At 42.4% G+C, this 72,089-nt stretch overlaps 1 protein-coding gene across 1 annotated transcript; it reads left to right on the forward strand.

Annotated features, from left to right (window-relative positions):
* Positions 1 to 30,358: 30,358 nt before the first annotated feature.
* Positions 30,359 to 33,756, forward strand: LOC123409133 (subtilisin-like protease SBT1.8). Its single transcript, XM_045102109.1, has 2 exons — positions 30,359 to 32,276; positions 32,728 to 33,756. Exons 1-2 carry the CDS (start codon positions 30,632 to 30,634, stop codon positions 33,390 to 33,392), a joined length of 2,310 nt encoding a protein of 769 aa, XP_044958044.1. The 5' UTR covers positions 30,359 to 30,631; the 3' UTR covers positions 33,393 to 33,756.
* Positions 33,757 to 72,089: the final 38,333 nt, after the last annotated feature.

Here is a 72,089-nt window from a genome sequence, read left to right on the forward strand (position 1 = left end):
TTGAAGCGTTGGGTGCAAGCTCGTTTGTGTTTGTGTAGGTACTCTGGACTTTACGAGACCCTCCTTCTGGATTGATACCTTGGTTCTCAAACTGAGGGAAATACTTACTGCTCCTGTACTGCATCACTCTTTCCTCTTCAAGGGAAAAACCAACGCAAACCAGAGAAGTAGCAAGAAGAATTCCTAGCGCCAAGGAAGAACTTTTGTTGCCGTAGCAGAAGAATTTCTGGCGCCATTGCCGGGGAGGAAGATCAAGTCAAGAACTCATCCAAGTAAGTGTCGCAAACTCATCTCTTGCATTTACTTTGTTTGCCAGTTGCCTCTCATTTTCCTCTCCCCCACTTCACCAATTCGCCTTTTCGTTCGCCCTTTTTCACGCCTTCTTTTTGTTTGTTTGTGTGCTTGCTTGCTTGCCGAAGTCACCATGGATGAAAACACCAAACTTTGTGACTTCTCGAATACTAAAAATAATGATTTTATTAGTACTCCGATTGCTCCCGCCACTAGTGCGGAGTCATACGAAATCAATGCCGCTTTGTTGTATCTTGTTATGAAGAGCAATTCTCTGGCCTTCCTAGTGAAGATGCCGCATCCCATCTCAATACCTTCATTGAGCTGTGCGATATGCAAAAGAAAAAAGATGTGGATAATGACGTGATTAAATTGAAGCTTTTTCCTTTCTCGTTGCGAGATTGCGCAAAAACTTGGATTTCTTCTTTGCCCAAAAATAGTATCGATTCTTGGGATAAGTGCAAAGATGCTTATATATCCAAGTATTTTCCGCCAGCTAAGATCATCTCTCTCTGTAATGATATCATGACTTTCAAGCAACTTGATCATGAACATGTTGCACAAGCTTGGGAGAGAATGAAGTTAATGATTAGAAATTGTCCCGCTCATGGCTTGAGCCTTTGGATGATTATTCAAATCTTTTACGCTGGCTTGAATTTCGCTTCTAGAAATATCTTGGACTCCGCCTCAGGTGGAACGTTTATGGAAATCACGTTAGGAGAAGCCACAAAGCTCTTAGACAACATCATGACAAACTACACTCAGTGGCACACTGAAAGGTCACCTACTAGTAAGAAGGTACACGCTATAGAATAAATTAACTCGTTAAGCGCTAAGATGGATGAGTTAATAAATTTGGTTTCTAGTAGAAGTGCTCCTTTGGATCCTAATGATATGCCTTTGTCTTCTTTGATTGAGAGTAGCAACGCTAGCTTGGACGTTAATTTTGTTGGTAGGAATAACTTTGGCAACAACAATGCTTTTAGAGGAAACTATGTTCTTAGGCCTTTTCCTAGTAACTCCTCTAATAATTTTGGCAACTCCTACAACAATACTCATGGAAATTCCAATAGATTACCCTCTGATCTAGAGAGTAATATCAAAGAGTTCATCAACTCTCAAAAGATTTTTAATGCGTCCATAGAGGAAAAACTACTCAAAGTTGACGATTTGGCTAAGAGCGTTGATAGGATTTCTTGTGATGTTGATGCTTTGAAAGTTAGATGTGCTCCTCCCAAAATCAACATGGATGAAACTTTGAAAGCTATGCGTGTTTCCATGATTGAGAGCCAAGAAAGAACCGCCCAAATTCGTGCTAGACATGAATGGCTTAAAAAGGCGTGTTCTCGTGATGAGAATCACGAAGATCTTAAAGTGCTTGGTGTGACTCCCATTGAATCTTTGTTTTCTTGTGTCAAACCTAATGATTATGGGGCTGGATATGAATCCACTTTGGTTGAAAAGTGCCCCAATGATTCGGAGTCCATCTATCTTGATGCTAAAAGCATTAAAAGTGGAGTAGAAGACATTAAAACTTTGAGTAGTAATGAAATTACTACCGTGGATTTCAAGGAATTCAATTATGATAGTTGCTCCTTGATTGAATGCATTCCTTAGATGCAATCCATGTTAAACTCTCCAGACACTTATAGCCAAAACAAAGCCTTTACCGATCATATCGTTGAAGCTATGATGAAAGCTCTTGAAGAGAAACTTGAATTGGAAGTCTCTATCCCTAGAAAGCTTCATGATGAGTGGGAACCTACCATCAAAATCAAAATAAAAAATTATGAGTGCAATGCTTTGTGTGATTTGGGTGCTAGTGTTTCTGCAATTCCAAAGTCTCTATGTGATGTTCTGGGTTTTAATGAGATTGAAGAGTGTTCTCTTAATTTGAATCTTGTTGATTCTACTGTCAAGAAACCCATGGAAAGGATCAATGATGTTCTTATTATTGCAAATAGGAACTATGTACCCGTGGATTTCGTTGTTCTTGACATTGATTGCAATCCTACGTGCCCTATTATTCTTGGTAGACCTTTCCTAAGGTCTATTGGTGCTATCATCGATATGAATGAAGGGAATATTAGATTTCAATTTCCTTTAAGGAAGGGCATGGAACACTTTCCTAGAAAGAAAATAAGATTGCCTTATGAATCCATGATGAGGGACACTTATGGTTTGAGCACCAAAGACGAGATACTTGATTCTATCGCTTCTATGCCTAGCTAAGGGTGTTAAACAATAGCACTTTTTGGGAGGCAACCCGATGAATTTATCTTTTTCTTTCTGTTTTGTTGCGTCCACACTTTCGTAATTCTGTTGTGATTGTGTTTTTTGTGTTTCTTTTTGTGTTTGAGCCAAGCAAAACCTTTATGACTAGTCTAGGTAATGGTAGTTTGATCCTGCTGGAAAAATACAGAAACTTTTCGCTCACGAGATGATTTTTCATTTTTATTCAGAAAGAGATTTTGAGTTGATTCTTTTTGATGCTGATTGATATGTGTTTTACCCAGACTGTCGTAATTTGTCAGATTTTTTGAGGTACCAGAAGTATATGAAGTACACAGATTACTACAGACTGGTTTGCTTTTGACAGATTCTGTTTTTGTTGGGTTGGTTGCTTGTTTTGATGAAACTATGCTTAGTATCGGGGTGGTACTAGCCATGGGAAAGTGAGAATACAGTATCTCATCATCAATATAGATAGAATTCAAGTTTGCTACAGTTCCAAAAAAAGTGGTAGTTTGTTTTCTTGTGCTAATGTTATCACGAGTTTCTGTTTAAATTTTGTGTTGTGAAGTTTTCAAGTTTTGGGTGACGTTCTCATGGACAAAGAGATAAGGAGTGGAAAGATCTCAAGCTTGGGGATGCCCAAGGCACCCCAAGCCAAATTCAAGGACACCAAAAAGCCTAAGCTTGGGGATGCCCCGGGAAGGCATCCCCTCTTTCGTCTTCAATCCATCGGTAACATTACTTGGAGCTATATTTTTATTCACCACATGATATGTGTTTTGCTTGGAGCATCTTGTATCATAGGAGTCTTTTTTGTGTGTGTTTGTTGTGTCACAATCATCCTTGTTGCACACCTTTTTGAGAGAGAGACATGCACTCATCGTGATTTTGCTAGAATGCTCATAGTGCTTCACTTATATCTTTTGAGCTAGATACTTTTGCTCATGTGCATCACTTATATCTTTTGAGCTAGGTACTTTTGCTCATGTGCTTCACTTATATCTTTAGAGCATGGCGGTGCATTATTTGGTAGTTGGCTTATGCTATGAAAGTACTCCCATGTGCTAGGTACCCAAAGAGGATGCAAAACCTCCATCTTCATGTGCATTGAGTAGAAAGAGAAGTTTCGATTCCTCTCAATTAGTTTTGAGACAGGGATTCGGTAATATTAAAAGCTATGTTAGTAGGGTGTTGTGAATCTAGAAATACTTGTGTTGAAGTTAGCGATTCCCGTAGCATGCACGTATGGTGAACCGCTATGTTAGGAAGTCGGAGCATAATTGATCTATTGATTGTCATCCTTTGTGTTGAGGTCGGGATCGCGCGATGGTTTACACCTACAACCCTTCCCCTCGGAGTATGCGTTTAGCACTTTGTTTCGATTACTAATAAAAACTTTCACAACAAGTATGTGAGTTCTTTATGACTGATGTTGAGTCCATGGTATAGATGCACTTTCACCTTTCACCATTGCTAGCCTCTCTAGTGCCGCGCAATTCTCGCCGGTACACAAACCCACCAAATTCCTTCCTCAAAACAGCCACCATACCTACCTACTATGGAATTTTCATAGCCATTCCGAGATATACTGCCATGCAACTACCACCGTTCCGTCTCATGACTTGTGACGTCACTCTCATATTGCCATTGCATGATCATACTAGATCGTTGCACATGCCGGTACACTGCCGGAGGCATTTCCTATGGAGTCATCATCATTGTGATATTCGAGCTATGAGTAAATAAAAGTGTGATGATCATCATTATTAGAGCATTGTCCCATGTGAGGAAATAAAAAAAAGGCCTAAGAGCCCAAATAAAAAAAAGAGAAAAAGAGAGAAGGGACAATGCTACTATATTTTTCCACACTTGTGCTTCATGATAGCACCATGTTCTTCATGATTGAGAGCTTCTTGCTTTGTCACTACCATATTCTAGTGGGAATCTTCACTATATAACTTGGCTTGTATATTCCAATGATGGGCTTCCTCAAAATTGCCCGAGGTCTTCGTGAGCAAGCAAGATGGATGCACACCCACTAGTTTCCCTTTTGAGCTTTCATATACTTATAGCTCTAGTGCATCTCTTGTATGGCAATCCCTACTCATTCACATTGATATCTATTGATGGGCATCTCCATAGCCTATTGATACGCCGAGTCAATGTGACCATCTCCTTCCTTTTTGTCTCACAACCACCACCACACTCTATTCCACCTATAGTGCTATATCCATGGCTCGCGCTCATGTATTGCGTGATAGTTATAAAAAGTTTGAGAACGTAAGAGTGCGAAAACAATTACTTGGCCAATTCCGGGGTTGTGCATGATTTACATTAGTTGTGTGAGGATGATGGAGCATAGCCAGACTATATGATTTTGTGGGGATAACTTTCTTTGGCCTTGTTATTTTGAAAGTCCATGAGTACTTTGCTAGTTTTCTTGAAGTATTACTGTTTTCATGTCAATAGCAAACTATTGTTTTGAATCATACGGATCTGAACATTCATGTCACGTGAAAGAAGTTCCAAAGGACAACTATGCTAGGTAGCATTCCACATCAAAAATTCATTCTTTATCACTTCCCTACTCGAGGACGAGCAGGAGTTAAGCTTGGGGATGCTTGATACGTCTCCAACGTATCTATAATTTTTGATGGTTTCATGCTAATATCTTGTCAAACTTTGGATGTTTTGCATGCCTTTTATTTATTTTTTGGGACTAACTTATTAATTCAGTGCCAAGTGCCAGTTCCTGTTTTTTCCATGTTTTTGACCCTTTCAGAGGAGATTTTGAAACGGAGTCCAAACGGGAGAAAATCCCCGAAAAGAATTTTTCTGGAACGGAAGAAGATCAGAGGACTTGGGAGCCAAGCGAGAAGAGACCCACGGGCCCCACAAGCCCCCACCCCACGGCCAGGGGCGCGTGCCATGCTGGCTTGTGGGCCCCTTGGAAGTCCCGTGACCTAGATCTTGCACCTATAAAATCCCAAATATTCCTAAAAAATCAATGGAGCATCGTAATCACTTTTCCGCCGCCGCAAGCTTCTGTCTCCGCAAGATCCAATCTGGGGCACGTCCTGGTGCCCTACAGGAGGGGGATTCGGACACGGAAGGCTTCTCCATCAACACCATGACCTCTCCGATGATGCGTGAGTAGTTCACCATAGACCTACGGGTCCATAGCTAGTAACTAGATGGCTTCTTCTCTCTCTTGGATCTTCAATACAAAGTTCTCCATGATCTTCATGGAGATCTATCCGATGTAATCTTATTTTGCGGTGTGTTTGTCGAGATCCGATGAATTGTGGATTTATGATCAGATTATCTATGAATCTTATTTGAGTTTCTTGTGATCTATCTTATGCATGATTTCATATCCTTGTAATTCTCTTCGAGTTGTGGGTTTTGTCTGGCCAACTAGATCTATGATTCTTGCAATGGGAGAAGTGCTTGGTTTTGGGTTCATACCGTGCGGTGACCTCACCCAGTGACAGAAGGGGTAGCGAGGCACGTATCGTGTTGTTGCCATGAAGGGTAAAAAGATGGGGTTTTCATCATTGGTTTGAGATTATCCCTCTACATCATGTCATCTTGCTTAAAGCGTTACTCTGTTCGTCATGAACTCAATACACTAGATGCATGCTGGATAGCGGTCGATGTGTGGAGTAATAGTAGTAGATGCAGAAAGTATCACTCTACTTGTCTCGGACATGATGCCTATATGTATGATCATTGCCTTAGATATCGTCATGACTTTGCGCGGGTCTATCAATTGCTCGACAGTAATTTGTTCACCCACCGTAATACTTGCTATTTTGGGAGAAGCCTCTAGTGAACATTATGGCCCCCAGGGTCTACTCCACACCATATTTTCAGCCTTACACTTTTTACTTCGTTGCACTTTCCGCCTTCAGATCTCAGTTTGCAAACAATCTTGAAGGGATTGACAACCCCTTTGAAGCGTCCGGTGCAAGCTCGTTTGTGTTTGTGCACGTACTCTGGACTTGACGAGACCCTCCTTCTGGAATGATACCTTGGTTCTCAAACTGAGGAAAATACTTACTGCTCCTATACTGCATCACCCTTTCCTCTTCAAGGGAAAAACCAATGCAAACCAGAGAAGTAGCAAGAAGAATTCCTAGCGCCAAGGAAGGACTTTTGTTGCCGTAGCACATGCAACCCTATGTTTTTCGATGGGTTTTGTACGTCTTCTGATGCCAATGAATGACCCCCATGTTTTGTTGCAATTGCATGCCCTCCATGGTTTTGGTGCAATTGCATGCGTACGATGGAATGACCACAACTACATGGCTTCAATTGAGTTACCGCAATTACATGGCTTCGATCGGTTTTTGTTACAATTGCATAAGGGTTTGCCGCAATTGCACGCGTATGATGGAGCAACCGCAATTGCATGCCTTCGATGGGGTTGTTGCAACTACATTTCTTCCAAGGGTTTGCCACAATTGCACGCCTTCCAAGGGTTTTCCATAATTGCATGCTACTACGGAGTCAGCGCAACTGCATGCCTTGGATGGGTGTTGTTGCAACTGCATGCCTTTCGCAAGGTCGCCGCAACTGCATGCCTATTGTTTTACCGCAACTGCATGCCTTCGATGGGAGTTGTAGCAACTGCATTTCGATGGGTTTGATGTAACACCATGCCTTTTGCAGGATCACCGCAATTGCATGCCTTCATTTGTGTTACCCGCAACTGAATGCCTTCGATGAGGGTCATAGCAACTGCATGCCTTTCACAGGGTCGCCGCAACTACATGCCTTCATTTGTGTTTACCGCAACTACATGCCTTCGATGGGAGTTGTAGCAAATGCATGCCTTTCAATGGGTTTTACGTAACTCCATGTCTTTCGCAGGGTCATCGCAACTGCATGCCTTCATTTGTGTTACCGCAACTGCATGCCTTCGATGGGGGATGTCGCAACCGCATACCTTTTCCACGGGTTTGATGTTACTGCATGTCATTAGAACGGTTGGCGCAACTGCATGCCTTCAATTGTGTTACCGCAATGTTTTCGATGGGTTTTGTACGTCTTTTGATGCCAATGCATGATCCCCATGTTTTGTTGCAATTGCATGCCCTCCAAGGTTTTGGTGCAATTGCATGCGTACGGCGGAGTGACCGCAACTGAATACCTTCGACGAGGGTTGTCACAACTAATTAGAGTCTTTGGATTTTTTGCATTTCTTATTTTTCTAGCGTGTTTTTGTATCAAATATAATGGGCTTCCATGAGGTTTGATGAAATTATTAGCCTCTTTTTACGTGGGGTTTTTCCACAAATGCTTGGTAGGTCGATTTTTTTTGCATCTATTACAAGCATTCCATCAAAGCATCTTGTACTTTGTTAAGATCACTAGCCTTTTATATGAGCAACGAACATATGGAATTATTAGGCTTTTTATGCGAGTCTTTTTGCATTTTTACCTTTCTGTTTTTTCTAGTGTGTCTTTTTTGTATCAGTAGAATGCTTCCATGAGGTTTGATACAATTAGCAACCTTCCATCTAAGTTATTTTTTCTAGATGCAAACCTGTTAGGCTGATTTAATTAACAAGTTGGTTGTATATATGATCTAATGCGCTTGTGCGAGTACTCATTTTTTGAATGTGCTTTTATATGTTTTGTTGCTAATACCTTTTTTTAAGTTAATGTCTTCCGAAATTATTTTTGCCCTATGTTATTATATTACCTCAAAACAAGTTCAAATTTCTATTTTTAATTTATTTTATGGGGACTGCTAGGCGTTCATCGATGGATTCATAGTAATCACCGTCAGCCTATTAGCCGTCCGTTGTATGTGCGTGCACCATTTGATCACCAGCTTGGTCGCCTTAACCCACCACATAAAATTATGAAACAACATTCCAGTTGCAGAAACAAGCATGTTGTCCCGGCCTGTAGGATCGTGAAGTCGCCAACTGTTCGATTCTTTTTCAGTAAACGTGCATCAACCTTTTCGAGTAAGCGTACAAGACTTTTTTTTAACAAACATGGGTCTTGTGGAAGAGCGATGTCCTTATTTTGCAACATGAGTTGTGTTATGAGAATCTTTGGCAACAAGGTCTTGTTACAAAAATATTCGCAACAAAGATTGTGTTGCATTTTTTTTTTCTAAAATAGAGATCTTGTTGCATAAATCTTTTAAGGATTTTTTTTGCAACATAGATCTTGCTACCTACCTACCTACCTACCTTCTGTTTAAGAAAACCACAACGAGATGCTTGTGTTTCAAACACCCATCTGGACACATGTTGTGCAGAGAAGGCGATGGACGCGGCACTACTTTTCACTCGGTTCAGGGTGATCATTTTTCTTATATTATTCTAATTTTATGCCATTATTTTTAGAGGAATTGTCATTTTTTCCTGATTTCCTTTTTCTAGCTTGTTAATAAGCATGTGATTAAACATTTCATTGGATGTTTTCTTGCTTTTCTCTTTTTATATATCTTTTATGTTATTATTTTTTCTACAGCATAAAGAAAACCTATTAGTAATAGGCGAGACAGAGTGTGAGAGAGGGACATAAAGTGGGAGACGTTTTTTGTTTTTCCTTCTTGCGTGAAGCATTTTTTTCTTGTTAATAGACAGTGCACCTAGGAGTTTATTGTGTAGAGCTAACAGTTATTTCATTGTTTGAAATTGGGATTACGAGAGAGAGAGAGAGACAGAGAGAAGAACAGAGGGGGGCAAGCACCACGGGGGCGGCTCTTTCGAAACGGAGGGCGACTTCAGTCGTCGGCCACGGCATGGACGACGGCGACGATGAGCTACCGGACCAGTTGCTCTAATCGAAGGTATCTGCTACCCCATGACGAGCTAGCCTCCCCTCCCAGCCCGCCCCTACCGCGTCTTCTCCTTGTGTGCATCCCCATCGTCTCCTTTTCCGTATCCACATCTCAAATTGCAGGAACTGACTTGAATTTGTCTAGGGTTTCTAAATCCCGTGCCTCAAATGGTATTGTGCAATAGGATTCAATCGGAGATAAGTTAGTGGATATGCTAATTTTTGTTTAAGTAGCCGTTTAGGGAAGCGCCGGGATACACGTTGTTTTTGGGGTTAGATGCACAACATATCCAACTTGTTTTGGGGGGAATGAAGTTAGTTTTCGCCATGATCCTCATATCTAAGTAGATTTTATGTGGGGATTGATATGTCTCAAACGTATCTATATTTTTTGATGGTTTCATGTTGTTATCTTGTCATCTTTGGATGTTTTATTTACCTTTTATATCTTTTTTGGGACTAACTTATTAATTCAGTCCAAGTGCCAGTTCCTGTTTTTTCCTGTGTTTTTGGCTCTTTTCAGATCTGATTTCGGAACGGAGTCCAAACGGAATAAATCCCCGAAATAATTTTTTCCAGAACGGAAGAAGATCAGGGGGCTTGAGGGCCAAGGCAGGAGAGCTACAGGGGCCCACAAGCCCTGTAGCCGCCACCAGGGGGCGGCGGCTACCAGGCTTGTGGCCTCCCTGGCGCCCCCCTGACCTTGCTCCTTCGCCTATATATTCCCTAAAATACAGAAAAAATAGGGGAATCCACGAAAACACTTTTCCGCCGCCGCAAGCTTCCGTTTCTGCGAGATCTCATCTGGAGACCCTTCTCGGTGCCCTGTCGGAGGGGACTTTGGAGTTGGAGGGCTTCTACATCAACATCATCGCCCCTCCAATGACTCATGAGTAGTTCACTTCAGACCTACGGGTCCGTAGTTAGTAGCTAGATGGCTTCTTCCCTCTCTTGGATCTTCAATACAAAGTTCTCCATGATCTTCATGGAGATCTATCCGATGTAATCTTCTTTGGCGGTGTGCTTGTCGAGATCCAATGAATTGTGGATTTGTGATTACATTATCTATGATATATATTTGAGTCTTTGCTGATTTCTTATATGCATGATTTGATATCCTTGTAAGTCCCTCCGAGTCTTGGGTTTTGTTTGGCCAACTAGATCTATGATTCTTGCAATGGGAGAAGTGCTTGGTTTTGGGTTCATACCGTGTGGTGACCTTTCCCAGTGACAGAAGGGGCAGCAAGGCACGCATTCTGTTGTTGCCATCAAGGGTAACAAGATGGGCTTTTATCGTAGATATGAGATTGTCCATCTACATCATGTCATCTTGCTTAAGGCGTTATTTTGTTCTTTTGGACTTAATACACTAGATGCATGCTGGATAGCGGTCGACGTGTGGAGTAATAGTAGTAGATGCAGAAAGTATCGGTCTACTTGTTTTGGACGTGATGACTATAGATATAATCATTGCCATAGATGACGTCACGGCTTTGCGCGATTCTATCAATTGCTCGACAGTAATTTGTTCACCCACCGTCTACTTGCTTTCATGAGAGAAGCCACTAGTGAACACTACGGCCCCCGGGTCTATTCACACCTATCGTTTCCACTTTCGCTTTTACTTTGCTTTGTTACTTTGTTGCTTTCAGTTCTCACTTGGCAAACAATCTATAAGGGATTGACAACCCCTTCATAGCGTTGGGTGCAAGCTCTTTGTGTCTGTGCAGGTACTTGTGATAATCCTTCACTGGGTCGATACCTTGGTTCTCAAAACTGAGGGAAATACTTACCGCCGCTGTGCTACATCACCCTTTCCGCTTCGAGGGAACACCAACGCAAGGCTCCAAGGCCACGGGGGAATCCTTTGCACATTTGCCAAGGAAGTCCCTAAAGGTGTAGCCGTAGTAGAAGGATTCCTGGTGCCGTTGCTGAGGAGTATCACGACAAGAATAGTCTCCCGTCAGCACATGTTTCTCGCGCCGTTGGAAGGTCTTTTGTTGCAGTAGCACGGGTCTGCTTTGATGTGTGGTTCCCTCTCTTGTTTTTGTTGTTACTGTAGGACTGATTTTTTTGCTAGTGTAGCATATGCACAACTGAATCCACATGATAGGTGTTGTAGGATTGAATTTTCTATGTATATTTTTTTGCTGTTGTATCATTTCTAGTATTTTTTTGCTGTTGTAGTTGTTGTAGGACTAAATGAAGTTAGTTTCGCCACGATCCTCGTTTCTGAGTAGATTTCATGTGGGGGTCTACTTTTGATGTGTGGTTCCCTCTTTCATATTGGTTGTTGCTGCAGGACTGAATCCACTTATAGCTACTGTAGGACTGATTTTTTTTTCTGTTGTAGCAAATGCAGAACTGAATCCACATGTAGGTGATGTAGGACTAAAATTTGTCTGTATATATTCTTGCTGTTGTATTATGTCCAGTATATTTTTGCTGCTCTAGCTGCTTGTACGTCTGAACCAAAAATATGTATACGCTGAATCCTGCTGAAATATATCCACGGTGTGCACATGAGTGATTTTTTTGGTGCTGCACCTGCTGTAGGACACAACCTTCCTGTTCCCGAGGAGAACAAGTTTTTTTTTGAAATTACATGTAGTTTACTGCAGCTGCTGGATACCCAAACTTACTGGGTTTTTTTGCATATGAAGCAATGACCCCGTGTTGTCTAGTATGTTTTTGCAGCAAAATTGTTGTGATGGGTAGGGTTTTTTTATATCACAAGCACACTAGTGTAGGCATAGATGTCATTTTTTCAGTTTCGTCAGTATCATTGTTAGCTGTCATTTTCTTTAGTTTTTCAATTTTCAAGTGTGTGGTTTGTCAGCATTCGATTTTGTTCGAGTTTTCAATCATGTAGTTTATTGACTCATTTTGGGTTTGGCAAATAGTCTTCGGTATTCAGTTTGATGAGATAATCATTCTAGTTTTGAGTCATCTATTTGTTTTATCACTAATCTAGTTTGAACTGATATTCAATATAGTTTTCAGTTATGTGGTTCATACGCATTTTAGGTGTTCCAAGATGGCATGGCACATAGTCTTTAGGATTATTTTTCTTAGTTTTTTGTTCTTTATTTTCACTTTTTTTTATCATTTTTCAAGTTTTCAATTATGCTTAGTTGAGTAGTCATTGTTCAGTCATTATTAAGTTATCCAGTTACCAGTTACGAGTCTAGTAGTTATTTTCAGTCTTATTTGTTTCTCATTATCTCAGTTTCAGTCTTCTATATTCCCCATTTTGTCATTTTTCAGTTTCAATCATCTGCATGTTTCTTTCATTTTTTCACGGGTTCTTCACTTTTAGATATTCGATTTCTCAGTACATATGTCATCTTCAGTTTCAGATTTCTGTATTTTAGGTTCAGTGCCATTTTAAGTCTTATTCATGTGTTAGTTATATGTATCTCTCTCTTGGTACTCGTTTATTGTCATTGCCCTTAATTATTATTTTGATTTCAGTATTTCAGTATTATCATTTTTTCTTATGTGAATCTGCCTCATACTTGTTCTTTTTACCACATCTGTTTACTAATATTTCATTCTTTTTTACAGGGCAACACACAAAATAAAGCAGATATCAAAGTGGGCATGGAGGATGATGTATTGGACAAAGGTTCCCACGCACTGTTCGAGAGCGACAATGATATTGCTGTTGATAAAAGGACAGACTCTGAAATAAATGCAGACCTAAATGAAGCCGAAATGTCAGACAGTTTGCTGTGTGATGGAATGATAAATATGGTGAGCAATTCCACACCCCATATTTTTTTTGTTTTCTTTGGTGTACAGTTCATATGGAGACTTTTTCAATGCGCGACGAAGCATACATGATTTCGTTTGCCTTTTTACTTGCAGCTAAGAAAGATCCTTGACACAAAAGAAACTCGAGAGATTGTTAGGAAGAAAACATTAAAGGTATAACTGTTATGTGTATGTAGAATATTTTTGTTAGTTTTTATTTATGTTGTTGTTGCTGTTTTATGTGCTTCTTGAACTTGTAGTGGATTGTTGTTGTTGTTGTTGTTTTATTCGAACTTTTTTCCATTGTTTCTTATCTGACTTTTTTTCTTCCTCTGTTGACTGAACAAAGGCCACGAAATAATGATGAACTCAAAGATAAAGCCAACAATGGTGTTGTACCAAAGGCATACAACAGATGCAGTGTCCCGTATTTCCTTGATGTTGTCAAGGTAACACGCAAGAGAAGCAAAGTTGAGCTAGTTAAAGGGATTGTTTTTGCTTACCTATTGGAGTTAGATGATTATATTGTCCCAAGGAATTTCACATAGTGGGTAGCTGATAAAGTTTGTGTCGAGGATGAGGTTATCTCCATCAACAACAAGACCATCAATCTGAATGCAGAATCTGTATTTCATGTTTTTGGAATTCCAGCAGGGGAAACTATTATTAGCACAAGTGATGACGGAGGCAAAGAAGAGTTTCTTGCATTGTTTGGTTTGTCAGAAGTGCCAACAATAAAGTTTTTTGGGAACAAGATAATCAAATAGGAGGGTTTATCAGATGACCAGTTTGTCCATTTTCATGGTCGTAGCCCTTGCAACCTTCCTATGCCCAACATCGAACACCAAACCAAGCACGAAGTATATGGTGGCACTTCTGGATGCTGGAAAGATCGAAGACATGAATTGGTGCAATTTCACGTAAACATGGCTGTCGCAAGCAATGAAAAAGTATCAAAAAGAAAAGTTGAAACAAAACAAGACATCATTAACTCTTGGTGGATGCATCTATTACATGGCGGTGTGTTATTGTTAACCTATATGCCAATGTTGTTTTTGCATTTACATTTTTATTTCTGATGTCTCAAAGTTTTTTGTGTTGTGTCTCAGGTCCGCTGTCTAGACTTTATTGATTTTGGGCCTATACAACTCCAAGAAACAATGCCAAGGATTTGTGTTTGGAAAGGAAACCTAATAAAGCTTTTTAGCGGAACACTCATGGACAAAATTGGAGCATATGGAAATTGCAATGTAAGGTTTTTTTTGCTAAATTGTAAGGAATTTTGACAAGATGCAGCGTCAAGCCCCTCCACAAATGTATCTAACGAGTTTTTTTGTTTTGTGTGCACATAGGTTAAGAATGAGTCTGAAACTTGTTATGGACAAGAGAACCACCAATGGCCTAGCACAAACAGATACTCCTACCTCAAGGCTGCAATAGAAAGAACTGGTTGGGATACACTAAATGAGAAGGTTTTAGTTTTTAGGCTTATTTTGATTTGATGCAAACTAGTTTTTTCTTGAACTGTACTTCGTGAAGAAAAAGTTGTTTCAGAACTAACTTTCTTTCTTCACTATGTTTTGTTTGTTCCAACACGTGAAGGAACATATATATCTATCATTTCAGCAACACATGAGAGACGAAGGACCAAACACCTTCTCCAAAGTAAAGAGTTTGATCCTTGAAATTATACAAATTGTAACGAGAGCAACATGTGATTATGAGAAGACTCTGAAAATTGATTCAAGTGGTAATCAACACAATTCAACAAACTACAAACATGATTCAGGAGCAAGTGTTAAAGTAAATTCTATTGGAGAATATGAAGAAGAAGATGAGGTAAACAACACACACATTTTTTGTTTTTCGTTTGCTGCCAAGTTTTAAGTTTTTTTTCCTTTTTACGTTGATAACATGTGAGATTTAGAGAAATTTGCACACAACACATGAACAGATTTTAACGGGGTTTTTCACACTGTTTCCCTGTGATGTTCAACAGATTTGGTATCAAGAAAAAAATAAGAAGAATAGCAGCTAAAATAAAAGCATCAACATACCAACAGTCACTGCACAATTTAGTTAAGGAAACTACATTAAGCCAAGAATCAAATAGATCTATTGGATCACACATTAGTCTCAAACAAAACTTGACTCGGGTAGAACCTGCATGTGATAGCCTGGCTTATTAGGGATGATAGACTACTCATATCAATAAGGAATTCATTCTTTTCCGGGAGCCCATTTGAACAGAACCCCCAGGTTAAGCGTGCTTGGCTTGGAGTAGTTCTAGGATGGGTGACCGACCGACCGGGAAGTTTGTCCCGGGTGCGCATGAGTGAGGACAAAGGGCGCAGAAAAGACTAGTATTGATATGTGGGGCCAGTCTAGATCCCACCAGGAGTAACGACCGCCGGCGGGTGTGTCCGGGGCGTTACAAGTTTGGTATCAGAGCCGACCCTCGCGGTTACACGGATGTTTGCGGACAGGTGTGCGGTCATGTTGTTCATGACGTTTGTGACCCGTCGTGGCACACGGCATGGTACATGTACTGGACTGGATGCACAGATGTTTGTACCAAGAGGGAACGCTCCTGTGGCCCGACGAGGACGTCGGTTCCTCTGAGTGGTGGCGTATGTGATAGCCTGGCTTATTAGGGATGATAGACTACTCATATCAATAAGGAATTCCTTATTTTCCGGGAGCCCATTTGAACAGAACCCCCAGGTTAAGCGTGCTTGGCTTGGAGTAGTTCTAGGATGGGTTACCGACCGGGAAGTTGGTCCCAGGTGCGCATGAGTGAGGACAAAGTGCGCAGAAAAGACTAGTATTGATATGTGGGGCCAGTCTAGATCCCGCTAGGAGTAACGACCGCCGGCGGGTGTGTCCGGGGCGTTACACTGCACCTGTCTTATGAAATTTTTGTTTAACAATAACAGCACGAAGGCAAGAGAAACAGTAAAGGAGAAGGAGCAGTGTTGAAAGAGAGGTTGAAAGAAGATTGTGAAGAAGAAACAGAAAGAAATTTAAACACACAAGTTGCAGCAGCACGGACCCAAAATGAAGTAGAGAACAAACACAACTCAAAGCATGTAACAACGACAATCACAACAAGTTTTGATTACATGCTTGGCCATCAGAATTGGGAGTCCAGTTCATTTTTGCGCCAAGAACAAGGTTTCGTAGGAACCACTATATCAAATTTTGATTTTCAAAACAGGTATTTTTGCAAAACCATGATTTTTTGGTATGATGTTTTTCCTTTTTTCATTTTGAACTAGTGTGCTCACTGTATGTTTCCTTTTTGTTCCATATACTGATTTCTTCTAGTGCGATGAGAATAGTCAACAAACAGTTAAGACCAAGCACGCCAAATTAAACATAGACATGAATGAACCATTCCTGCAAGGTATTATTTTCATCAAACTTGTTTTTGCTTTTCAACGTGGGGGGCGGGGGTAATAATTTTCTGATTTTCATATATCTTTTTTGTTCTTTACCCTTTTGTGTCTCTTATGTTAAAGATGAACGACAAGTGCTCACAGATAAGGGTTCAAGTGATTGGGCTCGTTATTTGGATGAGGCAACACAAAAGTATTTCTTCTACAGTGACAACATACAAACATTACGTCTCTTTGAAAATCAGGACGATTCTGGTACTAAAATAAAGGAGCCCGAACTGTGGCGTCCTCTCGGCATGTCAACACACGCATATGAAAAGAAAATTCAGGTCAATAATTTTATGGATTTCTTTTTTGAAGAGCCTTTTTTTCAAACTTTTTATTTCCAAATCATTTTTTAATCTTTTTTCATCAAGCAGATGGCAAAGAATAACAGCCCTCCTAAGAGCAACGAACAAGCGAAAAATATTGTCTCCAAAGTAGCAAAAAGAAGCAGCAAGAAATCGAACTTATGAATCGCCATCATTTTTTCTTGCACCTTTTTCTGTGTTTTTTGTTATTTCCTCACAGGAATCAATTTCTTTTTTTTCTCAATATCAAGGTTCCATGTGATTGGGCTCGTACGCCTCTTTGATAACGAGGATGGTAATGGTACTGAGATAAGGGAACCACAATTGTGGGGCCCTTTGGGCATGTCATGAGAGGCATATGAAAAGCAAATCCAGGTGAATAACTATGCAATTTGGTTTTGTGGAAACCTTTATTTCCAGATTTTTCTTTTTCCGAGCCATTTCAGTGAAACTTTTTTCCTTCAAACAGATGGCAAAGAATAATGGCCCTCCTAAGAGCACCGAAGAAGGTGACAATGTTGACTTGAAAGTAGCAGACACAAACAACAATAACTTCAATGTATGAAACACCAACATAATTTAATTTATTTTTCTTTGGACAATATCAAAGTTACAAATATTTCCTTTTTGGGCAAGTTATGACACGCTTATAAGGAACAAATTCAGTTCAATAACTATGGCATTTCTTTATTTGGAAAACCTTTTTTTCAAAACAGTTGTTGAACCCTTTTTATTTGAAACTTTTTTCCATGAAGGAGATGGCAAAACAATAATGGTCCTCCTAAGAACTGTGAACAAAGGGACAATGTTGACTTGAAAGAAGCAGATAGAAGAAGCAATAACTTAAATGTATGAATCACAAACATCATTTTGTTACGCATTGTTTATTTTATGTATACTTTTCCTTGTAGCATTGATTTTATTTTTTTCTCAACATCAAAGGTTATATATATTTTCGTTTTGGAACCATCATTTTTGTAGAACACAAATAGTACCAAACAAAAGGTCTTCTCTGTGCATTGTACGGAACAACCTCGAAGCTTAAGCCACACTTGTGAAACACCCTGTCCTATGACCGCAATCAGACCAGATGGAAGCGTTATAGACCTGGTGAGAATAACAAACATTTTTTGGTCATATACAAAACGATATTTCAACATTTTTTTGCTTCATGTGAGAGATAATGTTTTCCACATCAAGGGACAGACGACACCTAACGATCATGATCCATTTGAGTGGAATCAGGACCAAACATGTTACTCACCAAGGAACAAGAGCAACAGATTCTTATCAGGCAGTTCATCGCATAAAACAAAGATTGTACAATCTATATGCCTCAGACCTCATTTTTTATGTTGTTTCTACAGTACGTTTACTTTTTTTTATTCATATAGTTAATGATACTTTTTGGGAAATCATTTTTGCATCAGGGTTCTCCGAATCATTCAATAATAGGAAGAAGATTGTTCCCAGGCGAATGCAACCATGGATATTTAGCGGATGGCACCGAACAAGAACCAATAACCTTCAAATACAGCCAACCTGTAGTTATTTTTTATGCGTCTTGTCATGTTTTTATTCTATTTATTTGAGTGCCTTTTATGTTTACCCTATTTATTATAGGTTTTTGACAAAATAGTATGAAAATTGCAGGCATCACCAGAGTTGCAAATTCTTGGGGAAAGGTCTCTACAAGAAAACTTCTTGAACATGCTTGGCAACTCAAATAAGCACTACAACACCCGTCTATTCTTACGAAGCACAAGCAATTCATTTCGCAAGAAAAATGTGCCAACCAAAAGAATTGTACAACGTAGCAGATATCTGTGCTCACCTTATGACAACAAAGACAGGGGATCACTCATGATCCATGAAATTCAGCTATACAACAACCTCATGATCTTAAGTAGAAGTGCATATTTTAAGGGGTAACTATTCAACCACAAACTTTCTTGTAACTTGTTCTGCTTTTTAATTTTATGTTCATTTTTTCTTTAATATCTTTTCATTTCTTCTGCACTTTTGGTACACGAGATGGGTTGTTGAGATTGATAATACCAAGGTATCTATGGAACAGTTAGGGAATTCTTTCAGAGAGAAAGGATGGGTAGGGTTATACGTCATAAACGTGTTTTGTCGGAAACTTTTTAGGGACAATCACCCTAGAACATCTCAGAGAAATTTCTTCTTCCACACAGCTAGTGTAATCTAAGAGATTTTCTTTTTTCGTGCCCAACATTTTTGCTCAATCCATTTTTTTTCTTAAAACACAACAAATACTTTTTTTGTGTTTTCCATCTGAGAGAAGTTGATGTTAATTTGTCATTTTTCTGTCGTAGGAATACTTTCTACAAAAGTGAAGAACGAAGCTTCAAGATTACAATGGAGAGATAGACTAATAAAAAGTTTCATTGGAGCAGGGAAAGCAAGAGACCTTCAGCTGTGCAACGAAGTATGTTTCTTTGTTTTATACCTTTTGTGACATGAATTTTTTCCGTGTATCTATAATATGTTTTATCATTCATTTTCTCTCCTCACACGTGTTTTTACTGTTTTGAAGCTGTTTTTTCCAACGATACACAGATCGCACTGGTTTGTCTTCCTAGTAGACCTGAGTGCTCGAAAATTCATTTTCCTAGACTCAAAATATGATGGAGAACACACATTCCGTAAGGAAATCAAGCACATGATGATTAGTTGTAATGGAGGTAAACATAGAAACAGCAGCTGCAACTACTCAAGTGTTGTAACAACTTTTTCTTTATTTCATCAAACAGGTTGAAAATTTCTAACAAGTTTGGAACGCTGCTGGCCTAAGGAACATGGGGTTCAGACACTACGCAATTGCATATCCAAACCTACCAAAGCATGATGGAGAGTTAGTTACAACACCTATGTTGTATTTTTGACATATGCTAGTTTTTTTTCTTTTTGATATGTTGTCATTTTTCTAATATAGTGTCATTTTTTGTTAGCGACGTGTGTGGGATTCTTGTGTTGAAGTGGTTAGAGAATTGGCGTTCAAGGAATGCAATGCAAATAGTTTTAAGGCAAGAAGATGTCCAGGATGCACGCATCAGACTTACCATTGACATTCTATTCAGTGAACACAACATTTTAACAGAAGGAAAAAGGATTGTAAAGGATTTTTAAAGTACAAGTTAAGGTTATAGTTCTTTTTCCCACTCTTTTCGCGATGCCTCATTTTTTGCATGCCTTCTATCTTGTTGATTAATTTATCTTGTTTTTGTAACATTTTTATTCAGATGAAATTCAATACAATCTACACTCGACATAGCAAAAGGGGAAGAAAACTCCATGATACACATATCAAAAGGAACTCATTTGTACTTATCACATGGTTCACATAGCAAAAGCAAAGTGACTCCATGGTTCACATAGCAAAAGCAAAGTGACTCCATGGTTAACATAGCAAAAGGAAGAAGACTCAACGTTGTCTAGGGTGATCTAATCATATAACCAAACCAAATGCATTGTTGTACTTAGGCACTGTTGGTAGATAATGTACGAATGGAGAAGTGTGGAATGTATTTTTCTTTGTTATGTGTTTTTTCGCTGGATATGTATGTGGGGCAATATATATTTTGTTAATCCATCCAAATCAGCACTACAGCCACAAGAGGTGGTGCTCGAGATTTATTATATGAACATCAACTCTGAAGATCATACCAAAAACCTAGAGGAGTGACACAATTTTACGAGTGACTTTTTTATACGTTGTTTATGCATGATTATTTGTATTAATTACATTTTTCAACATACATAAAAACATTCACCCTTTTTGTCTTTAGTTTGTGTAGGGATTTTTCTGAAGAGGAAAAGAAGGAGGGAAAAAACTTTCAAGACCGTAAAGCAAATGCAACATCAAAATCATTCAAGTAAGCTTTTCTTCAACCTGTCACTCCCGTATTTTTTTGTTCCCCTAGAAATCATAAAATATTACAACGCATTTCTTCATATAGTCATGATCACAATATTTTTTTAAAGTAGCTCCATCACTACATGGGTAAAAGAAAAGAAAAAATTTCAAAACATTCCAATCATCTCATTCTTGTCTTTCTACTGTTGATTGGTTTTGTGTTTTGCCTCTCTTCTTTGCCCGTCCCCCTGTTGTTTGATTTTTTTTTGTTGGTGCTGCTCAAACAAAAGAAAACAAAAAATAGTACAAGGGGGTAGAATCATAAATAGTAACAACATCAACCATTTTCAAAGAAAAGAAGGGGAAACTACTTTTCCAGGTCACCTGATGCACGTTTTTTGGGGACCTTTTGTCGTTGTGGCTGAACAACACTATCATCGCGCGATGTGCAAGTAACAATGTTGTGTGTTTCAGAACCACAAGGACTACAATGAATCTTTTGCTTGGCCAGCAAAGTTTCCATGAATGTCTTGTATCACCCTATTTATGGATGTCCTTTTGATACAGCAACATGAGGATCTTGCAAGTTGTCCTCATAACCATCTGGATGCGGGCCTGTCCAGCAATCTTCCAGATTTGTTTGGCAACATGTGTTTTCTCACCTTCAGTAGCTTCATCTTCCTTAGTCATCTCGTCCAACCTTTGTTGCACTCTCTCACTCTCTCCAACAACATACAAATATTTCCTATTTGTTGAGGCACCATCAGAAGCCATGTCATTTAGCCTGCTAGAAAGAAGTGTGTACCTCAAGTGTTGACTACCAGCAGTTAGGTCAATAGGCACATTAAAACGCTTGACTGGTATATCCTTTTCATCTTTTTGCATCCATCTGTCAATGTAGTATTTTTCACGCAACTTTGACATGTTAAGATGAGAAAGAACCCTAAGGTCATGACTACACAGAATTCCATCCTTCAAGAATTTAGCACATATGCAACTAAATTCCTGTTGTTGCATGTTGACTTCAACAATAAACCTTCTTTATTTGAAATCTTTTACATCCACCATTTCTGTCTTGTAAACTTCATACCTCACATTTCACACAATTTCTTCAACATGTAAATTCATAACAAATTTTATCTGCTTTTGGAACCTGTAGAAGATTTTACTATTGTACATTGCTGCTGCCTGAATCTCAAGTTCACTCTGAGCCCAGAAAGTTGGTTGAGTTGTCCTTTTTATTGAGTCCTCTTGCTGCTCATTATCTTGAATATTTTGAGAAATCCTTTGATATTCTTCCAAGAAATATATCACACTGTGAGTTGAAGTTATGTTATCCTCTCATCATGCAGTAGAATGAATGAATGGGGAAAAAAAATTCTTTTTGAAGTACACTAGAACGAATCTCTTTTTTTTCCATATAAGATTAAAATATTTCACATGTTGAACTCCATATCTCTCTATCATATCTGGCCACAATCTTTCAGACTCAGCCTCTCTCAACGAGTTGTGTATGATATCACTGAAATCATCATGCATGTTTTCCTTTGTTGCAAACGTCCCACGGCATTTTTCTTCAGCTTTCTTTTTAACGTGGAATAGGCATCGTCTGTGAACAGAATTAGGGAAAACCATAGGAATTGTCGTCTTCATGGCTGCATCTTCATCTGTGATGATTGTGACAGGAGCTTTGCCTCCTATGCAATGAAGGAATGTCTCAAACAACCACTTAAATGTATCAGTTGACTCATTCTCAATTATGGAACAAGCAAACAAGCAATTCTGACCGTGACCTATGATGCCAACAAAAGGAGCGAATGGTAGATTGTATTTGTTTGTCTTGAATGTTGTGTCAAAGCTCAAGAAATCACCATACAAGTCGTACATCTTTCTTGCATATCCATCAGCCCAGAAAATACATAACACCTTGCTTGCCTCGTCAGAAACCTTAGCTATCTTGAACGCATAATAGAACCTTGGATCCTCTGCTTGCCTTTTTCTGAAGTAAGTCAGCACTTGCATCATGTCATTTTTGTTAGTCTCCTTTCCAATCGTTGTCCTCACATTGTTGATATTTTTTAGTGTAAGGAGTATTGCCACCTCTCGAGAAACTTAGGATTGTCATTATCTTTCTTGTTGGCAGAATTGAATGTGCAGATAAGAAGTTTCTCCTCCTCTGTCATATGCTTATGAGAACGCATATACTTTGTTTCAGACGGGGGACTCAAATCATGGTTGTGTTCAAGGTTGATGGTTGTAATTACCCATTTCTCATTTTTCTTGGTGATAATCAGTTGAGCCATACAACCAGTTATATCAATGGTGTTGGTTTTCTTCTTTTTCAAGTTTTCCAGTGGAACCTGTCGTGTTTTTTGCTGTCTTGTTTCCCGACGTTTCCTCAGCCTTGCCTCCTTCTCTTCTTCATCAATCCTTCTCCCAGAGCGGTTACATTTGAAAGTAATTCTTATCGATGCACTCCCACCTTCCTTCTTTGCACAAAAGAACCTGCCTTCTTGACACATAAGCCACAAATTGACGCATACTCATCGTAGAATCCAAACGCTGCTTCTTGGTTGTCAAATGCCATGTCAACTAGTGGCACATGATGGCTACGGACTTCCTGGCTGCACGTACGAGCCACAACAATACTTTCATCTTCAAGGAACATGAGGATGTCATCTTGTGTTAGTTGTTCTTTTTTGACTCCCATTTCAGTGTTTTCTTGTTCTCCAACATTATCAACATCCATATCAATACTTTTTCCTTTATGTCCAAGGGAAAGCTCATCTTCCGATTCACTGTCTGTATCATCTTCATCAAGCAACTGCACAGAGGTGAGTTCTATTGCTTCCTCAGGTTGTTCAGTGTAACAATTCAGATCTTGCGGGCTTTCAAAAAATGAATTTTCAATGAAAGGGAACTCTTCTCGACATTGATTGTTCTCAACTTCTGATGGACCTGTTCTTGTTTGAGCACTTGTTTGCATTGGATCCTCTGATGTTGCTCTTCCATATCGCCCAATTATCATGAATATTTCATTCTGAAAGTTTTTTGATAGCAAGAAGAGATTTACTTTAGCGACGGTATACATATGTAAGTTTATACAAAAGAAATCATTTGATGCCAATGTTTTTTCTATTCAAGTTCATGAAGACAAACCTCACTATGAAGCAGCCGCTCTTCTTGGGATTGAGATGATGCATACTTTGCACCCTGCCAGGATACAAAAAACAAACACTCATTTGTTAATGTTTATTCTTCAGAATTTTTTGTTGTTTTTTAGCAAAGTAGTGAGTCAGGAGCAAACCTCTTGTTCAGCATCAAACATCAATTGCATTTAAGACATAGGTGCATCACTCGTCATGTTCATGAGCTGCATTCCCTATTTTAAATGAGAATAATAATGTTTTTCAGCGTCAACAAGCCATATTTTCCTTTTAGCACGTTATTAGCATGATCGTAGCTGCATCATTGGTCATGTAACATACTTACAGGAGACTGATTCCTTCATGTTTCTGTAAAATGGCTTGTCGAAGCTCCAACAAACAGATATGTCCATTGATCCACCTGCCATAATAATCATTTTATATGTAATAAAAAAATTGAAATTAAAAATTAGGAAGCAGACTTAACAACATTTTTGAGTAACAACAGTAATTAAGAAGCATCGAATGGACAACTATTTTCCTGATGTTGTAGTCATTTGCTGTTTTTTACTTATGTAGACACTGCCCTCATCAAAAGGGGCGAGATTTTGTACCGATGTTTCTTTTTTTATGCGTACCTGTAGTGGATTGTTGTTACTCCTGTAGTCTAGTGTGATAGCCCGAGACCGACGTTCCAGAAGATTCCCCTTTTATACCGTTCTCGCCGTATGGTTCCTTTGTCTGTCGCATACATCATCACATCATTTGCATCATCTGCATTGTATCGGCATCTCCGTTGCCGCCAGTTTTCAAAACTTGCATTCGTTATTAGTTGCCGATTCTCTCCGTGTTCGTCGTTGCCCGTGTTGAGCCCGACCACACACGCACGCGCCCGCGGCATCGTCAAAATCTTGTTTTTAAAAGTGTGTGTAAAATATTCTTGGATTGGGGTCGAAACTTGACGTGCGGTCTTATTTAGATATAGGTAGGCCGCCTGTCAATGTTCATCGCAATCGGAGTCCATCTGGTACCCGAACGGTTGATCGTAGTGGCACCGTCTTCGGTTATTCGTCGGGCATTTTTCGGTATTGTAAATCACGTTGCCGGGTGCCCGTTTTCCCTCTCGTCTCCGGCTGGCCACTCTACACGGGCACTTAGCCCGTCCCTGGGTCGAGATCGTCCGATTTAGGTCGCCCAGTTGAAACCGGGGCGAAAAACTGCTAAACCTAGCCCCCCATTGTTATAAATAGGCCTCCCATGCCATTTTAGCGCAGCCATCCCTAGTTACTCGTTTTCCGCGCCGCCCCGAAACCCTAGCCGCCTCCCTCCTATCTCTCCTCAGCCGCTAGGGCCCACCGGCCTGAAGGGAGCAGCGCCCGCGAGCTCGCCCGAGGCAGGCAGCAGCCCGAGCGCCCGCGCCTCTGCCCCGAGCCAGCCCCTGCTTGCCTAGGTCGCCGTTGCCTCTCATCGTGCCGCCGCCGGCGGCAACCGCCTCCATTTCCCCGCACCGCAGAGCCTCGGCCCAGCTCGCCCTCTCCTCTAGGCCGGCCTGCTCAGGCCCGAGGTGAGCCTCTCCCCCCTGCTGCCCTATCTAGCACCGCAGACGCATTATTCTATATTGCGCCACCCTCTTTCGGCCCGTGTAGTTATTTCGGTTTTTCCGAATTTTAATTTCAGAAATAAACGCTAAATTTTCAAACGCCCGTAACTTTTATTTTGTGTATTGGATCGGAACGTTTTAAATATGTAGATCGTGTAGTTTTCTGCGTAGATTAATATTTGCAACTTGCATGCATGTTTGGAGTAGTCTGACTTGCCGTATGCCTAGTTTTGCGTGCTATCTTAATAGGGAATTATCCCGTATTTATTTTTGTGCGTGTCCGATTGCTTAAACCCCGTAGATGAAATGCTCATATTTTTAGGGACCTTTTGTCATGTATTTTAGCGTAGTTGTTTGCATTTTTGCGTGTAGGTTCTGTCGCTAGTTTGTTATATCGCGTTTAGGACATATTCTTGCATATACGTGTGGTGATATTATTATTTTGCAACCCCTCATATTATACATGTTTTCGGGGTAGAAAAGTCCATATAATTTAACTGTGCATTTAGTTTTAGCTTTGGAGCAAGTTAGTGCGCGTGATATTTTCCCATGTTGCCTTTTGTTTATTTTGTGCGACTTAATCCGTGCATGATATGAATGAGTTGTCAACTAGAGATATGCCCTTGGATGTGTAGGCTAGCCTCTAGTAATTTTGGTTGCAATAGAAATCCATGTTTAGGTGTTGTTTTCTTGTTCTCAACATGCTAGAAAATAGTGCTTATTTGGAGATGCTGAAATATTTCTAAGTCTGAAATCTGTTATATTTTGTTGCTGTCTTGTCATGAGTTTATCTGGCGATCTGTAGCTCTTTTGAGGTTGGTGCAATGGAGTTAGTTGTAGACCTTAAGATTCTCTAGCATGCTTGAATTTTCATGCCATTTGGAGACCTATAGAATATAGTTTTGTTGTTGTTAATATGCCTTCAGATCGAAAACTGCACTGTCATAAACTGATATTTTCACTAAGTCTGAAACTCTGTGTGAGATGCCATTTTGTGAGTTCTTTTCCTAGTGATCCATGCTTCCATGCTAAATGTTATTAGTAGTATATTGTAGTGCATCTTGCCCTTTACTGTCTCATGCCTTGTTTGAGCATTTTGGATTTGTGTAGCTTGTTGTTCGAGGGTGTAGAAAATGCCATGTTGCTGTTTTGGGCAGATTGTAGTGATTTCTTGTTTAGCTCGTAGTTGTTGAACCGTTGCTCCGTTTTGATCATGTCCTACATGAAACTTGCTTAGAATCTCATGTAGTTTCATGTTATCTTGCTCGTTGTATGTTTTTAAATGCTTGTGACTGTTGTTGCACACATTTTGCATTCATGCCATCGTATCTTGCGGTGTTTGTATCTTTTGAACCGTAGCTCCATTGGAGATGTTCTCTATGTGTAAATTGATTGTAACAACGCGTAGAATCACGTGAACCTATTTATTTTTCTGTTTAACAAATATTTAAACGTGTTAGTTCAGATCTGGACAGAATTATAAATTGACGTATGAGGTCATCTAAGAGATGCTATATGTCGTTTCCGACCTCATTTAAACTGCCTAGATGGGTTGTTTAATTACGCTTCACCTCTTGCCTTGTTTAACCACATTTAATATTGCCGTATACCTAATCGGGATAGAAATAAATAATTCGGATGTGGAGTTTCGTCAATATGCAACTCGCTGCATATTGAACTTCACTTAACGTGTAGTGTTTGCTTGTTGTGAATTGACATGTCGTGTCTTACATATATTCAACTGATCATGCATCATATGTGGATTTCATCTTGTCGTGCATGTGCCGTGGTGAATATCGTGTGTTGATTCTTGTTTCCGGTTTGCTTCGTCTCGATAGAGTTCCGCAAGCGTGTCGGAATGTGAGGACTCGTTCGACTACATTGATTCGTCTGCTTCACGGAGTCATTCTTATTCCAAGTGGGATCTCAGGCAAGATGACCATTTCCCCGGATACCATTACTATCATTGCCATGCTAGTTTTACGGTTTCTATCGTTATGTCTCGCTGCCTACCACCTGTTAAATATCAGCCTCTCAACATTGCCATGAAAACCTTCAACCGTTCACCACCTAGCAAACCACTGATTGGCTATGTTACCGCTTGCTTTACCATGTGGTAGCGTTGCTAGTGGCAGGTGCAGTTGCTTACATGTGATAACATGGGTTCCTTGTTATATGACCATATTAATGCTAAATAATTTAATGCACATATGTACTTGGTAAAAGGTGGAAGGCTCGGCCTTTCTAGCCTGGTGTTTTGTTCCACCTTTGTCGCCTTAGTTTTCGGTTACCGGTGTTATGTTCCATAAATGAGCGCTCCTAACATGCTTGGGGTTGTTATGGGGACCCCCTAGATTCTCGTTTTAGGATAAAGCTCGTCTGGCAAGGCCCAACATTGGTACTATACTTGCCCAACATAATAATTCTGTTAATAATGAAAAGCATATGGCGTCATGAACCCGAGGAGTAATTCTACATAACACAGGGAGGGCCAGTGCTGGTCCAAAAAAGAGCAGCTTATTAACGTTACTCGGGGCAACTCAGCGTTTGGCGTGGTAACCATCGCTCATCCGTCGTGTCCTGAGAACAAGATACGTGGCTCTTATCGGGATCGTCGACATGCCGGGCGGCCTTGCTGGACTTGTTGTACCTTTATCGAGCGTCTTGTGCGAGGGATTCCGAGGATGCTTTGAGCTAACTCGAGGTTGAGGTTTTCCAATAGGGATCCGAGGAGATCACGGGTTTCCCTGATCGAGGTTATTCCGTCGCAGCGTGTGATAGTTTGTGATGGACTAGTTGGAGCACCCCTGCAGGGTTAAATATTTCGGAAAGTCATGCCCGCGGTTATGTGGCAACGTGGAAACTTTGCTTAACACCGGTTCTAGATAACTTGAAGTTAACTTAATTAAAATATGCCAACTGAGTGCGTAACCATCACTGTCTCTTTCGTGAGTTCCTTCTCCGATCGAGGACACGGTGGGGTTATGTTTGACGTAAGTAGGTGTTCAAGATCATTCATTTGATCAACAGTAGTTCACGTCCGCTATGCGTAGATCACCGCCCTCTTATTTCTTGTACTCGTAAGTTAGCCACCTCATATAATGCTTAGTCGCTTGCTGCAGCCTCACCACTTAACCATACCTCACCCATTAAGCTTTGCTAGTCTTGATACCTTTGGAAATGAGATTGCTGAGTCCCCTGTGGCTCACAGATTACTACAACACCAGTTGCAGGTACATGTAAAGATTACTTGATGCGAGCGCGTTGGTTGATCATTTGGAGTTGCTTCTTCTTCTTCTTCTTCATCATCGATCTAGGATGGGTTCCAGGCCGGCAGCCTGGGATAGCAAAGATGGACGTCGTTCTTTTCTCGTTTGTTTTCGTCCATACTCGGACCCTTCTCTTCTTCGTGATATTTTATGTATTGTACTGATGTGACTCTGATGTAGCATGTGGCGAGTGTAAGCCAATTCCATATACTCTTCTCTTCAGTACATGTACTTGTAACGATATCCATTCTTGCGAAACGACGAGATGCGCTTCTATCCCTGTCGAGGCCCTCGCGCCAAAATAAGGATAGGATCGCCTCTTGGGCGTTTACACCTGGATTGATGTCTCTCATGTTATGTAGGTGAGTATTTGTTTGCGCTTGGTTGTAACTACAACCAGGAGCAATTTAATGATCCAACCACAATCTATGCGATGTTGCATGCACTTTGCTCGACTCACCACATGGAAAACCACAATTTTGGTTGTTGTACGACATCGCCTGCAAACGAACAACATTTTCTTTTCAGTTTCAAGTATGTGTACCAAGCTGCATATCTTTGTTTTTTGAAGTCCATGAAAATGCACTACCTTTTAAGTGTACGAAGCTACATCATGTCTGATATCTAACCTGATTACCAAGCAGGTAGCCTCCATAAGTGGTAAGTATAGCTTCATTGCCAGAGAAAAAAATTGATCAAAGAGTTTTTCTTTTCTTTTTCTACATGTTATAACCTTTCTTTGGATCATCAATTCCAGATAAAAATTAAAATAAAGACAAATTGAAAGCCCCAAGGAAACAATTGGCAAAACAAATCAAAGCAGGTTACCTTGGTGAGTTCTCTAAGTCCTTTGCTCAGCTTCCCCATCTGGATCCGTGCCGCACACAGTTTTTGTGTTGTTTTTGCGTGTCCTAAATCTTCCCAAACTTTGTTTCAGCTACATCAGGCCACAGATCTAGGATATTTTCTTGGCCAGGGATGGGCAGGAGGATGGCTGGCGGTAGGGTTGGGGATGGCCAGGAGTGGTGGCTGGCAGCAGGGAATGGGCATGAGGGTGGCTGGCGACCGGGGATGGGAAGCAGAGGGATGAAGGGTTTTTCCTCTTCGAGGTCACGTGACAATGGAAGACAGGATATAAAGGTAGCAGGCCCAGATGGAAAAGAAAAAGACAAACAACCCAGATAGGAAATAAAACTTAGATAGTTGTGCTCTAGGTGCTCCTTATAATCAATGGGCTAAAGAGAAAATGGGCTGGGACATAAATGGGTTGGACAAGGGACAAACTGGCTGCACAGAAAAAGAAAAAGTGACATCACACCCATGTCAGGTGACTAAGACCATAGAGAAAACTTAGCTAGTTGTGTTCTATACGCTTTCATAAAAATAAGGTAACTAAAACCAGATGTAATGTGTAGAACCATAATTATTTTTCAAAACAGTTCGATGGGGATCCTACTTTGAAATTGAGGGAGCAACCCTGAATAGATGGTGGAAAGGCCAATGATGAAGAAAAGGATATACTACTTGATCAACGAATTATTAGGCACTCGATAGAGGCGTTACCACCACATTCTTATTCTCTCATCACTTACAAGAAACCAAGATAATCACACTAAAGCCAACTAATCCTGGGAAAGATGCTGCATCACTCCCTAATCATCTCAAGTTTATCTGGACACAAAGAAAAAGCAGAAAACAGAGCATCTTCTTCCTCCCTGATCACTCATTCTGATTCGCCAAAAAGCCCTCAAAACCTCTCTAAAGCCCTGCGGAAGGGCCCCAGCCCCCCAACACGCACAAGTGCTTTCCCAGACACCAGCCATTATCACCAGCATCTCAGTCAGCCTCAGTCTCGTCCTCTCCTCACTCCCCGTCCCCCACCCTCCACTCCCTCCCCCAATGGAGGCGCACGCTCACCTGTTGCTGTGCGTCCTCGTTCTCCTTGCAGGCCACTCGCTCTCCAATGCCAGTGGCGACACCGACGTCTCGAGCAGCGGCGGCACGACGGCGACCTACATCGTGTTCATGGACCCGGCGGCCATGCCGGCGGCGCACCCATCCCCGGCTCATTGGCACGCGGCGCACCTCCAGTCCCTGTCCATCGACCCGGCGCGCCACCTGCTCTACTCCTACTCCGTCGCTGCGCACGGTTTCGCGGCGGCGCTGCTCCCGCACCACCTGGCGCTCCTCCGCGACAGCCCGGGCGTGCTGCAGGTCGTGCCGGACACCGTGTTCCAGCTCCACACCACGCGCACCCCGGAGTTCTTGGGACTGCTCTCCCCGGCGTACCAGCCGGCCATCCGCAACCTGGACGCGGCCTCGCACGACGTGGTCATAGGGGTTCTTGACACCGGCGTCTGGCCGGAGTCGCCGAGCTTCGCGGGCGGCGACCTCCCGCCCCCACCCGCGCATTGGAAGGGCGTGTGCGAGGCCGGCGTGGACTTCCCGGCGAGCGCATGCGGGAGGAAGCTCGTAGGCGCGCGGAGCTTCTCTCGGGGCTTCCGCGCCGCGAACGGCGGCCGCGGCGGAATGGGCGTGGGGAGGCGGTCTGCGCGGGACAGGGACGGGCACGGGACGCACACGGCGACGACTGCCGCGGGCGCCGCGGTGGCCAACGCGAGCCTGTTCGGGTACGCCACAGGGACGGCACGCGGAATGGCGCCCGGGGCTCGCGTGGCGGCGTACAAGGTGTGCTGGCCGGAGGGGTGCCTCGGCTCTGACATTCTGGCTGGCATTGACTCCGCCGTGGCCGACGGCGTGGGCGTCCTATCCCTGTCGCTCGGTGGCGGCGCGGCGCCGTACTACCGGGACACCGTGGCAGTCGGCGCCTTCGGTGCCGCGGCGGCCGGCGTGTTCGTGGCCTGCTCAGCAGGCAACTCCGGCCCGTCCGGCGCCACGGTCGCGAACTCCGCGCCGTGGGTGACCACCGTCGGCGCGGGCACGCTGGACCGCGACTTCCCTGCCTACGTCACGCTCCCATCCGGCGCGCGTCTGGCCGGGGTGTCCCTCTACGCCCAATCCGGCCGCCCCGTCATGCTCCCTCTCGTCTACGGTGGCAGCCGCGACAACGCGAGCAAGCTCTGTCTGTCGGGCACGCTCAACCCGGCCTCCGTGCGCGGCAAGATTGTGCTGTGCGACCGCGGCGTGAACGCGCGCGTGGAGAAGGGCGCCGTCGTCAAGGCCGCCGGCGGCGCCGGGATGGTGCTGGCGAACACGGCAGCGAGCGGGGAGGAGCTCGTGGCGGACAGCCACCTCCTCCCGGCCGTGGCGGTGGGGAAGTCGACCGGTGACAAGATACGGGACTACGCCCAAAGCGGTGGCCGGCCGATGGCAATGCTGAGCTTCGGCGGCACGGCCCTCGGCATCCGGCCGTCGCCCGTCGTGGCGGCGTTCAGCTCCCGCGGGCCCAACACAGTCGTGCCCGACATCCTGAAGCCGGACATGATAGGTCCGGGCGTGAACATCCTGGCCGGGTGGTCCGGCGTCAAAGGGCCGACAGGGCTCGCCAAGGACAGCCGCCGGACTAGCTTCAACATCATCTCCGGTGAGTGCACCGTTCAGATTCAGTTTCTGCTGATACTGTCATCATGTTTGGAATTACCACTCAGTTTTTTTACAGCTTGCACAAATTGCCCATGAAAAAAATGCTACCCACAACCACAAACAGAGCCTTTGGACTTTTGTTTCAAAAAAGGCGCCATTTCATTTCAACTTTCGCTGCTCGTTGGAAGAAACAGAAACAGCACTTGTTTTCGCTGCCTTTTGTCAGAGGTGCACATGTGATGCTCTACACGACGACTAGACTAGATGTGAAACCTTTCAAAGCCAACACCAGCAAAGAAAGTTACTTTCCCTTGTTACTTTTTGGTTTGAGTGGTTTCTAGCATTGCATGCTGGATCTTGTCTCGTGGCAAGATACGATATTCCATTGAAACAACACTGCCTTGTGTTTTGTGAGATGTCACTGAACAATAGTCTGATTGTGATTCCTGCAGGGACATCGATGTCGTGCCCACACATCAGCGGACTCGCCGCGCTGCTCAAGGCGGCGCACCCAAACTGGAGCCCTGCGGCCATCAAGTCGGCGCTGATGACCACCACATACACCATGGACAACACCAACTCCTCGCTCCGGGACGCCGCCGGGAGCTCACCGGCGACCCCGTTCGGCTTCGGCGCAGGCCATGTCGACCCACAGAAGGCGCTCTCCCCGGGCCTCGTGTACGACATCTCCACCAACGACTACGCCGCCTTCCTCTGCTCCCTGGACTACAGCGCGACCCACATCCGGGTGATCACCAAGATGTCCAACGTCTCGTGCCCGCCGAGGTCCCGCCCCGGCGACCTCAACTACCCGTCCTTCTCGGTCGTGTTCAGGAAGAAGGCGAGGCACGCCGTGAGGTACAGGAGGGAGCTCACCAACGTCGGCCCGGCAATGGCCGTCTACGACGTGAAGGTGAGCGGCCCTGCGTCCGTCGGCGTCACGGTGACGCCGGCGAAGCTCGTGTTCAAGAAGGTGGGGCAGAAGCAGAGGTACTATGTCACCTTCGAATCCAAGGCCGCCGGCGCGGGCCGCGCCAAGCCGGACTTCGGGTGGATATCATGGGTGAGTGACGAGCATGTCGTCCGCAGCCCGGTCGCCTACACATGGAAGATGTGAGGGCAGTTATGCTCAGGTTCAGGAGAAGATGAAAGATAGCTAGATAGCTTGATGTAGTTTGCTGGTCGCTTTGCAAAGAGAATCTGCGCGAAGCTCTGAAGTGCAAACCTTGAGTTCTTCCTCGGTGCCGGTCGGTCGCTCGCCGGACTTTGTTTCCCCTTACGGTTGTTAGTTGTTACTTGCCCGGCGACAAGATTGTGCGCCGTTAACGTGTGAGGTTTGAGTTTCATTTTTCTTCTTTCTTTCTACGTTCTATGCTTGCAAGCGAGAAATAACCCTGAACTGAAGTGGCTCAGCCGTTTGATCCCAATTTGTCATCCTGGTGCTCCTGAATTGATGCAAAATGATGAAAAAATTGTTTGAATTTCTCCTGGGCAACATCAACATGGTTGCTTGGAACTGTATGTTTGAACCAGCTTGTTCTTGTTTGCAGTCTCTTTTGCTTTTTCGTCAGAACGGGCATTGCATGCAGATCCAGCATGGTGATTCAGTGGTCTTAAATCAGATGCCAGTTGGTCCAGACACAAGTCTCAATTCTGGGATGCGATCAAGTAGAGTGTTCCATAAATCTGGCGAGGTAGCCAAAAGTAAATCATTGCAAAAGATTCTTCTTGGAATTTGATGTGTGTCACTTTGAGCTCTGTTCGGCTAGCCTTTACAACAGAAAACTGAATAAAAATGCCAAAGGCTGGGCGCCTGGGCCTGAACCGAACCTAATCTAAGGGCATCTCCAACGCCAACGAAACGCCACGCATAATTTTGCGACGGTTTTGATCACGTTATGGGCGATCTGGCATGCGCGAAGGAAAGCTATTCATTTCCTGAGCACGATTTCCAGAGCCCCCGAGCTACACATCTGTTTAGACGGAAGTATATGCGGGAGCTAGAGGAATGCAAGCCGAAACCGGCGGCTCAACAAAGTCATCATGAATAGTCGGCGTTACACCGTGCACCTTTGGATCCCACCACAGGCTGGTGTCGCGAAAGTGCGTGTGAATGGACAGGGCCGGTCTATACATTTCATAGGCCCTGGGGCGACACAATAAAATAGGGTCCTTATAGACAGATAAAAATTTAAATTTATCGTATTTCAACAGCAATTCAGTAATCAGTACATAGTATAGATCAATTGTCTTTGAACAGGGACAATGAAACGCACGTCACATGTTATTTATTTGTAATAATCTAGAAAAGTACAACATAGTAGTACGTAAACAATATAGTTGTACAAAAGATCACTCTTCTAAGTGGCACAAAAAGACCATCATTTCATCAATTGATCTGCAAAACAAAAACCCATGTCAAAACTGGTACCAAACTTAGCACTTCATGTTTACATTGATGTTCAGATCTACGAAACTTACATTGGTTTCTAGCCTCCCCAGACTGCGTGTTCTTCACTCCATGTCTTCATCCGGATAAAATTTCTCTAAGGCTTCCTGCATAAGTCACAACAAAGCAAGCTTAGCACTTCATGTTTATATTATGAAGATACGATCTTGGTGTTTTTTCTAACACTTCGAGAAGCAAAGTCATCAATAATCACATCAACATTTATTTCATCCAGTTTATCTTTCTCAATGCATAAAGTAACAAGACCATTCAATCTTTTCTGTGACATTGTTGATCTCAAATAATTTTTCAATAGCTTCAACTTTGAGAAACTACGTTCAGCTGATGCTACAGTGACTGGTACAGTAACTAAAATTCGATAAGTTATTAATATATTTGGAAAATAGCCTATGTCTCTAACATACTCAAAAATCTCCATAGCACGCAATGGCACATCAGAATCTGCTAAAGTCATTTGCAACATTCGTAATTCTGAAAAGAGCTCATCTAATTCAACATCACCTTGAGAAAACGCTTCTACAAATTTAGCACAACATTTGCGTAATTCAACATCATTCAACGATTTTAAATCTTTCGAGGTAAGTAAAAAGCCAAATATACTTTGGAACACTTTAAGTTCTTCAAATCTGTTTTTTAGAGATACTTTTGCAACATCAACCATAACTAAGAAGTAATTAACTCCAAACGCCTTCTCAGCTAATAGAACATCTTCAACATTATCGGGTTCATCAAATTGCTTCTTCCTAGTAACATTACGTTTTACTGGAAACGATGGATCCATTCCCATTTCTGATGCAAGTCCTTTCGCAATCGTTAAACTAGATGCAAATCCTTCATTTCTGTAATTTAAAAAAAAGCATCATTCCTTCAATTTGCTGCAAAGTAGAGTCAACACACATGGTCGCACACTGCAACTTTTTTCTCACCGTGTTCACAACAAATAAAATGTCATGCCAAATGACCATGCCTAGTAAAATTCAAAACTACCAAGTGCATTATATAAATTTTTCGCATCCGTCTTTGACTTGGCATCATCACAAATTTTACCTAGCTCGGACAAAGCTATCCTTAATTGGGGTGCTTGATATCTAATAGCTTTAACACTCTTGATTCGACTCTCCCACCGCGTGTTAGACAAACCTTTCACAGTCAAATTTGGAATATGGTCAAGGAACACTTTCCCATCTTTTAGTGGAACTTGAAAACAAAACATAAATGCATTGCACAATTCCAAAAAAAAGGAATAGCTTTACTGCACGAACTTGCCATATCACACAAAGTAAGATTTAGACTATGACACACACATGGCATATACACAACACTTGAGTTAATTTCAAGCAATCGACTTTGTACCCCTTGTTTTTTTCCTTTCATGTTTGAACCATTATCGTAACCTTGGCCCCTCACATCATTAATATTTAGGCCATAAGACTTTATAGCATCAAGAAGTACACTAAAAAGACCCAAACCAGATGTGTCATCCACCTTCGAAAATTCCATAAAGAACCCCTCTATCTTAATTTTGTTATTGGACATGTTAACACATCTAATAATTAAAGTCATTCGTTCTTGATGACTAACATCCGGAGTGCAATCAAGAATTATGGAGAAATATTTGGCCTCTTTAACAATTTTTAGGATAGATGTTGTAACACTAGAGGCTAATAGAGAAATTAACTCATTTTGAATTTTGTGGCTGAGCTAATGATGATGAATCTCATCATTTTTTATTCTCCTAAGATGTTCCTGCATTATTGGATCAAATTCTGCAATCATCTCAACACATGCCAAGAAATTACCATTGTTGTGTTCGTAAAGTTTTTCACTAGATCCGCGAAAAGCTAAGTTGCGTTTAGCAAGAAACTTCACAATGGATACTAGTCTTATTAGCACTTGTCTCAAACGTTCTTTCTCCTTTGTGATCTGCTGCATCAAATCCTTATCAATTGTTTTACTTTTGGATAATCTGACTCTAAACTCATTCCAAGTGTTCATGTTTCTAATATGCTCTACACCATTTTCATGTTCTTTAAGTCTCTCGCTTAGATGCTTCCAAACTTTCAATCCATTACATGCTAATGAACTCTTGTTGTTATGGGATTGAAAACCTTACAACAAAAGCAATAGACCTTGTCAACATGTTTAGAGTAAAATAACCATTTCCTATCATGCATCTCCCCATTGCTTAATTTTCTGAAATAGTAATTGTGAAAAATGTCTAGAAGAACTATCTGATGGGAACAAAATATTCTCTTCTCTTACACGCCCCTTCTCTACTAAAATATGCCTAGCTTTATCATCCAAATTATTCGAGTGTCGTGGATCTAAGATATCAGTAGTAAAAGGTTGTTGTTCACTAACACTTGGAATTTCTAAATTTGTTGAATCAACTAGATTTTCATGCTCACTAAGATTAATTTCATCCTTGTTGGTAACATAATCTTCATCTAAATTTTCAGTTTGCTGCTCTTCAATAGTCACTATGGCCAATTGCAAGGAGTTCCTAGAAGAACTACCAGTTCTAAAAAAATTGTCAATTGAACCTTTCTCGGATTCTATTAGTTCATCTTTCTGTTTTTTCTCTTCCTTTTCTCACTATCAGATAAACATTTTCTAAAAGACATGTCACCAATCAATTTGCAAAAAAAGAGTCAATACAGGGAACAAAAGCACCTGGATATGGGCTCGGTATGAAATTGTCGATGTGAAATCTTCCCTGTGCTCCCTACACTCTCTCTGTATCAAGAATAAATCAGTTTTCATAGAGGAGTAGAGGACTAAGCAGCAGAGAAAATGAGAAATGGCAACCTGCTTGCTCCAGCCTCCAGAGATGCACCGGAACAGGCCCTGCCCCTGCACCGGCGAGTAGAGAAGGGACCTCGAATCTGGACTCTGGAGGCAGGCCTGTCTGGAGGAGTCTCTCAGGCCATGCACCAGCGAGTAGAGAAGGCGATGTCCTTCCCCTGCTCCGAAATTCCGAATCTGAAGGAGGAGTCTCTCAGCTATTTAACATCAAATCTATAGCGGATTAAGGGAAGCAGGGCCGGTCCATACATTTCAGAGGCCCTGTGGCGAGACAACAAAATGGGGCCCTTGTAGACAGATAGAAATTTGAAATTTGTCGTATTTCAACAGCAATTCAGTAATCAGTACATAGTATAGATCAATGGTCTTTGAACAAGGACAATGAAACGCATGCCACATGTTATTTATTTGTAATAATCTAGAGAAGTACAACATAGTTGTATGGAAACAATATAGTTGTACAAAAGATCACTCTTCTAAGTGGCACAAAGAGACCGTCATTTCATCAATTGATCTGCAAAACAAAAACCCATGTCAAAACTGGTAGCAAACTTAGCACTTCATGTTTACATTGATGTTCATATCTACGGAACTTACATTGGTTTCTAGCCTCCCCAATCCGCATGTTCTTCACTCCATGTCTTCACCCGGATAAAATTTCTCTAAGGCTTCCTGCATAAGGCACAACAAAGCAAGATTAGCACTTCATGTTTGTACTGTGAAGATACGATCTTGGTGTTTCCTCTAACACTTCGAGAAGCAAAGTCATCAATAATCATATCAACATTTATTTCATCCAGTTTATCTTTCTCAATGCATAAAGTAGCAAGACCATTCAATCTTTCCTGTGACTTAGGGAAGGAGGGAGAAGATTGGGGAAGGGAAATCACCGTTGGTCTCCATTAATGGCGGCACGGGATCGACGACCTCATCGCCTCGAATCAGGCGCGGGACCGCGGGAGCCGCGGCGTTGTTCCTCGAATCTGGAGGCGAGGCGACCGCAGGAGGCGAGGCGGCGAGAGGTAATAGGCGAGGCTCGCTAGTCGCTAGGTGTTGCGGTGCTGGGCCGGGGCCCCTACCTCCAGGGGACCAGGGCGGGTGCCTTGTTGCCCCGGCCTGTGGGCCGGCCCTGTGAATGGTGTGGTGGACAGGGAGGGCTGCGAGGGATCCTCATCGGCTATTTGCAGCGATTCGGAAGGGAACTACCCGGGGCCCTTTGTGCTGAAACGAGTACTAGGCATCGTGGATCCTGCTGTTTTGGAAGCAACCGCCTGCCGGGAAGCACAAGCTCTCGTGGCGGATCTTCATATCTCACACCAACTGATCGCTACAAAGTGTAAGCAGATAGCGAGTACATCACAATCGGGCGGACGACTTGCCCGCGAGATTCAACCTTTTATTATTATTCACTAGCAAGCATACCCATGCGTTTCAATGGAAGAAACATGTCCATGTGTTAAGCAAAATCATAAAGATGTGCTAATGTTTTAAGTGCATTCAAGGTGTTTCTAATTTATTACACAATAAAAGTATCTACCTAGTTGCAACTATCTCTTTACGCATTTGTTGCCATTTCTCTTTGGTGATGCCCTTATTTACATTATGATGAAAATAGCAAACTCCATTTTTTTATTAATGACAACATGCGCATAAGAGCGTTATTTTTGTCTTGCTGATATATGTGTTTGCAATTGTAATCCAAGTGAAGTCTTAATTTGGTTGCAAACATATTAGACAGCTTCATCGTAAACGGTCAATTTGTAAGGACATGCATACCCAATGTTTAAGTTTGCAACGCACCGACATGTTTGCTACTTTTTTTGTTATGGAAACAATTTAGAACAATATGAAAATCAAAAGTTAAGCCATTATATATTTTTATATTTACATGTTTAATATTTTCCAATTTCATGGTCAAAATTTATCAAACCATATTTAATTTTGATGTTTACTTTTTTATACACATTCTACATTTTTGGTATACATTAGGAATATTTTTTATATATGTTTGACATTTTCCAAGTACATGATTAGCATTTTTTCATATTAATTTGTTATGTCTAATTTGTTCCATATACAAAGAATTTTTTTGTGTACATTTTACTTATACATCGGAAACATTTTATATGCACATTTGATATTTTGTAAATGCATGATCGAAAAATTCAAAAAAGAATTTAAAATTATACAGTTATTTTTCCTTACGCATTGCACATTTTTTTGTATATAATGTTTTTTTATATTGACAACCAACTCAAGGACCTTTTGAGGACCCGATCCTAACCACGTTATTGTTCTCCCTTTGCTCCGAGCAAAATTTTCTAGCCCATCACTAGCCTTATTTTGACAACGGTATACATGGGAAATACTAGCGTCCCGCAAGCTTTTCAAATACTTGATCTCCTTATAGGAGTATAAAGAGAACGATCCACACCGGGGTTTTGATCATGGATACCGTCATAGATAAATCCACCTCAATTGCAATTGGAGTGTTACAACTTTGGAGAGCAAGAGAGAGGCCATCCATACAAGCACAAAGCTCGGCCTTCAATGCACCACGACAAACGTACAAATGTCGACATGCTGAGAACATGATCTCACCAACTTCATTGCGAAGAATCATGCCCGCTCCCGCAACACCATCCTAACCCACAAAACCATCCGTGTTCAACTTGGACCAGCCCCGGCCAGGAGGAGCCCGGGGTATTTGCGGTGGAGTCTATCACATGTGATACCAAAGGCAATAACATGCTTGCGGTCGAGTCTATCATATGTGATACTGGAGGCAACAACAAGCTTGATTAATGGAAGAATTCAACTTCAACCCCATCAATGACTCGAGGTAACTTTGGAGGAATCGAACCGGGGCTTCCATGGGTGGCGTCGGTTTATTTTTTTTTACTTCGTTCTTTCATTTTTCAAAGTAGAGAAACCAATATATGGACGTACAGACTCGCTAAATTCGCTCTAGGTCTTCCTAAAGGACACCACCTTGGCTCTTCTGACATACTAACCTACACTATTTCCTGATAAATATTGTCAACAATCAATAAAGTGAGGGAGTTTAGACTTTAAAAATCACCACAAATATTCAAATCGGGCCTTTCAAACACTTTTCTGCCTCAATGTGGGTCACCAAATTGGGCCGGACCAGTCCTAGCGTCTGAAATCCTACAAACCAACGCCAAATTGAAGAGAGATCTTGGGGAGTTTGAATGTCCAAGACATTAGACTCCGACAACCACGACACATCCAAAACCCTCTTGCATCATCTGACTCTATAAAACATCCGCGCATTCACATTGGCTGACCGTCCTACCGCCTACCAGCATTCACGACAGCGTGGTGACTGAGAAGCCTACCCCTGCTTTAAAGTTGGCTTGCCTACTCCGTCCAAACCCTATCTGCACATTCCTCCTCCCCACAACTCTATTGGGTGCCTTCGTATGTCACGATGGTTGAGAATAGGGAGGCCGAGAAGACCCACGCGTGTGACACGTCTCCAGCATATCTATAATTTCGAATTGTTCCATGATATTATATTATCATTCTACGATACTTTCTGAGTAATTATTTACCAATTTATATTATTTTTGAGCCCTAACCTATTGTCCCAGTGCCGACTGTCAGTTCCTGTTTTTTGCGTGTTTTTTGTTTCACAGAAATTCCATATCAAATGAAGTCCAAATGAGATAAAATTTACGGAATATATGTGAATTGTGGGAGTCGGAATCAACACGAGACAATGCTCGAGGGAGGTACAAGCCAACAGGGCATGGCCCGGGGGGCGGGGGCGGGGGTTGATGGCTTGTGCCACCCCTTAAGTCGGTTGAGGCACTCCTTGTGCCGCAAGAAAGATATTTTCGTGGTAAGAATTCCCTCAAAATTCCAGCCCGATAGAAGTTACGGATCTCCGGATATTTAAGAAACGGTGATGGGCCAGAAAATAGGTCACAAAAACAAGAGAGAAACATATATATAGAGAGAGATCCAATCCTGGATGGGATGCTGCCCTCTGGGTGCCATGGCGGCCATGGGCTAGAGGAGAAACCCTCGTCCCACCTAGGGAGGAGGCCAAGTAAGAAGAAGAAGGGGGGGGGGCTCTCTCCCCCTTTCTCCGTGTGGCACCGGAGCGCCGTTGGGGCAACCATCGTGACGACAATCTATAGAAACAACTTCGCCGTCGTCACCACCAACTCTCCCCTCCTCTATGTAGTGGTGTAAAACCTCACTTCCCTGCTGTAATCTGTACTTGAACATGGTGCTTAATGTTATATATTATTATCCAATGATGTGTGATTATCCTATGATATTTGAGTAGATTTATTTTGTCCTATGGGTTAATTGTTATATGATGTTATTGATATGAATTGTGTGTTGATATGGTGATGTCCTAAGGTGCTTTCCATGAGGCGCACATGTGAAAGATTGATGTTGGAGGGTTTGCAATATGTTCATGATTCGCTTATAGTGTGTGGCTAGAGTGACAGAAGCTTACACCCGAGTAAGAGAGTTGTGTGCATATGGGAGTAAAAAGGACTTGATGTTTAATGTTATGGTTGGGTTTACCTTAATGATTTCTTGTAGTTGTGGATGCTTGCTAGAGGTCCAATCATAAGTTCATATGATCCAAGTACGGAAAGTGTGTTAGTGTATGCCTCTCCGTCATTGCATATGATAAGTATCTACAATGTTATGTTCAATTGTCCATGGATACTCTTTCTCTTGCGTTACCCAAAAAACTTTCTACTAAACAACCCCTAACTTTTATTTACTTGCTTTTTATTTCCTTGCAAAACTATCTATTACACCTACTAAGTACTTCTAGTTTCCTTCCCACAAAATAGTTTCATACTTGTTCTAGGTAAACTAAGCATTAGCATGTGTAGAGTTGTATCGATGGTCCATAGAACTTGAGAGATTATTAGTTCTTCCTTTAGATACTTATTGGGTTCGACCCCCTATACTTGTGGGTTATCAAGACCTTTTTCTGGCGTCGTTGCCGGGGAGCAATAGCGTAGTGGTTGATATTCTCATGTGTGCTTGTTTGCTTTATCACTAAGTAATTTTTATTTTCTATTATTAGTTGTTTTATATCTTTAGTTATGGATATGGAACATGAAACACAAAAATAATAGTTGTACTTGCTAATCATGGAGATGAGGAACCTCCTAAAATCCTCAATGATGGATATGTGGAAAACATTCAATACTACTTTGATAATCCTAGGAATTCCCCATTGAACTTCATAATGGGATACACGTTGGATCAACGTGAGTATTTTAGGGATTATCGCTTGACTCAAAAGGAGAAACACTTATGGGATCAAATTAAAATATTGTGTTGGTATGCTTAGAATTTATGGTTGAAATGTGATTATACTTGCTGCTCGAAGATGGAGACTTCACATCTTCCCTTTCAATGTGAATTTAACGATAATAAAACCTTGGATTCTTATGCTAATGGTATATATGATTACTATGATGTGGAACAAATAGAAGAATTTGTTGCTTTTAAGGGTGCATATGAAATTGCTTCTTTGATTGAAAAGTATGATGATATTCCTTACAAAACTGAAATTTTTGCCATACTTAAGTATTGCTATGAGATTTATGAATACAATGCCGATATTAATGAATTTATTGAAATAATGAATGCTGCCTTGGAAGAGACTAATATTTTGCAGGAATCTATGGAAGAAGAAATTGCTGAAACTGTGAGCTCATTAGATGAAAAAGATGAGGAGGAGAGCGAAGTGCGAAAGGAGGAATAGCATATTAGCTACCCGTGCCCACCTTCTAATGATAGTAACTCTTCAACTCATACACTGTTTAATTTACCTTCGCACATACCGAAGGATGAATGCCATGATGATTGCTACGATCCCTTGGATTCATTTGAAATATCATTTTTTAACAAACTTGATGTTTGCTATGCTTGTGGCCATAATGCCAATACTGATTATTCTTATGGATATGAACTTGGTGTATTTACTTATGTTAAGTATGAAATTGTTGCTATTGCACCCATACACGATAGTCCTATTATCTTTTTGAAATGTCCCAACTACAGCATATCAAAGACGTTTGCAATTATTAAGGATTATATTGACGGGTTGCGTTTTACAACTACACAGGATGATTTTGATGAATATAATATGCATGTGCTTGCTGCTCATACTTGCAATTATTACGATAGAGGAACCAAATCTTCACCTCTCTATGTTTCCAATACGATAAAATTGCAAGAAACTACTTATGCTATGTATTGGCCTTTACTTTGTGTGGATGAATTGTTCTTTTATGACATGCCAATGCATAGGAAGAGAGTTAGACTACGTTGCTACATGATATATATCACTTTGTGCTCACTAATAAATTACAATACATTGTTAATTTAAATTGGCTTTGATATACCTTGGGATCCGGGTGGATCAATTACTTGAGCACTATATGCCTAGCTTATTGGCTTTAAAGAAAGCGTTGTGAGGGAGACAACCCAAAAGTTTTAGATAGTCATCTATTTCTATTGTGTGATTTTAAAATAATTAAAAACAAAAATAAATAAATTGGGAAACCTAAAACTGTTTCAAAAAGAAAGGTTAAAGTGAGAAAGATGAGCATCATTGAAGTGGGGGCTATCCTTGAACTTTGTTCATGCCCATGGAAACTTTATGAATCTTGATTACAGGAACTTTTCAACAAAAATAATTATCCCCTTGTATAAATCCTTTGTGTTATAAAAACAATGTGCTGAGTAAAGCCTTTTGGATTATTTGGATGATAGTAGATTTGATCCTCTGCAAAAACAATTGACGTCAAGTGGAGAATTTCTATGATTTTACTGGAACATACTTTTGATCTAACTTTTTTACTCAACATAAATATACAAATTCCCCATGTACTCCTAATTTTTTAGAATTTTTGGAGTTACACAAGTTTGATATTTGTGCTGATCATTACAGACTATTCTGTTTTAGACATATTCTATTTTTTGCTTGCATAGTTTGCTTGTTTTGATGGAACTATGGATTATATGGGAGGGTATAAGACATTGAGAAGTTAGAATAGAGTAACTTATACAATAATTAAATATGGGTCAATTTATAGTAGTAACCAAAGTTTATGATTTACCTATTATACTAACGGATCTCACGAGGTTTCTCTTAAGTTTTGTGTGATTGATTTTTGCAAGTTTTGGGAGAGATATCGATATGCGGATAATAAGGAGCAGAAAGAACCTAATCTTGGGGGTGCCCGAGTCACCCCGAAGGTAATATCCAAGGAATACTCAAGCGTATAAGCTTGGGATGCCTCGGAAGGCATCCCCTCTCTCGTCTTCAACATTATTGGTATATATAACTTGGATCTATATGTTTATTCATCACATAATATGTGTTTTGCTTAGAGCATCATTTTATTTTCTATTCTATTTTAAATTTTATTTATAATATTGTGTTTCAATAAAAAATTCCAAGAATTACCTTTAGGATGGTTGAATTGCTTGTTTTATATGTGTTGTGTAAAAATAGAATCTTTGGCTGTAGTGTTTGATTTTTCATATTTTGCGGGAACGTAAAAAAATCTGAATTTTTTACACAGTAATGTTATATAAATTATTTACCACTTACTAATTTTAAGCTTTTTTAAAGTAATATAAGTATACGTTTTATCTGCATCTTTACAAACTCTCCTGTTTTTTACAGATTGCTGTTTTAGTTGCTTTGCGTGCTTATGTTTTCAATTCTTGTTGAGCCCCTAATACGTATCCAACGTATCTATAATTTTTTATTGTTCCATGCTGATATATTATCATCATAAAATACTTTTGGGGTATCAATTTATCATTTTATATTAGTTTTTAGGACTAACATATTGACCCAGTGCCAGTTGTTGTTTTATGTGTGTTTTTCAATTTGCAGGTTTTCCATATGAAATGAGGACCAATTGCCCTGAAACTTTTGATGATTTGTCTGGACCAAAAGAAGAACAATGAGCATTGGAAGAAGGCTGGAGGCCTCATGAGGGGCCCACAAGCCAAGAGGGAATGGCCTAGGGGGCGCCCTGATGGCTCGTGACCCCCTCGTGGCCGTCCCAACTCTGTTCTCCGGCTTATAAATTCTCATCTACCCTAAAACACACGAGGGGGAGTCCTGAAACACTTTTTATGCTGCTGCAATTCTCTGTTTTGATAGGAGGCCATATGGAGCTCCGTTCCGGCACCATGCCGGATGGGGGATCGATAACAAAGAGCCTCTTCATCAACCTTGCCGCCCTCATGATGATGTGTGAGTATTTCATGATAGACCTACGGGTCCATACTCACTACCTAGATGGCAATCTCTCTCTCTCTTTGATCTTCAATACAATGATCATCGCTTCTTCGCTTTGATCCATATGTTGTAATTCCTTTTGTGCGGTGCGTTTGTTGGGTTCCGGTGAATTGTGGGTTTATGTTCAGATTATTCATGATAAATATTTGAGTCACCTCTGAATACTTATATGATTCTTGTGTGCATGATTATGATAGATTCATAATTCTATCCGATCTATTGAAATAGTTTGGCCAACTAGATCGATATTTCTTCGGCGAGAGAGGTGTGTTGTGGTAGGTTCAACCTCGAGAATTTCTATATCCTAGTGACACAAGGGGACATGATGCGTCTTTGTGTTGTTGCTACTAAGGATAAAAGTAATGTTAAGTTTTGTGTGGATGAAGTGTTCGAAGATCGAGGAAGTATTGACTTGAGAAAAATAAGGAGAGGCAAGAGCTCAAGCTTGGGGATTTCCATGGAATCCCAATTAATTATTCAAGGAGACTCAAGCGTCTAAGCTTGGGGATGCCCCAGAAGGCATCCCATCTTTCTTCTTCAACATCTATTGGTATGTTTCGGTTTTTTGTTTTGTTCACATGATATGCGCAAATTCTTGGAGCGTCGTGTGCCTTTTATTTTCCTTTTAGCAATGCACCATGGTGGTATGGAAACGTCCATGGTTGATTTATAGAATGCTCTTTGCACTTCACTTATATCTTTTGAGTATGACTTTACATAATGCTTTATGTGCTTCACTTATATCATTTGAAGTTGGATGTGTGTTTCTTTACATATAGGAAACCGTTATCTGTAGAATCCTATTTTGCTTCACTTATATGTATTAGAGCATGGTATTTTGTAGAAAGAATTAAACTCTCGTTCCTCACTTATATTTGTTTGAGAGTTAATAAACAGAGACGGTAATTTGCATGGGTAGACTAATCCAAAGATAATAGGTATTCAAGGAGTGATAATCAAAACCTTCATGTAGCACATTGAAGAGAAATTGTGGGTTAATGATATTGGTGTGGTAATGTGAAAGGGTGTGACTGCATCATTAATGATTCGTCGAAGTTTCAATATTAAGAGATGTTAAACTTATTGTTCATCTAAAAAATTAAAAAGGCATGGTGATGATGTGTGAGCATTTCTATTCCTCGTTGAAATCATAGTGTTGTTTCGAGTCGGAGTCGCACAATGGTTATTTCCTCCCAATCCTCTCCCACGGGGCATGCGAGTAGTACTTCTATTTGTGACAAAACTAATAAAACTTTGCAATAAGTATATGAGTTCTTTATGACTAATGTGACACCATGGACATACACAATCTCACCTCCTCATATTTTCCAGCCTCTTCGGTACCGTGCATTGCCCATTCGCACCTCGAGGATTGGTGCAACTTTCATTGTGCATCCAAACCCCATGACATGATACACTCTCTTGCACATAAGCCTCATTATATCTTCCTCAAAACAGACACCATACCTACTTACCATGTCATTTTCATAGCCATTCCGAGATATATTGACATGCAACTTCCACCGTCACTTCATATGACTTGTACTTCCACTGTAATATTGCTTAGCATGATAGTAATATAGCTAGCAATATATTTCCATGGCTTGTCCATTTTTTATATCTTTTGCTACGCTAGATCATTGCACATCCTGGTACACTGCCAGAGACATTCATATAGAGTCATATCTTCATATCAGTTTTTCATATCGAGTTGTAAGTAAATAAAAGTGTGATGATCATCATTATTGGAGCATTGTTACAAAGAGGAAATGAAAATGAGGGAGTCCAAATGAGCCCACCATAAAAAATGGGGAGGCAAAAAAAAAAGCCCACCATGAAAAATAAATAAATGAGAAAAAAAGAGAAGGGACTTTGCTACTATCCTTTATCACACTTGTGCCTTAAAGTGGCGCCATATTCTTCATATAGAGAGTCTCTTGTTTTGTCACTTACATATTCTAGTGCAAAATTTTCATTATAAAACTTGGCTTGTATATTCCAATGACGGGCGTCCTCAAATGCCGATGTCTTCATGAGAAAGCAAGTTGGATGCACACCCACTTAGCTTCAATCGAGCTTTCATACACTTATAGCTCTAGTGCATGCGTTGCATGGCAATCCCTACTCCTCACATTGATATCTATTGATGGGAATCTCCATAGCCCGTTGATACGCTGAGTTGATGCAAGACTTTCTCCTCCAGTTTTACCCCTTTCAAACCTACCACCACATTCTATTCCACCTATATGTTATGTCGATGGTCCAAGTTCATGTATTGCATGAGGAATAAAAAGTTGATGCATATTGAAAAAGTACAATCCAATTGCTTGACTTGGGCACCATGGTGCTTGACATTTGTATTAATGTGGTGAATACAGAGCCATGCCTTGCTAATATAATAAGATGAATGGGGGTAACAATTCTTTCAGGATCTCATACTTTGAAAGATTGATGATTTTGTTTCGTGTGCTTATAAGTATTACTATGTCAGTGTTTGTTAACTCATCGTTTGTCAATGAGCATACATGCAAAAGATTACATATTGGGTAGCATGTCACATAAAAAATTCTGATTGTATCATTTACCTACTCGAGGACGAGTACGAATTAAGCTTGGGGATACTTGACACGTCTCCAACGTGTCTATAAATTTTCATTGTTCCATGCTATTATTTTATCATTATATGATACTTTTGAGTAATTATTTACCAATTTATATTATTTTTGAGCACTAATCTATTGATCCAATGCCCAGTGCCAGTTCCTGTATTTTGTGTGTTTTTTGTTTCGCACAAATTCCATATCAAATGAAGTCCAAACGCGATAAAAATTTATGGAGATTTTTTTCCTGAATATATGTGAATTTTGGGAGTCAGAATCAATGCAAGACGATGCTCGAGGGAGGCACAAGCCAATAGGGCTTGCCCCCCGGGGGGAGGGGCTGATGGCTTGTGCCCATCCCTTAAGTCGGTTGAGGCTCTCCTTCTGTCGCCTCGCAATAAAAATCCCCTCAAAATTTCAGCCCGATCGGAGTTACACATCTCTAGATATTTAAGAAACGATGAAGGGCGAGAAAATAGGTCATGAAAATAGGAGAGAAAAAAATAGAGAGATCCAATCCCGGAGGGGCTGCTGCCCTCCGGGTGCCATGGCAAGCATGGACCAGAGGAGAAACCCTCCTCCCACCTAGGGAGGAGGCCAATGAAGAAGAAGGAGGAGGGGCTCTCTCTCCCTCCCTCTCCCGATGGCACCGGAGCGTCGCCGGGGCAACCATGAAGATGGCGATCTACACCAACAACTTCGCCGACATCACCACCAACTCTCTCCTCCTCTATGCCGCAGTGTAAAACCTCTCTTCCCCGCTATAATATGTACTTGAACATGGTGCTTAATGGTTTATATTATTATCCAATGATGTGTGGATATCCTATGATGTCTGAGTGGATTTATTTTGTCCTATGGGTTAATTGTGATACGATGTTATTGATATGAATTGTGTGTTGATATGGTGTTGTCCTAAGGTCCTTTCCATGAGGCGCGCACGTGAAAGATTCATGCTGGAGAGTTTGTAATATGTTCATGATTCGCTTATAGTGGGTGGCTAGAGTGACATAAGCTCACACCTGAGTAAGGGAGTTGTATGCGTATGGGAGTAAAGAGGACTTGATGTTTAATGATATGGTTAGGTTTACTTTAATGATTTCTACTAGTTGCGGATGCTTGCTATAGGTCCAAACATAAGTTCATATGATCCAAGTACGGAAAGTGTGTTAGCTTATGCCTCTTCGTCATTTCATATGATAAGTATCTACAATGTTATATTCAATTGCCTATGGACAAGACAGTTTCATACTTGTTCTTGGTAAAGTAAGCGTTACCATGGGTAGAGTTGTATTGGTGGTCGATAGAACTTGAGAGATTATTAATTCTACCTTTAGATCCTCGTTGTGTTCGACATTCTTACTTATCAAAAAGGCTACAAACGATCCCCTACACTTGTGGGTTATTGGCGTGGTGGGTGATTGACTTTTTGTTCAAATGATATTGACTAGAGTCACATCGTGAGTTTAAGGCGAGTCATCATACACCATCACTAAGAATTTGATGATACACTCATGACCGGGACACGAGCCATCTGCTATTCCGGTAGGAGTTGTTGGGGTTTGCCCTAAATATGAAGGGTGATATAGTGCAAAAGCAAAATATTTCTCTTAGTTGTGAATCAAGGTTTAATCGAACCAGTAGGAATCATCAAGCTAACGAGGTCAATAGTGCATACACACAAACAAACAAAAAATACTCGCACCCAACTTGAGAAGGGGGTTGTCAAGCCCCTTGTCTTCCTAGTTACAAGGTTAAAAGCAAATAGAAAGATGGTCATACGATAGCAAGAACATTTATTAAATCTTGTATTAATGGAAGAAGGTTCATTGAAGGTATCGCTCTCGACAAGAAGGCAACCGACATGGTAACAAACTACACTTGGGGAATTGACAAAAACATCAATGAGTATGCCTAAGATCATTGATGGCATAATCTCATATAGGTATTATGCCCGAGACAAGTAGATCTTTAATCCAACATTATTTACTACTATTGCTCTACCCCAAGACATCTACCCAGCAAGCATTTCAAAGTATTAAGTACAAAAACGAAGTAACACTTTAAGCAAGATGGCATACAATAGACACGAAAAACCTATCGATAAGATTAAACCCCATCGTTTTCTCCTTAGTGGCAACAATACAAATACGTGTATTTTCCCATCATATCATTGAGATATAGAAATCACCGCAACATTGAACCCACTACTACGCACCACTTCCTGTGAAAAATCTACCAATCAATCTTGGCCAAAAATCAAAAATAGATCAGAAAGCATGCATAACTACTTGATCATACACTAAATATATCTCAAAATATTCAATGAACATTCTGATCATAAACACACAATTCATCATGTCCCAAGTCCCAACAAACAAACCATAAAATTACATCGCATTGATCCTTGTCAAAGAAGAGAGAGGGGCGGACATGGTATTGAAGATCCAAAAGGGAAAGAGAGAACCATCTAGCTACTACTATGATCCCGTAAGAAGGAAGTACTCACACATGGTCATGGAAGGAGCAAGGTTGATGGAGATCCTCTAGAAAAAGGCTTCTCTCTTCGACAGAACTTCGAAATTGGGATCCAGATGGGATCTCTTTGAAATAAAGGCTTGCGGGGGCAATAAAATTCTTCTAAAGGTACATTAGATGATTGTCGTATTTATAGGGAATTATGGTAGTGGAATTGGACTAAGGCGGTATCCAGACGCTTCACATGGATAGATGGCGCAACCATCCCCTCGTCGCGCCATGCATCCATGTGCGAACCTCCGGGCTCCTAGCTTCTACCTGAAGTTTCTAGTGTTTATTGTCGCCCAAAAATTGTCTTAAATTGACAACGTATTTTGACCTCCGTAGATATTGATTTCCCATGAAACCAAAAACAACGAGAAAACATCTAACACTAGGCACTAAATTAATAGGTTAGTCCAGAAAAATAATATAAATTAATATGAAAAGTATATAAAATGATAACATAATAGCATTTAAAAATAAAAAAAATTATATATATATATATATATATGTTTGAGACGTGTCACCATCCTCTCCCAAAGATATTAAAATGGGTATCACCAAGATTTTTACAATTTTCCCTCCTATCTTTTCCCCTGGCGGCGACGTCTAGGGTTATTTTCCCCTGGCGGCGATGTCTAGGGATCGACTGGAATTCCTACTGAGTTGGATAATCTGTGTACAACTCTACCTCGGGTGGGTGGTCACGGATCTTCATATACAGCGGGGAGAGAGGTTTACCCTTGTGCTAGGGTTGGAAGTCGGCGGCTCATGGAGACGTTAGTATCCAAATCTTCAGCGAATAGCGCAACGATGGCGGAAAACTCGGCGGGGGTGGATGATCTGATTGGGAAGCTGAATCTGCAGGAGAGAGAGGAAGATGATCTCAACTTTGATGAAGAATTCCCATATGAGGTTGGTGAGGAGGAGTTCATGGCAATTGCTAGGGTTCATACCGATAAACCCTTCTCAAGGGGAGCTTTATATGAGAATATGTGAATGGCTTGGAGTCTGGCCCAGGGTGTCTCTTTCAGTGCGTTGGGTGAGAACCTCTTCTCGATCACAATGAACTGTCTCGGCAACTGGAAGCGAGTCATAGAAGAAGGGCCATGGCTCTTTCGAGACCATGGCGTCCTGATAGAGAGCTACGATGGATTCACTAAGTTTGATGAGGTCGCCCTAGATAAATTGGCAGTGTGGATTCAGGTGGTGGATCTCCCTCTAATGTATAGGAAGGAGCCGGTTGTTAGATCCCTGACCAGGAAAGTGGGCACAATTGTGAAAGTCATGTTAAACCCTAGATGGGGGAATGGCAGAATCGTGAGGGTTCGTGTTAAGCTTGATGTGAACGAACCCCTGATGAGATTTGTGTCCATAACCAAGAATATAAAAAGTGTACTACTCAATTCTCTACGAAAAGATGCCGGTGTTCTGCTATGTTTGTTGGCACATGGGACATACGTACTTGGAACATGGTAATGGGAAGCATGACAAGGCGTCCATGGCATGGGGGGCTGGATTTTAGCGCCAAGGTTGGGATCCGAGTCACAAATCCCAAGACAAAGCCTCTCTGTGGTGCAGAAACCCAATCCCCATGGTAGAGGAGAGGGCGGTAAGGCATCAACGAAGGATCTTCAGGATGATGCGAGCTGCCCGCTCAAAGTTGGTGATGGGACTAAGCAGGATGGGGATAAATCCCGTAAGAGACTAACATATGATGAACCAGTTATGGAGCCAAGCAGTGCAAGGATACCCTTGTTAGTGAGATCAGCGGCTGATACGTCTCCAACGCATCTATAATTTTTGATGGTTCCATGCTATTATCTTGTCAACTTTGGAAGTTTTGTATGCATGAATATGCTATTTTATATCTTTTTTGGGACTAACCTATTAACTCAGTGCCAAGTGGCACTTTTAGTTTTTTCCGTGTTTTTGACCTTTTTCAGAGGAGAATATTAAACGGAGTCCAAACGGAATTAAACCTGCGGAATGATTTTTTTCCATAACAGAAGATACGCAGGAGACTTGAGAACAAAGGCAAAGGACGTCGGGGGAGGTCACAAGCCCCCTAGCCCCAGCCTGGGGGGCGGACCTACCAGGGTTGTGGGCTCCCCGTGGCTCCTCTGCCCTACTTCTTCCGCCTATAAATTCTCTAGAAATCCAAAACCACCTGGGAGAGCCACGAAAATACTTTTCCGCCGCCGCAAGCTTTTGTCTCCGCAAGATCCCATCTGGGGCACGTTCTGGTGCCCTGCCGGAGGGGGGATTCGGACACGGAGGGCTTATTCATCAACACCATTGCTTCTCCGATGATGCATGAGTATTACACCACATACCTTCGGGTCCATAGCTAGTAGCTAGATGGATTCTTCTCTCTCTTGGATCTTCAATACAAAGTTCTCCATGATCTTCATGGAGATCTATCCGATGTAATCTTCTTTTTCGGTGTGTTTGTCGAGATCCGATGAATTGTGGATTTATGATCACATTATCTATGAATATTATTTGAATCTCCTATGATCTCTTATATGCATGATTTCGTATCCTTGTAATTCTCTTCGAGTTGTGGGTTTCGTTTGGCCAACTTGATCTATGATTCTTGCAATGTGAGAAGTGCTTGGTGTTGGGTTCATATTGTGCGATGTCCTCACCTAGTGACAGAAGGGGTAGCGAGGCATGCATTGTGTTGTTGCCATCAAGGGTAAAAAGATGGGGTTTATACCATATTGCATGAATTTATCCCTCTACATCATGTCATCTTGCTTAAGGCGTTACTCCGTTTGTTATGAACTTAATACACTAGACGCATGCTGGATAGCGGTCGATAAGTGGAGTAATAGTAGTAGATGCAGACGGTATCGGTCTACTTGTCTCGGACGTGATGCCTATATGTATGATCATTGCCTTTGATATCATCATGACTTTGAGCGATTCTATCAATTGCTCGACAGTAATTCGTTCACCCACCGTAATACTTGCTATCATGAGAGAAGCCTCTAGTGAACAGTATGGCCCCCGGGTCTACTTCACATCATATTTTCAGATCTACACTTTTACTTTGTTGCACTTTCCATCTTCAGATCTCACCTTGCAATTAATCGTGAAGGGATTGACAACCCCTTTATAGCGTTGGGGTGCAAGTTTGTTTATTTTTGCGCAGGTACATTGGTGCCCCATCTTGATACTCCTACTGGATTGATACCTTGGTTTTCAAACTGAGGGAAATATTTGCTGCTACTGTGCTGCATCACCCTTTCCCCTTCAAGGGAAAAACCAACACAAGCTCAAGAGGTAGCAAGAAGAATTTCTGGCGCCGTTGCCGGGGAGTATCAACTCAAGAATAGTCTCCCGTCAACCTGTCAATTTCCGGCGCCGTTGCCGGGGAGTATCAAGTCAAGAATAGTCTCCCGTCAACATGCCAATTAATGGCGTCGTTGCCGGGGAGTATTCTAAGTGAAGCTTATCCAAGTAACTATAGCAAACTCATCTCTTGCATTTACTTTTTTGCCTTTTGCCTCTCGTTTTCCTCTCCCCACTTCTGAAAAATTACAAAAATATTTGCCTTTTTCGTTCGCCCTTTTCTTTCGCTTGCTTTCTGTTTGCTTGTGTGCTTGTCTGCTTGCTGAGTCACCATGACTGAAAACACCAAATTGTGTGACTTCTCGAATACTAATAATAATGATTTTATTAGTACTCCGATTGCTCCCGCCACTAGTGCGGAATCATATGAAATCAATGCTGCCTTGCTGAATCTTGTTATAAAAGAGCAATTTGATACGTATCCATCGTATCTACTTTTCCAAACTCTTTTTCCCTTGTTTTGGACTCTATCTTGCATGATTTGAATGGAACTAACCCGGACTGACGCTGTTTTCAGCAGAATTGCCATGTTGTTGTTTTTGTGCAGAAATGAAAGTTCTCAGAACATCCTGAAAATTTACGGAGAATATTTCTGGAAAATATGAAAAATACCTGCATAAAGATCCACCAGAGGGGGTGAACCAGTGGGCCACAAGGCCACTGGCCGCGCCGTCGGGGCTTGTGGGGCCCACGATACTCCACCGCCTCCAAACTCAGCCCTATATATTCTCTTTCGTCCCGAAAAAATCAAGAGAGAAGAGTTCATCGCGTTTCACAATCCAGAGGCGCCACCACATCCCGTTCTTGCCCTGGAGGGCAGACCTGGAGTCCGTTTTGGGCTCCGGATGAAGGAGATCGTCGCCATCGTCATCATCAACCTTCTTCCCTCTCTAGTTCCATGAAGCTCTTCATCGTTCGTGAGTAATCTATTCGTAGGCTCGCTGGGCGGTGATGAGTAGGATGAGATCTATCATGTAATCGAGTTAGTTTTGACGGGGATTGATCCCTAGTATCCTGTCACGCCCAAGATGCGACCCTATCCTCAATTTGGCACGAAGGCCTCGTCAGGGATAGAAGCGCATCTTGTCGTGTCGCAAGAATGGATATCGTTACAAGTACATGTACTGAAAAGAAGAGATATATATACATAATTGGCTTACACTCCGCACAAGCTACATCAGAGTCACATTAGTACATTACATATTCATCAAGAGTAAGAGCAGGGTCTGACTACGGACGAAAACAAATGACAAAAGAAGAACGACGTCCATCCTTGCTATCCCAGGCCGCCGGCCTGGAACCCATCCTAGATTGATGAAGAAGAAGAAGAAGAAGCAACTCCAAATGAACAATCAACGCGCTCGCGTCAAGTAACCTTAACCTGTACCTGCAACTAGTGTTGTAGTAGTCTGTGAGCCACAGGGGACTCAGCAATCTCATTTCCAAAGGTATCAAGACTAGCAAAGCTTAATGGGTGACGCATGGTTAAGTGGTGAGGTTGCAGCAGCGGCTAAGCATATATTTGGTGGCTAAAACTTACGAGTACAAGAAATAAGAGGGGGAAGATCTACGCATAACGGACGTGAAATACTGATGATCAAATGAATGATCCTGAACACCTACCTACGTCAGACATAACCCCACCGTGTCCTCGATCGGAGAAGGAACTCACGAAAGAGACAGTCATGGTTACGCACACAGTTGGCATGTTTTCATTAAGTTAACTTCAAGTTATCTAGAACCAGTGTTAAACAAAGTTTCCACGTTGCCACTTAACCGCGGGCACGGCTTTTCAAAAGATTTAACCCTGCAGGGGTGCTCCAACTAGTCCATCACAAATTACACAAGCCGCATAGAAATCCTCAATCACGAAGCTCGCGATCTCGTCGGATTCCCTAGTGGAAAACCTCAACTATGAGATTACCCAAAGCATCACCGGAATCCCGATGCACAAGATATTCCGTTAAAGGTGAAACTAATCCAGCAAGGCCGCCCGACGTGTCGACGATACCGATTGGAGTCGCGTACCTCGTTCTCAGGACACGACGGATGGGTCACACTAGGAGAACCAAACCTCGGGTTGCCCCGCGGTGTCCCCGTAGTCTGCCAATTTGGACCAACACTCATGAGGAGCACTGGCCCGGGGATTGATTAATTAGTCCGCGGGTGCCAGCGGGTCCCTATGCATTATTATTAGGTTATTAGGCAAATGTAGTACCAAAGTTGGGCCTTGCCAGACCAGTCTTAATCTAAAACGAATTATCCAGGGGGTCCCCATAACAACCCCGATCATGTTAGGAGCGCTCATTTATGGAACATAACACCGGTAGCCGGAAACTAAGGGGGCAAAGGTGGAACAAAACACCAGGCTAGAAAGGCCGAGCCTTCCACCTTTTACCAAGTATATGGGTGCATTAAATTAAATAGCATTAATATGGTGATATAACAAGGAACCCATGTTTTCACATGGAAGCATCTGCACCTGCAACTAGCAACGCTATCAACAGGGTTAAGCTAGCAGTAACATAGCCAATCAGTGGTTTGCTAGGTTGAACAGGTTGAAGGTTTCATGGCATTGTTGAGAAGGCTGATATTTAACATGTGGTAGGCAACGAGACATAATCGATAGAAGCGATAAAACTAGCATGACAATGATAGTAATGGTATCTAGGGAAATGATCATCTTGCCTGAGATCCCGCTTAGAAGAAGAATGCCTCCGTGAAGCAGACGAACCGACGTAGTCGAACGGGTCCTCACATCCGACACACTTGCGGAACTCTATCGAGACGGGGAAAACTGGAAACAAGCATCAACACACGGGATTCACCACACGATGCACAACAGATATGATGCATGGACAGGCTGAATGCAAACAAGTCACGGCAAGACAATTCACCCAATCAAACACTACACTTTAAGTGAAGTTCTATATGCAACGAGTTCCATATTGACGAAACTCCACGTTAATTATTTAGTTCTATCCCGATTAGATACACAACAATATTAAATGTGGGTAAACATGGCAAGAGATGAAGCGCAAATTAACCTACCCATCTAGAAATTTTAAACAAGGGCGGAAATGACATATAGCATCTCCGAGACGACCTCACATGTTAATTTACAATTCTGTCCAGATCTTAATTAACACCTTTAATTAGTTGTTAAACAGCAAAACAAATAGGTTCACGTGATTCTACGCGTCAAGGCAAGCAACCTACACATAAAGAACATCTCCAACGGAGCTACGGTTCAAAAGATACAAGCACCGCAAGATATGATGGCATGAATGCAATATGTGTGCAACGACGGCTACGGGCACTTCAAAACAAACAACCCGCAAGAGAAAATGAAACTACACAAGATTCTAAGCAAGTTTCATGTAGGACACGATCAGATCGGAGCTACGGTTCAACAACTACGAGCAAAACAAGAAATGACTACAATCTGCCAAAATCAGCCACATAGCATTTTCTACGCCCCACAACTACGGCTACACAACTCCGATTTGCTCAAGCAAGGCATGGCACGGAAGAGGGCAAGAAGCACTACTACAAACAACTAACAACAACTATCATGGCAGCAAGGAGCACTAGGAAAAGAAGACACAAAATGGCATCTCACACACTATTTCAGACTTAGTGAAAATTACACCTCATGAAAGTGCAGTTTTCGATCTGAAGCAATATTCAAAGCAGCAAAATCTTAAGTTATAGGACTCCAAATGGCATGAAACTTTACAGCATGCTAGAGAAACAGAAGGGGAACAACTAACTCCATTGGACCAACCTCAAAAGAGCTACAGATCACAAGATGCAAGCAAGACAAGACAACAACAAAATAATAATAGATTCCAGACTTCGAAATATTTCAGGTCCTCTAAAACAGCACTATTTCTAGCAACTTGAGCGCAAGAAAAACACACCTAAACATGCATTTCTATTGCAAGCAAAAATACCAGGGGCTAAACAAAACATCCAAGATCAACTCTCTAGTTGACAACTCTGTCAAACGACGCACGGAATAAATCCTACGAATTAATCAAAAGGGCAACATAGAAAAATATCTCGCGAACTAACTTACTCGAAAGCTAAAACTAATTGCACAGAAAAATCCATGGGATTTTTCTACCCCGGAAACATATAAAATACGTGGGGTTGCAACACAAAATAAAGCCACACATTAATGCAGGAAAAAAACCTATATACGGGAAAATAAACTACCGGCAAACTATACATGCAAAAATACCTACGACCGCTCTAAAAACATGGAATTATGGTTCCTAAAATACGGGCATTTAATCTAAGGCATACGGGCAACCCGGTCTTGCACGAAAAATAAATACGGGTCGAAACCTATTAAAACAGCACGTTGTTCTAGGCATCCGACATGCCAAATGATGTCAAACGATTATGCATGTGGTGGAATCATGTTCTACTCGTGAAGCTACCCCAAAACCATATAAAATACTCCTCGTTCCGACTTACGGATAAAAAGATACGAGGATTTAACTAAACGTCTAATTTCTGGAATTAACTAGTTCCGAAAAAAACAACCCTAATATCTAATGGGCCGGTCAGGTGGGCGCAAGATAGTAAATCTTGCCGCTGGAACAACATAGGGGGGGCCAGGGGATCTTACCTTCGCGGGCTGGGCCGGATCTGAGGAGCAGAGGGAAGGCGGCCTGGGGAGGCAGCGCTGGGCCGCTGCGGCGCAGATACTGGGCCGGCACGGGGCCCACGGGGCGCGCTGCGGTGGAGAGGCGAGCTGGGCCGGCGGCTCGGCCTGGCCCCTCGATCGGCAGCTGGCGCTGTCCTCGGCGTTGCCTCATGGAACGACGCGAGCCTTGGAACCCTGGTCAACGCAGAGGGGCGCTGGGATCGAGCCAGCGCTGATCTGGTCGCGGCTGCGTGCTGACGCTCGTGCGAGGAGAGGCGGGCGTCGCGGGAAGGAGCCCTCTGACGGCCACTCCAGCTGGGACCAGGCGGCGGCGGGGAAAGGGCAACCGGTGAGGAGGCCGCCCGGATTTGGTGGATCCGGGCACGGGAGCCCCACTCCAGACGGCGGCTGTGAGCAACTCCGGTAGTCGGAGCTCCGGCGACCGGCAGGGCTAGGGGTGGCGCTGGCCGGCTCCTGCACAGCGATGGGAGGCACGGAGGAGGCCTTGGGCAGGAGCTCGAGAGGCAGTAGGTTCAACGGGCGGCGACGGCGGCCGGATGGGCTCGGCCGGGCCCGATGTGGGCCTGGCAGGCCGGCGGCGCTAGAGGTGGGAGGAGGGTGCTGGTGGGAGGCGGCTAGGGTTTCAGGGGTAGGCGCGCGGATCCCGAGGCAGAGGGGGTTGGCTGCCTAAAAATGCACACGGGACTATATATAGACAAATGGGGGGCTAGGTTTAGCGAAATTCCGCCCCGATTTCAACCGCGCGGTCGGATTCGACTAATTTCGAATGCGGACGGACTAAATGGCCGTGTAGGGTGGTTTACCGGAGACGAGAGGGAGAACGGGCAGCGCGGCGACACAATTTTAAAACACCGACAGACGTCCGACGGTAGACCGAATACGGTGCCGCTACGGGCGACCGTTCGGGTACCACACGGTCTCTGATCGCGACGAAATTCGACACGCGGTCTAGCGATAACTAATTACGACCGCACGTCAAATCTCAACCCGATCAGAGGAAGTTTTACGCACACTTTTAAAACAGGGTTTCGACGGTGCCACGGGCGCGTGCGTGTGCGGTTGGACTCAGAACGGACGACGACGAGAACCGGCAACTACTAACGAATGCAAGTTTTGAAAACTGGCGGCAACGAAGATGCCGATGCAATGCAGATGATGCGCAGGATGCGATGATGACACGACAAATAAAATAAGCCACACGACGAAAACGGAAAGAGAGGGGAATCTTCTGGAACGTCGGCATCATGCTGTCACATATCCACTATGTTCTGAGATTGATGTTGCTACTACTTTGCCATGCTTAATGCTTGTCACTAGGGCCCGAGTGCCATGAATTCAGATATGAAATTATTATGTTGTCACCAATATATGCGTGTTTTAGATCCGATCTTGCAAGTTGTAGTTACCTACTATGTGTTATGATCCGGCAACCCCGGAGTGACAATAACCGGAACCACTCCCGGTGATGACCAAAGTTTGAGGAGTTCATGTGTTCACCAAGTGCTAATGCGTTGGTCCGGTTCTTTATTAAAAGGAGAACCTTAATATCCCGTAGTATCCATTTGGACCCTGCTGCCATGGGAGGGATGGACAATAGATGTCATGCAAGTTGTTTTCCCTAAGCACGTATGACTACACACGGAATGCATGCCTACATCACATTGACAAACGGGAGCTATTCACATATCTCTCCGTGTTATAACTGTTGCATGATGAATGTCATCCGACAAATCACCGATCCATTGCCTACGAGTTTGTCCCACTGCCACTGTTACTTGCTCTGCTGCTGTTACTACTATTGCTTCTACTGTTACTTGCTGCCACTGTTACTTGCTTTGTCCTGCTGCTGCCACTACTATTGCTACTACTGTTACTTGCTACTGTTGTTAGTTGCTACTGCTGCTACTTGCTACTGATGTCACTATTGCTGTTCCTTTGCACTCATGTTACTCGTTACACTGCTACTACCTGCTACAATACTTTTCTGGCGCCGTTGCCGGGGAGGCATCAAGTCAAGAATAGTTGCACGTCAACATCTCTTTCTGGCGCCGTTGATACTTCAGTTAGGAATAATCTGCCGTCAACAGATTCTTTCCTACCACCGTTGCTATCATACTACCTTTGCTGCTTATATCATGCTTGCAGATACTAATCTTTCATGTGTGGTTGAGCCGACAACTCAACTGCTAATACTAGAGAATATCCTTTCACTCCCATCGTGTCGAACCAACAAATTTGGGTTGAATACTCTAGCCTCGAAAACTGCCGCAATCCCACACGCTGGTGGTCCATTGCAAGACAATTGCTAATTTTTTAGCAACTGGAAGCAACTCTTTTCTGGCGCCGTTGCCGGGGAGGATATCTATATTCTCTGAGTCACTTGAGATTTATATCTTCTGATCACTATGAAGAATCTGAAAGATCCAAGAACCAAAGTCTTGCCCTAAACTACGAGGGGAGGTAAGGAACTGCCATCTAGCTCTGCACTTGATTCACCTTCAGTTATGAGTAAGTTTGCGACACCACCTCCTGCTAGAAATCTTGATATGTCGCCTGTGCTAGATGATGCTAGAGATGCTACTGCTATTGATGATGCTTATGATGCTACTATGCCTGATACTGTTAGAGATGCTATGCCTGATACTGCTAGAGATACTATGCCTGATACTGCTATCCATGATGCTATGCTTGATACTGCTTTGCCTGATGATGCTAGAGATGCTATTTTGCCTGATGATGCTATGCTTGATACTGCTAGAGATACTACTTTGCCTGATATGCCACTAGGGGTATTCCTTGATGCTCATATTGCTAAAGTTACTGCCAATGCTCTTGATGCTTCTGAAACTGCCGATACTATTGAGATAGAACCTGCTTTTGCTCCTGCTAGATCTAGCTCTCCTAGATATGAATTGCCTGATATACCTGAGGGTTATGTTATGGAGGGAGAGATAGCTGAGGATTTTCTTGCGTGTACGGATGCCTATGACGCTGAGAAATTACTTCTCAAGTGGAAGGAAAAATCTCTCAAAGCTAGGATGAAATACGACCCGAAGTTTGCCACTTCACCTATCTTTATCACCGATGAGGATTATGAATTATCTGTCGACCCTGAGATAATCTCTCTACTCGAATCTGATCCTTTCCACGGTTATGAGTCTGAGACGGTCGTAGCCCATCTTACCAAACTACATGATATAGCCACCCTTTTCACTAGTGATGAGAAGATCCGCCACTACTATATCCTTAAGCTGTTTCCTTTCTCTCTGAAGGATGATGCTAAAGCCTGGTTCACTTCTCTTGCTCCTGGATGTGTGAGTAGTCCCCAGGATATGGTCTATTACTTCTGTGAGAAATATTTCCCTGCCCATAAGAAGCAAGCTGCCTTGCAGGAAATATACAACTTTGCTCAACTAAGGGGGAGGCTCATCCAGCTACAGAATGCTTTGCCTGATCACCCTCTTAAGAAGAATGAGATACTTGATATCTTCTATAACGGTCTTACCGATGCTTCTAGAGACCACCTAGATAGTTGTGCCGGTTGTGTTTTTAGGGAACGAACTATAGAACAAGCTGAGATTCTATTGAATAACATCTTGATCAACGATATTGCTTGGACTATTCCCGAACTACCTCCTAAGCCAACTCCTAAGAAAAGAGGTATTCAATTCCTCAGTCCCGAAGATATGCAAGAAGCCAAGAAATCTATGCAAGAGAAAGGCATTAGATCTGAAGAAGTCAAAAATCTACCGCCCATCAAAGAGATCCATGGTCTCGATAACCCGATACAAGTAGTAGAGGTGAATTCTCTGCGTATATTCAATAAGAGTGATATTCCTTTTGACAAACCTGCTAGCCTATGCTTTGATGAATTTGACAACTTTGTTGCCAAACAATAGAGTTTGAATCATTATGTTAGCAGACAATTGGAACAAAGTACTCGTATGCTTAGTCATCTAAGTGCTTGTGTAGACAGAAATGTCAATGATCTGAATCTTCTGAGTAAACATGTATCTATGATTACTACCCAGGTAGAACAAGGACTTAAAGCTCAGAATGACTTGCTCAATGAATTAAATGACAACTCTGTTAGAGTCATTACTAGAGGAGGCAAAATGACTCAGGAACCTTTGTATCCTGAAGGGCATCCTAAGAGAAATGATCAAGATTTTTAAGGAATTAATGCTGATACACCCATTCATCCTAAGAATAAGAATAAGGATGATAGAAACCTACATGTCAGTTCACCAAATACTGTCACACCTGAAGAACCAAATGATGTTTCTGCGTCTGATGCAGAAACACAATCTGGTGATGAACATGAACCTGGTGACAATATGGACAGCGATGTTCATAATAATGCTCAACCTAGCAATGATAAGGATGTGGAGATTGAACCTACGGTTAATCCTGATAAACCACAACCTAAGAGATATGATAAGAATGACTCCACTGCTAGGAAGCATGGTAAAGAAAGGGAGCCATGGGTTCAAAGACCTATGCCCTTTCCTCCTAAGCCATCCAAGAAAAAGGTTGATGAGGATTATGAGTGCTTTATTGAAATGTTGAGACCCGTCTTTCGACAGATGCGGTTAATTGATATGCTCAAAATGTCTCCATATGCCAAGTACATGAAAGATATCATGACCAATAAATGGAAGATACCAGATCTTGAGATCTCCACCATGCTTGCCAATTACACTTTCAAAGGTGGAACTCCTAAGAAACCTGGTGATCCCGGAGTGCCCACTATACCTTGCTCCATTAAAGGAAACTACGTAAGAACTGCCTTATGTCACCTTGGAGCCGGTGTTAGTGTTATGCCTCTCTCTCTTTATCGTAGACTTGAACTGGATAAGTTGACACCCACTAAAATTTCTCTGCAAATGGCCGACAAATCAATTGCTTTCCCTGTCGACATTTGCGAGGATGTGCCTGTTGTGGTTGCTAACGCCACTATCTGAACAGACTTTGTTATCTTGGATATTCCTGAGGACGATGACATGGCTGTCATCCTTGGAAGACCCTTTTTAAACACTGCAGGGGCTGTTATAGATTGCAACAAAGGCAATGTCACTTTCCATGTCAACGGCAATGAGCATACAGTGCACTTTCCGAAGAAACGATATCAAGTACATTGCATCAATGCTATCGAAAAAACTTCATCGATTCTTATTGGGAGCTTTGAATGCCCTATTCCTCGTGTCAAGATGAAGTATGATTTGCTTGTTGGGGAGATTCATATCCCCATTGAGGTGACTTAGTGGCTATTCGACAATTCTCCGTTTCCTTTTGCGATTTGAAAAAGTTTTGTCATGAGGATTTGATCAACCCCATTGATGGATTCCTTTCGATTACCATGAAATGGATGAATCAAGAAGTCACATACCTCTATTTTAAGCTTTCACTTTCTCTTGCTTAGAAGAAAAATGATAGATTTAGTTTAGTTTTTCCTGTTTTCTATTTTAGCATCCCGGAGAAAAGTACCCCGAAAATAAAAGTTCTCCGATGTTCGTGAAAATCAAATATGTTTTTTTCTGGATTTTTTGATAAAAACTAGGACTGAGAGCTGGCCTGGGGGCCACACCAGTGGGCCACAAGCCCTGTAGCCGCGGCCTCCCCCCTGGCCGCGGCTACCAAGCTTGTGGGGCCCACTGGGACCCCCTCCACTCATTCCAGCTCCCATCCTCTTCTTCTACCTCCAGAAAAAATCGTTTCACAGCTCAAACCCGTGTTCTTGCTCATTTGGCTATGATTTTCGATCTCCTTGCTCAAAGCACCATTCTCCGAACCGTTTTGGGGAAATTACTCCTTGGTAAGTGACTCCTCCATTGGTCCAATTAGTTTCTACTCTAGTGCTTTTTCCTTCGCGTATTCTTGCTACCTTGGTGACCCTGTTCTTGAACTTGAAATGTTGATTTTAACTGGTCCCAAGTATTTTTATCGCGTGATACGGTCTCTAGGCACTAGTAGGAGTAGTTGCTACAAGGTGTGGTTGGTCTTTATTCACTTTTCTCTTGAACTTCAAAAATTTCATCAAAAAGAAATTATGTTCAGGAGGAAGTTTCATGGTGGTTCCTCAAGTAAGAAGGGTCCCCGTCTTTCTATTCGGGAGCCCAATCCTTATCAACTAAGGGATGCATCGGTACAACCATATGAATGGCCTTCCGATGAGTTCACGATCGAAGCAGGCTTCAAGGATGAGTTTGATACACTTGTCCGTAATGCCGGGTTAGAAGAATTCCTCTCATATAAATGTGAACAGTATGCTATGCTCACTTCCTCTTTTGTGCGTAGATTTAAATTTTCAGTTGGCCGTGACTCATCCATACTATTTGATATGTATGATACATCCTACACCATGGATTTGGAGGATTTCAATAGGATTTGCAAGATACCCGATGGGGGTAGTCTTAATGATCCTGCTAAGTCTTCGGTTAGAGATTTTTTCTCTAGTATAACTGTTGGGGAAACTCGAGACATCACGCAAGCTACCATAGGAAGCATTCATTTCCTGCCTTGCACTACTTTGCCCTCTTCATAGGTAGATGCATTAACGGCAAGGTTGATCATTGTCACCTATGCGCATCCGACCTTAGTATCCTTAAGAGCGCAGTGACGGGTGACAAAAGCTTCAACATGGGAGATATTATAGCAAGGAGGCTGAATAAGAATGCTATTGATGGGGATTTCTTTGGCGGGATCTATGCCACTTGCATAGCAAATTTTCTTGGAGTACCCATCCGCGCAGGAGATCCCCCGCTCCATACAGCTTTCCTTGACCGCGTCGTTATGATACACTACCAGTTCCTTGAGAGGGATGATGAATCCCTCCTATACTGATTGATATTTAACCGACAGCGTGTTTTCCATATTACCCTTCCCGCTCCTGCTTTCTTTCACTTTCAGGTAAAACAGAGATATTATATAACTAGAGGAGAGGCAGAGGAGTATGAGAGGGAGGCGAAGGCTGCTCGTCTCCATGAGGCAGCTATTCAGGCAGTGGCTGCAGCGCTCCCGTATAATCCCGATTATGATTTTGGGTTTCGCCAGGACCGTCCTTGGGAGTAGACCAAGTTAGGCCAAAATCCTAAGCTTGGGGGAGTATGTGTTCTCACCGACTTTACATTCATGCTTATGCTTTCACTTTGTTAGTCGGTGTTTACACTTTGCCACTGTATTATCCATGCTAGTTTATTTTCGTTTTCTTGTTTTGTGTCCTTTTGAGAAAACCTAAAAGATTTTCCTTTCTTCTTTTGATTGTTGGGAGCTTTCCCATGTAAATAGTTTTCTTTTTTCTTTCAGTCGAGGTAGAAGACCATGGTTACAATGTTTAGTGGCTCTCGCATGCATACGTGTTCATTTGTTAAAGAGCCATATTACTTTGTCTTCTCCTTTGTGTTGGCCTGCAAATTCAGCTTAGTTCAATGCACGAGCACTCTTATTATTGTTCACATCGTTCGATCGTGCAAGTGAAAGGCAATAATGATGATATATGATGAAGTGACTGAGACTGGAAAAGCTGGTATGAACTCTATCTATTTTGTTTTTGTAAATATGACTAGCTTGTCATCCCAGATTCAACTTTGTTGAGAGAGAACCATGTTTGCAATGACAACTTAGAGATCATAGTTTCTGATGCCATGCTTAATTAGCTAGGAGCTTATAAGGGTTTGTCTTGAATGCCAACATAGATTTTGAGATGACTATGATGTAGTATGATAGGATGGTATTATCCTTTGAATGATTCAAGTGGCTTGACTTGGCGCATGTTCATGCATGTAGTTGAAACAAAATCAACATAGCCTCTATGATGTTCGTGTTCATGGTGATTTATATCCTGCTCATGCTTGCACTCAATGTTAGTCAAACTCATTGCATCCTGATGACTGTTGTCGCTCTCTAGTTGGTCGCTTCCCAGTCTTTTGCTAGCCTTCACTTGTACTAAGCGGAATACTTCTTGTGCATCCACTTCCATAAACTTGCCTATATGTATGATCATTGCCTTAGATATCATCATGACTTTGCGCGATTCTATCAATTGCTCTACAGTAATTCGTTCACCCACCGTAATACTTGCTATCATGAGAGAAGCCTCTAGTGAACACTATGGCCCCGGGGTCTACTTCACATCATATTTTCAGATCTACACTTTTACTTTGTTGCACTTTCCACCTTCAGATCTCACCTTGCAAATAATCATGAAGGGATGGACAACCCTTTATAGCATTGGGTGCAAGTTTGTTTGTTTTTGCGCAGGTACATTGGTGCCCCATCTTGATACTCCTACTGGATTGATACCTTGGTTCTCAAACTGAGGGAAATACTTACTGCTACTATGCTGCATCACCCTTTCCTCTTCAAGGGAAAAACCAACGCAAGCTCAAGAGGTAGCAGCAACGGCTGAAATTTCACCAATGGAGCTCCATGTCCCAAGCCGAAGTGGTGAAGAGGGGGAGGAAGATGATGTTTCGTCACAAGAGTCTAGTCGGTCAAAAACGGGTTGTAAAGCGGTCATGAATGCGAGTCATCAGATATTGACGAGCTCTAAAAAGGAGCTGGAACGGACGCAATGAAAATCCTATGTTGGAACTGCCGTGGGTTGCGGAAACCTACGGCAGTGCGTGCGCTCGTGGGTATCCAAGGGCGAGTAAAACCAGATGTGCTTTTCCTGTCTGAAGCGCACCTGAACAGAGCTAAGACAGAAAAACTGATGAGAAGGCTAGGTTTTGATCAAATGGCTGTCTCGGAAAATGATGGTCGGAGTGGAGGATTAGTGATGTTGTGGTTTAACAATTTGGGTGTAACATCTATGGAGGTGCACACAACCTTCATTGACATCCGGGTTACTGAACATAATCCGGCTGGCTGGCGATTTACGGGGCTGTACGGTGAGCTTAGTGGGGAGAGGAAGCACCTAACCTGGGATTACTTGCGAAAACTACATGCGATGATAGACCTGCCTTGGCTCCTCCCAGACGACTTTAACGAAATTCTGCATAGCAATGAGAAGGAAGGAGGTGCTCCAAGACCGCTCTATTGTCTCTGTGGTTTTAGTGATGCACTGACCGATTGTGGTCTTGATGACCTGGGGTTTGCGGGTGATAGATTCACTTGGCGTAGAGGAAACATCCGGGAGCGTCTCGACCGGGCAGTGGGTATTGTGCAATGGGCGGATATGTTCCCTGAGTTTGGGGTGTCCAATCAGGACTACGACAAATCCGATCACCATCCTATTCTCGTCGATACGGAATATACATTGGGTGTGCAACAGAGGAGGACATGAGGCCCCCGTTAGTTTGAAGCAAGATGGCTTGTGGAGGAAAATATTGAAACCATTGTTCAAATGGCTTAGGAGAAAGGAAGGAGGAAGGACTTGGCCCTTTGGCAGATATTGTTGCTGGGGTACATGCCGACCTCCACAAATGGGGTAAGGAAACACTGAAGGGGCGTTAGACTTCGGAAATTGCAAGCTGAGCTAAACGCCGTGCTCTCGGGGGCCCTATCCGACGAGGCTGCGATCAAACAACAAGAATTACACGTGGAGATTGAGGAAATTTTGGAGAAGGAAGAGCTGTATTGGCTGCAATGAGGCCGAGCCGATTGGTTAGCTAAAGGGGACCAAAATACTGAATTTTTCCATCGAGCAGCTAATGGCAGGAAGAGGCGAAATCTAATCAAGAAGGTCCCGGGCCCTAGTGGAGACTGGTTGGAGGACCTTGATGAAATTCACCATCATGTCTCGACCTACTTCTCCTCTCTTTTTACCTTGGAGGTGCAGGAGATTGATGACAGACTAATTCAGAAAGTAGTGCTCCGAGTTACGTCTAAGATGAATGCGGACCTGAACATGCCCTACACCAGGGAAGAGGTGAAGAAAGCGCTCTACAATATTGGAGATTTTAAGGCCCCGGGTCTGATGGTCTCCATGCCGTGTTCTACAAAAGGTTTTGGCATATCATTGGCGAGGATCTGGTGGATAAGGTCTTAGGAGCTATCCACAGCAAGAAAATCCCGGCGGGCTGGAACAATATTACAATTGTTCTTATTCCTAAGGTGGAAAACCCTGAGAGTGTAACACAATTTAGGCCAATTAGACTTTGCAATGTTCTTTACAAAGTCATCTCCAAAGTTCTGGCCGGGAGACTGAAATATGTGCTGTCAGGTATCATTTCCGCAAACCAGAATGCATTTGTTCCCGGAAGGTTAATTACGGACAACTTCTTAGTGGATTTTGAATCATATCATGCTATAAAGAGGAAAAGCACGGGGTATGGGACGTGTGCCGTGAAGTTAGACATGCACAAGGCGTATGATCGTGTCGAATGGACATTTCTGGAAAAGATGATGATCAGATTGGGCTTCTCTAACGGTTGGGTGGCTCTTATCCTAGAGTGTGTATCTTCTGTGCAATACCAAGTTCATATCAATAATGAGCTTTCTGATTCCTTTATTCCTACTAGGGTCCTCCGCCAAGGGGATCCCCTCTCCCCCTACCTGTTCTTACTTTGTGCTGAAGGTCTATCCAGCTTGCTATTGTTCGAGGAGACTGCGAGGTATATATCTGGGATCAAGGTGTGCCGCGATGCCCCCTCCGTATCACACCTCCTTCTTGGTGACGACTCTCTTATCCTGATGAGAACGGATCAGGGGAATGCGGCAAGCCTCCGCCAAGCGCTTGACGATTACTGCACGGCTTCGGGCCAGCTTATTAGCGAGGCCAAATTAGTTATCTTCTTCAGCCCATGCACCCCTGTTCAGGTGTGAGTGGAGGTTTGCACCACTTTGAACATTATGGCTGAAGCAGTTTCAGAGAAATATTTAGGACTCCCACCAATTGTGGGTGTGGACAGAGCTGATTGTTTCCAACATCTTGTGGAAAGAGTGTTGAGTAAAATCAGAGGTTGGAAAGAAAAGTTATTGTCTGTGGGTGGAAGAGAAATACTCCTTAAATCAGTTATCCAAGCAATTCCATCTTATGCAATGTCGGTCTTCAAACTATCAAAGGAAATTAGTAATAGCATCACTTCCGCGATGTCCAAGTATTGGTGGGGTGATGATGATCATAAAAAACACATGCACTGGTTTGCATGGTGGAAGACGTGTGTGCCTAAGGAGAAGGGAGGAATGGGATTTCGGGATATCCACTGCTTCAATCTAGCCCTCCTAGCTAAACAATCCCGGAGACTTCTTAGCGACCTAGAATCGTTATGTGCTAGAGTGTTGCGAGCCAAATACTTTCCTGATGGTGATCTCTTGAATTGCTCCTTGAAGAAAGGGAGTTCATATACATGGCAGAGTTTATGGAATGGCCTACAAACATTCAAGAAAGGAATTATATGGAGAGTGGGCGATGGTTCCTCCATCAATATCTGGGAGGACCCATGGATACCAAGTAGCCCGAGCAAGAAGGTACTGACGTCGAGGAACAATATCGTTATCACAAGGGTCTCAGAACTCATCGATGAGGAGAACAAATCATGGGACGAGGAGCTTGTTAGTGATTTATTCTGTCCAGTTGATGCCCAACGTATCCTTAATATACCCCTGGCGCTGGGGGTGATGACAGATTTTGTCTCCTGGCATCTAGAAAAGCACGACATTTTTTCAGTACATTCGGCTTATCATCAAGAGTGAGAATTCCAACATGGGCGAAAGTTGAGGAGGACGAACACCAACCAAACCTCACATACTAGCCCAATTTGGAGAACCATTTGGAAATTACGGGTCCCAACCAAGATTAAGATACACCTTTGGAAATCACTGATGGGAGCAATACCTTGTTATGGAGTTCTTGCTAACCGACATATTATGTCAAGCTCACAATGCCCATTGTGCACAACGGACTGCGAAAGCATCAAACATGTAATGTTTCATTGTTCGAGAGTGCAAGAGATATGGAGAATCCTAGGATTGTCAAGTCGTGTGCAAGAAATATGCACACTGGAGCGTGATGGGAGCGTCGTTCTCTCGGAGCTTCTTCTATCTAAGAGCAGCATAAGCTCACATATTGTCGATGTAGGCCGCAGTGAGCTGATCGCGACCACCATTTGGTATGTCTGGTGGGAGAGAAGGCGATTCACTCATGGTGAGAACATCTTCGAGCCCCCAAGATCTGCACATGCGATATCAGCCCTTGCAAAGAATTTCCTTAGGACCAGGGGGAAGAAGAGGGGAGTACTTCGCCATGGATGGATGCTACCCGCCGAGAGCTTTTACAAGCTCAACATGGACGCCGGCTTCTGCAGCGATTCTAGAACTGGAAGGACAGGGGCGGTGTTGCGCGATTGCAAAGGTACGTTCCTGGCAACCTCTTGTAGCGGCATCCCTTCTGTTGAAGATGCGAGCTCCGCCGAAGCAAGAGGGCTCAGAGATGGGATAATCCTGGCAAACAAGGTGGGTTTGGAGAAGCTTGTGGTCGAGCCGGATTGCATGGATGTGATTGACATTATGTTGAATGACGACAATTCTCTTGGGCCTGCTGCTGCAATCTATGAAGAGTGTTTTTGCCTTGCTAAGAACTTTAGTTTTATTCAGTTTCATTTCTGTCCTAGGGAGGCAAACAAGGTAGCATATATTCTAGCTAGAAATGCTGAAACCACTAGAACTATAAAGTGGATGGAGGAACCTCCTGGATTCCTCATTGATGTACTAGCAAATGATGTATCTCTTTTATCACATGAAATATAAGGGCCAGGTTGGCCCTCCCCCTTTCAATTTATTTCCAATTTTCTTGCCCTTCTCCTCCATGTAGCATGAGCGTAAGTGTCCGCTGAGGTCTCTTGGCTGACCAACTGGTAGCTCTTCGGGTCCATCGGTCAGTCGGACTCTCCCATGATGATGCATAGTCAGTTTCACGAACAAGGCCTCGATACACTCGGGGGCTAGTGAAGGGATTATACCACATGTAGGCCCAAGGACACATATGGCCCGACTAACGACCTATGTCAAGTAAGCGGGAGCAACTAGTTAGCGAGCGCTCCCTCGCGAGCCTTCCAGTGACCGCTCCCGCGCGACGCCACTTGGCGCGTTTCGAGCCGCCGCCACGT

The sequence above is a fragment of the Hordeum vulgare genome, chromosome 7H (genome assembly GCF_904849725.1).
Source record: "Hordeum vulgare subsp. vulgare chromosome 7H, MorexV3_pseudomolecules_assembly, whole genome shotgun sequence".
In the NCBI taxonomy this organism is placed as follows: Eukaryota; Viridiplantae; Streptophyta; class Magnoliopsida; order Poales; family Poaceae; genus Hordeum; species Hordeum vulgare.

Bases quoted from the DNA above. Each gene is read 5' to 3' on its own strand.
- LOC123409133 (XM_045102109.1), top strand. From the start codon at position 30,632: ATGGAGGCGCACGCTCACCTGTTGCTGTGCGTCCTCGTTCTCCTTGCA. The intron at 32,277-32,727 runs GTGAGTGCACCG...TGATTCCTGCAG, and splicing joins TAGCTTCAACATCATCTCCG to GGACATCGATGTCGTGCCCA.